Here is a 66373-nt window from a genome sequence, read left to right on the forward strand (position 1 = left end):
AGACAGCAGGAAGTATATAAAGACAAAAATAGCAAGCATTTGTTCACAATACATCTACCTTAAATAACCAGTACTTAGCTTGCCTAATCTACTAATCTAAACTTAAGCCATCTAAATTACAAATTCAATGGGCCATGCCAAGTAATGTCAGTTTGTTAGATTTGTACCTATCGTGCAAACAAAGCTAACATTAGACTAATGTGCTATGCTGCTCACCTGAAACGCCCTTTAGAGTTGGTACAAATGCTGACCACATCTCAGTCTCAAACTATGTGCAAATATACATTTCACTGTACACTTGTGTACTTTCTTGTATATAGAACATGGTCAGTTGCAATACTATATAAGTTCATTGCAGTGTTAGCAAGAATGTATAACATTATTCACAGACACCATGACTTACACCAACGTAAATTCGAATATATTAAAAAAATATTATAATTAAGGCACAATTGAGTAGGTCAGGTTTTTTGTTTATGTTTCTAGTTATTACACCAAACTGTGCCTTTACTGAAATGGGCTGGAAGTAGCTCATGATACTCGATCACTGGCTTGTGTTTCAGGGTTTGACATCTCTCTCTCTCTGTGACTGGGAGAGAGTCCATCTTGACTGGATACATATTTAAAGGCCCATTCTATACATTATGTATGAGAAGCCATTGTGCAGGACCTTACACACACAGTGTATATGGATGAGCACTGGCTGGTGTAAATAATTAAGGCACTACACTGGTGTGTGGGGGTATAGGTGCAGCAGATGAACTGTGGAAAGATTTATGGTGGAGTGAAAGGCTTTCTGAGCCACAGGCATCAGTGAGCTTCACAGCACAGACTAATAGCTAAGCTCAGCTTTGAGAGGAGCTGAACTCCTAATACATCACTGACATTATTCAATTTTAAACTGGACACACACACACACACACACACACACACACACACACACATCGCTAACTGCTTTCTTTTTCATTTCTTTCTCCTAAGTGTTAACACCCCAAGCAACAATTTCCTTATTATAATAAAATCTGCAAAAACACACATGTAGGCTATTTTGATACTATATGTGAGGCCAGAAATGTGCAAATGATGTATTATATCCACTGCTGTAAACATAAAACTACCAAAGTATCCATCCAGTCAGTGATTAAACCTTCAAAAACTAATTTCTGTAGTTACTGTCAAGAAAGAAAACCCACAATGCTTTAAAACTAGTTTAGATGGAATTCAGCAAATTCATGTTCCTTCAGCACCCACAGATCCATGAATCAGTCCTCGATCTTCACTTACCCCTGTGCCACTCACTGCAGCTCGAAAGCCCCACCCCACAGTATCATGGGAAAGGTTCCTTAGGTTTATGATGTTAAAAACCCTGGTTATTTGAATTTATCATTGGAATCCTGCAGCTTCAAAGTGGAAAAGTACAGCTACTGCATTGCCTGCTTACTTCAAACATATGTCCTGTAGCATATAAATAAAATCACATGTACTTGTTACAAACTTGATTTTTACTAAATGAGATTTGAGATTTAAAGGTGAATTGTTTCACCTGTTCCCAAATTTCTGTGCATTTAAACATTAAGATATGAACTAGCTTGTCCAGAATTTGATCTGACATGCTGTGTTATGGAGAAACAGACTGATTTTAAATGTTCCCTTTGGAAAGTTAATGTTAATAATGCTTGTGTCATACTTTGTTACGGTTTAGTTCCAACTTGCTTCTTCATTTTTGTGTATTTTGGGTGAACTGCAATACCCACCCCCACCTCCAGCCCCCAAGACCCCCTCCTGCATGTCACCCTTGTGATGGCACCATCATTAAACTGTACTAAAACAAGCAAACAAACATACACACGCTCACTTTCAATTTCCTTCCCCTAACTCTCTTAGGCATCTAATAAATCAGAGTTAGCTGTGGGGAATGTAACAGTCACAGACATGCCATTATTATAACAGACTAATAACATCACTCGCTCTAGAAGCTCTAGTGCTCTCTAAACTTAATTTTCACACATACACACCCACACCCATACACACACACACACACACACATACTCTGTACTACTATGGGTGGGGTCACACTACAGCAGAGCAGGCTATTAGGGGACTTGAACTGGAGGAGATGTGAATAATGCTGAGAGTTGAATAATGTTTTTTATTTCATTTTTTAGGAGTGAGTGGAGAGGTGAAATTGCTGTAATGACTTTACAGTGTTCAGACAAGTCTCTCTCTCTCTCTCTCTCCAAGGAAAATATTGTGACTGAAACTCTAAGCCTAACCCATTAACAGAAAAAAAAATATTTCCACAGTTCTTTTTTTAGATCTTTAATTTTTCATATCTAAAGTAAATAACTAAAACTGGTCAGTGCTTTGTTCACAACATAACAGTTATAAAATAAGCACAAAATAATAATTTCCACTGAACTTTTTCTTTTTATTCTTTTTAATACTTAAACGTTTAGGAGAGTACAAATCCATCATGGGCACTGTGGTCAATATCACACATCTCCATGGTCCTGTGTTTGATCCTCACCTCAAATCAGTTTTGGCCTGTTCTCTCTGTGTCTGCGTGGGTTTCTTCTGGGTGCTTCAGTTTCCTCCCACAGTAAAAAAAAAAAAAACAAACAAACAAAAAAAAAAAACCATATATTGATTGGTGGATAGATTGTGTGAAATTTCCCACAGGTGGGAGCAGATGGTTGAGTGTGTGATGGCTGCAATTGGCCCATCGTTTTGTCAACACTGTGCTCCTGCCCAGAGCCAAATGATTCCAATTAGAAACCAGACCCACCATAGTGTGATAAAGATGAAGCAAACAATGAATGAAAGAATGAATGAGTGGATGAATGAATTAATGGATGGATGGATATTGATGGAGTGGAACCAACAACATTGTTTTTTAGTACCAGAAACACAGGCAAAGTTAGAACAGATCAAGAGCTTTGCTGTGTTAGAGAACACACAGCTCGGAGCATTGGCTGCAGTGTAATGGACAGGAAAAGGTCACATGGGGAAGGCAACAATATCAATATAGATGACCACACCTCAGTCCTATATCTGTCTGTTCATTAGCTGAGTGACAGCTGAACTTCAGCTCAGCTCTCTAATGATGATCTTAAGTGGAGGCAATATAATTAGCAAACTAACTAATACATTTTAAACATGACAAATGTTTTTTAGCCCAAAGAGGCTGCTTCACCTTGGCCTCATGCTGAGAAGCATATTTTCTTTACAGGTTGGTCATTAACCTCCAGGTCTCATAGACATTCAGGTAACAGCCTCAGTTTGACAGAGGGTGAAGACCTCTGCCATGTCTCTTACTTATTCAGCAGCATGTAACACTCTTGCTAACTAGATTCACCTCCTGCATAACAATGCATCATTTACTTTGTGTAAACACTAGGCTGAATAATAACAGTTAAGAGTGGAATTGTGGATGTAACAGCTAGAATGTTACATAATATGCATTAGAAGTAGAAACCTCCCCCAGCATATTAAAGCAAAAACTCTGCTACTACAGAGGCATGAGGGATAGCCTGACTAATTTATTGATTTTTCTGTCAGTCTGTTTGTGTATTGTATTGAGGTTGACAAGTAAGATAAGGAGTTACAGGAAATGAATCAATTAATAAATTAATTTGAGATTTCCACAGTAAATGTATGTGAAGCACCTATCAATATATTGCTCCTAATATCATTACTACTACCTAGACTTCAAAAGCCCAAGAACATTGTGCTGTGTTCACACTGCAGAAAAAAATCTTGTTTCTGAAATCTGATTTTCAAATAGTGTCCAAATTGTAAGTTACGTGATCAGATCCAATTTGTATGTTCAGACTGTACCCTCATTCACTGGTTTTGGTTGTCACAGTAACAATGCAGGTGTCAGTAGGCTGAAGAATGTTAAAAAAAAAAAAAAAACTTCATCACTAAATGATATAAAAGATATGAAATATGATCTGAATCACTTGTTCTGACACAAGTTTAAATCACATTTAAAACCACCTACAAATGTGATTTGAATCTGATTGGGAAAAGTTGAGTTTCATGTGGAGTTGTGCTGGTCAGACTCTGCTTAAATTGAACATGAGAACAAATCGTATTTTATCTGTCTGTCTGAACAGAGCTGATTAGTTTCTTGACAAAACACTAGCACTTAGTACTTTTCTCATCATTTGAGATCCCCAGGCATGCTAATATCAGCATGTATCACTATTACCATCCTAGTGCTCAGAGATACTCTTATGTGTTTAATCCCTCTGGGTATCTATAAAGATGCAGGGCACACAGATTTACTGTGGCTATAAAGCTCTTTGTTTATTTGCACTTTAGAGAGAGAGAGAGAGAGAGAGAGAGAGAGAGGGAATGTGGCAAGGACTGGGTCCGTGATGAATCAAATTATGAGCTGCAGACGGATGAGAAGCTGCTTTAAATTACCCTAATGTCTTTATACATAGAGTAACCATGAAACCCTAAGAGCTTCAAAAGCACCACTGTCCGAAGTGTAAGCAATATACCAACAACAGAAAAGCACATCCTTCACTCTCATCTCTGACTCTAATGACACTCTCAGTGCTCTCAGCAATAAGCAGTAGAAAACGTTTATATTTTCATCTGTTAGAAAATCGTAGAGGGCCACTCGTGGGTATAACAGTAATTAACTGAAATTAGCTGAATCTGATTTTGTTAGCAAATCATTTCTGTAACTTGACCCTCCCCTCCCTCATATCGACTCTCTCATTTTGAACAGCAATACACTGTGGATTCCTCTTCTCTGTTATTGGCTTTCCATTTCCAGCCTCCCTTCTGTTGAAGCCTCAAAGCCCAGCAACAAACCTTTCGTTTATCACTGCTCACAGTTCTTTGCAATGTTGTCATGGTGCTACAGAGGAGCCACACCAGTTTCCTTAAGAATTTTTCTCTATTGTTTTAAAGAATCGTTTTATAACCGGGATTGTATTTTCTAAAAAGCAGTTTTTCTGTATTGGCCTATATGGTTCTAAAAAAATGTAATAGATACTCAACATTATGTTGAAGTTTACTACAAAGCAGAATCTTTATAGAACAAAAAGTTTACAGATGACTTTCACCTATACTGTTATTTTTAAAGAAAGTATGTTGCCAAGCCGAGATGGAACATATGCTTTGTAAGCATAAAATTCCCCAAAACGCAAGAAAGGAAAGGAAAGGAAAGGAAAGAGGGAAAAGGATTTGCAGACCAGTGTGTTGCTGCAGTTCATGTTCTTATGAAGCTCTGTGCACCTTCTAATGGTTCATCACAATTTCATCGGGCTATCAATGCAAGTCATGCTTTACTGTGCATCTGAGTTTATCTCTGCTTCCTCTGTCTGCGCTCTGTGTTCAGGAGGATGAAAGGGTTCACCTGGCAAACAAGCAATTGAGGGAGCCTGGGAGCAGACAGAAAGTTGAGCTCTGTTTCTCACACCATCTTATCTGTGTCTGAGCTGCTGCTGAAGGCCTTTGAGTCTGAACTTCTAATACACTATTACATTTTTCACAGCATTTTTATGTACATTGCCTCTCTGTCTCTCTCTCTCTCCCATATCCACATTGCCCCCTGTAACTCACTGTATATATTGCCTTAACTTGCTGACAAGGGATGTTGCATGTAGATATGAACAATATGAACAATGATGTTTTTTCATACATTTTCTTATTATTGAATTTAACATCAAATGTGCTAAACTAAATAATAACAAGACTTAGTATGAAAGGTGAGGTGTGTATAAAATAAGAGAATATCTTTTTATTTTTTCTCATATAATATTGGTAAAGAGTATAAAAAAGTATACTTTGAGGGTGTTCATTTGTCAGATTGCATCCTTTGCAGATTATATATACAGAAGCACAAACACACACACATAAACCTTTAGTCTACATCTATTTCAGTATTAAAGTATTCAAGTATTTTCAAGAATTTAAAATTATTTTATCTGCCATATGCTCATATGCCCTGGACTAGAGATTTGCAACTATTTCAGCCAAAGACAGTTCAGGTCACGTTGGGTCCGGAGCCTACCCAGAATCACTGGGCGCAAGAGGGGAACACCAGTCCTTCACAGGGTGACACAAACACACACATTCCACACATTCACTCACACACCCCACACACCCAGACCTATGAATATATATATAATGTACAATTGTCTGGACAATATCAAGGCAGGCTCCTGTTGAAAGAACACACTGAATTGCAAGATACATTCTATAAAAAAAAATCTTTCTTTACTGAGCAACTACATTTTGAATTTTCCATCAGTAGCTCTCTGCCATTTCAGACATGTCTGTTTCCCTTAACAACATTATGAGAAAGGCAGCCCAGAGCTGAGTGTTCAGGGAGTTATTCAGTGGAGATCTTTTATTGGCCTCCTCAGTGTTTAATCCACGATCTGTCTTCTCAGAGACGCGGCTTGTAATCTGCTCCTTCATACCCCTACCCAGCAGCCTTCTCTTCTTATTAAACTATGCTAATCACTGGGGCCTGTAATGGCTGCTTGAAGAAACATGCTTCATATATTAGAGGCGCTGCCCAAACAGGTGTGCACTCACAGAATAAACAATTTTCATAAGAAACTAAGGGTATATGGACATTTCCCATAGCTCTGACCATAATTGTTGTAAACTGCCTGTCAGGATCAAATAGCTATGCTTCATCTTAGTTCCACATTATTTTATTTCCCTCTCTCTGCATGTCTGACCATGAGCTTTAGTTTCCAGGTGTCTTTTGTGGCTTGGATAAAGTCACGCCCCTTTCTTGTCCTGTGATTCTTGCTTGGTGTCCGGGTTTTCCTTATTGTCACTTGTATATTCAATACTCCAACAGTATACTCCAGTGCATGTTTCAGTCGTTCTTTGTTCTTGTGTGTATAGACCTTGGAGTTTCTAATCTGCAAGGTGGAGAGTTTTTTGTTTGTTTGTTGGTTCCTTTTATTTGCTGCTTGGTGTTACTTAGAGCTCTTTTGTGTAATAATTGAATAAACCCTTCATGTGTTTCCATCCTCTTTCTGACTCAGTGTAAATGTAATGTTTAACTTAAAATTTCACCCAATCATTAGGCCTTACACACATGCTTCCTCCAAGATACATGATGAAAACAACTATCTGTTTCCGTATTGCCGCTAAGACTTCTTCACTGGACAGCCTCTGGACATGCACCGGAGGAGATACCCATCCTGGCTCGCACCATGCCATGTGAGGAGAGGGATTGACCTGGCAATGAGGCAAGCTGTACTCTCTTAGAGTTCCCATCTGACTGAGGATCAACCAGTTACCAGTTACTGATAAATGTAGATGATTTTCGCTCTGACTGGCTGCCCTGAATTGTGCTTAAATAAAAAAATTAGGACTGTGTCCCACCATCGGGAGGATGGTGGGACACAGTCCTAATTTTTTTATTTAAGCACAATTCAGGGCAGCCAGTCAGAGCGAAAATCATCTACATTTATTAGTCTTAAAGGCACAGCAAAACAGGAGAAAGAATTATGTGATCTAAACATATATTAACCTATTTAAACATCAGGGGACCAAAGGGTCAAAAGAAGCAGCTGTATGTTAGGGGCACATAAATACATTCCTTTAAGACCTGCAAGTGGTACATGCACAAAAATTATTGCCAGATACTACGTATGAAAATTTCTGACACAGTCTGTGCTCTCATTCACTGCATAATCTGAAACTAATTGAAGAATTGATAAGTTGATAAGTGCAACCTTTTGCAAAACTAACCATGCAAGAAAGATAATCAAATGCTTGTTTTGTTCCACTTACATTATCTTAAAAATTGCAATTTCAATGAGTTGCTGAATAGTTATCACAAGCACAAAGAGCAGACAGATTTTTTGGGCTGTATTTTTTTCTCAGGCACAGATTTATTTTCTCACAGTGTTGATTTGTTTTTGTTTTTTTGTTGTTGTTGTTTTTTTTTTACCTGACTACACAAATCTATTAACAGGTGAAGGGCATGGCATTTGGGCACTGACAGAAGGAACTAACTACCAACATTTGGAACAAGATACAGACAAAAACTTTGGATGAGATACTACAGCAAAGCAAGGGACAAAGCCATAATGGAATTCATAGACATTCACAAGAGTATGCAATCAAAAACATATCCCTGTGAATAGACACACACACACACACACACACACACACGTACCTACATACACACATTCTCTCTCATGCTGTCATGCAAGCCATTTACTTTTATTCGGTTTACTTACAGTAAAAGCTGAAAATGGCTATGAAAATGTACAACTCTGGAAAAAAAAGTGGTTCAGGATCCAAATGTGTCAAATGGTTGCACACAACTAAAATAAAGTATCAGATTTATCATCTTTCAGATTATTATTATGTCTTTTGGCAAGAAATATCAGTATGCAATTTTTTGACACACCTTCCAAGCAATCACAGAGTCTATAAATGTTCCCCTCTCTATTAAGCACAAAATTAAACAGAAATCCTGACGTCCTGCCTTGCAGTAGGAATAGCAGTAAAGCACATTGGAGGGATTATTACACTAAAATACACAGATGATGCCTAACACATGCTGTCCTGATCTTCAGAGTGGGTTTATTTAATATTTGGAGCTGAATCTGCTTTGTGTTTTATTCTGAGGATTTAGTCACAGCACAGTTTTAAAACTATTAACAGATATACACTGACTCTAGGGTAAGCTACAATATTTATCTATTTGCTAAAAATAATTTTATATTGAATCAATAATGTTAGAAAAATATGTTCAGAACAGGTAGCTAACTACTTAGCTTTTCTTAGCTATACTGGTAATAAATACATCGATTTATCCATAAATATGTTTGATTAAAGTTGACAACAATGCTCAGTATTTTGCTGGAGCATCTGTGGCTTTATGGTTAGGAGATTGGCAGTGCTGTTTCCTCCATCAATCCACATAACCCCTCAAAGCACCAAAGGTGGCTGCCCGCAGCTCCAGGTGTGTGTTCACTGCCACTAATCATGTGTGTATGTGTATGTGTTCAGTGCCTTGTTGTTTCACTAATGCTTTGTAAGATATATTGTATAAAACACTACTTCTCTGCATTTGACACTGATTTGATCAACGTGGCAGTGCGTTCAGTCTCCTCATTTTATGCCACTTTGAATATCACTAAATAGTTTAAGTAAAATTGATTTATAATTAATAAAATAATTCGGGAGTTTAATTGTGACACCACACCTTGTCAAACGGACACAACACAACTCCACAAATTAATTTCTGAATTTACATTCAGTACCTGTGCTGTCCGTTAACAGAAATGGGCTGGGTTAAAAATTGTGCTGCAGTCAGGCACAAGAGGGACATTTTGGCTTTTGACTCATTTTTGAACTAGTCATCCAGTGTGATCTGAAGGGGTAGCTTATTTTTCTAAAGAAAAAGATTTTACACAGATTGTTTGTTTAAATTAAATGCCAATGTACTCAGTCCTCAAATAATTATTCCTGTGTTGAACTGGTTTAAACTGGTTTATTTTGAATTAATATATTCTCTTCTGTGTGCTTCTGGATTTCATGCAAACATTAGAATCTGTTACAGATTCTGTCTGAAATCTTGGCAGACATAACATCAATAAATAATAGGAGCAGGAATGTCTCAGAGATTTTTGAACAACAAATGGTCGATTGTGTTGTTGTTACACTTTATATTCACGTGCAACTGTTGGACACACCTAAATCATGAAAACTTGAAAACACCATCTTTCCAGTGTATTTTTAACACCTAAATCATCTATTTATCTAAAAATATACGTTCATATATATATATATATATAGAGAGAGAGAGAGAGAGAGAGAGAGAGAGAGAGAGAGAGAGAGGGAGAGAGAGAGAGAGAGATTGATTGCTATTAGAACATTTGTTCTGCATAGGGTGCTTTAAATGTTACTGAGTAAGGAGTATGTAATATTACTCTGATGTAGTTAGTCTTAATGGACACAACACAGATCTGTATATAATTATTTAGATGAAGATGAAAAGCCTGCACTGCATCTTGATGATAGATCTTAAAATCCGTTCAATGGCAGACATAAAATCCTGCAAGTAAAACAAGCCAACTAACAGATATGACCAAGAACCACTGAAAAAAATGTCAGGGTTCAACACTAACATCAACAATCAACAAAGATACATTCTGTCCACACACACACTGCTTTTGAAAAAGGACCATAGGTGAGAACTGCACAATAAAGCAATCAAGTTGAGTCATGCTTTAAGAGTTCAACTTTACAAAAGGCATCAATGGCTTTGTTTTTAGCTAACAAGGAATCGTTCAATAGGTCAACTAATTAACTTCAGCAATACAGTGACAAACAGTAATGAACTGCATTTATCTGATTCATTTTCACATGAATTAAATGTTATAACTACGAAATTCTGTCATTCCATTTTTTGCTTCTCATAATTATTGTGTTGATATTTTATTCATGTAGGAATGGTGGACACGTATGAATTAAGAACATTCACTTCACTTTTCTCATCTCAGTGTATGTGATATGTCTGCAGGGCTGGATGAAAGGAACAGAGCAAATCTGTCTCCAAAGAACATTTGAATTCGTTATCCGCAGGAATGTTGATGAGTCATGAGATAACACGAATGAGGCGCTTGTGAAATGATTCTCCTGCAGAGAGCTGCTGTGGGGCAATTGTGAACGGCCGAGGTTTATACGCTGATTTATACGTTGATGCTTTCACTGGGGAATAGATAATGTCAGAAATGGCTAAATGTAATGAAATAATTGAAGTCAAATAGATATTTGTGCATAGCCTCAACTCATACTCTTGCTTAATTACACTGAAAACAAAATGAAGCTTTGAATTCACATGACCCAAATTAATGGGTGTTCAGTTTCACAATTTCGAACAAGAATAGTGATTAGACATTCATATGAAACCAGCCGATACACTGAACCATGTAAATTCATATCCCCATATTATTCAGGGTCCCTAGCAAATATACATGAGTATCGGTGTATCCTGTGCTCCTCGTAAATATCAACATTATTGTTACAATAAAATGAGATATTTTTCACCACCAGTTATTACAGTGTTAGCATTAACTGTATTTTCAAGTCCAGTAGGCTGTAATTATTAGCTAATTCCAAGAAAATGGCTTAGGGAAAATCAAGAAACATAAAAATCTATTTCACATTGTCATAAACTACCTATGCTTTGGTTTGATAAGGTGCGAGTAAGCTGAAGATTAGTGTATATACAAGCATAGTAGTGTCTTTACCATAAAAACTACTTGAAGTTCAACATCTAAACAACTATTACTAATAGACAGGTTAACAGGTTAGTCCTTTAATTTTCCTGTTAGGTTTCTGTAAGAAGCCGATATTATTTACTTGATATGCTTGAAGCTAAAAAAAAAGGTTTAATATTTTGTTCATAAAATAGTCAAAGAAAAGTTTTACCTATTCTTTAGCTCTGACAATGCAAGATTATTTTAAATAACAACCTTCATTATGCCTCAAATATTCTGAAGATTGATCAGCACTGTCTAAGGTGGATATGTGAAATTAACTTTTTTGATACTGAATAAAAACTGTTTTAAATAACAGTCAATATTCTAGAAATTGTGTTCTGGCTGGTAATACCAATGTTCTGTGATACTGTATTAAAAATCATATGCCTAATATGTTACACGTGCCCTTTCTTTCTTTATAAACACATTCTCACCCTTAAATAAATGAAGTACCAATGGATGATGACACATCCACTGATGAAACATCCAACAGTAGCTGTTATGCATTAATTCTTACTCAAGACTTATGGTTCCAAATACTGTATCAAGAGGGCAAAGAATTTACAAATTACTTCCACATATCGCCCCAATTTCAAATGAGTCCATCCCTGTGTTGAATTATATCTTTATAGATACAGATACCCGATCCAGTAGACGAGGTTGAAGAGGCCGAAAGCAGTTGGGAAGAATATTCTGGAGTAGGAGTCGATTTTGGACACATGGACATGCATCCTATTTTCCCGCCATGCCCCTGAGCGACAATCGTCAATGCAACAGAAAAAACTCGTACAGTCTTTCCCATCCAGACACTCGTATGTGTAATCATCGTCGTCGTGGTAGGGGGCGATGTTGTTCATCTGTAGCAAAGATGTACCCGGCCTGATGTTCACCACGCTTGATTTCTAGAGGAAAAACAAATAAATATCTACCAGTGTCTTTCTAGCAAGGCCTCTATAGACCAGAGTAATACAAGAATGATTCTTTCAGCATTGAGTAATCATCAGCGATGATTATGTCTTTTACATACACATATTTAAATTCAATTTACACAGGAGTGAAACTAATGTTCTCTGTGATGAATCACAATTCACACTTTGCAGTCTGATGGAAGAATCTGGGGTTTTGGGATGTCAGAATGCAATTTGTCTGAATGCATAGTGCTAGTTGTAATATTAAATACCATTAGAATGAACCATGAGAAAGAACTGAAATACCCAATAGCATTACTTAAATGCATCAATCCTCTTGTGAATGAATGGAAATGAGTCACCACACTCATATACAAAAATGTACCAGAAGATTTAAAAAGGTTTTAAACCAAAAACAGGTTTCAGTAAGAGCAGCAAAGGAAATGTGGGCAATAATATGTTTAAAAGATTGTTCTTAGATTGAGGAATTGATGTTAATTTGGAAAGGGGCAACTACACAAGTTCATTAATGTACCTGGATTTAAATGTGTAAAATGTGAAAATCTAAGAATAAAATTTTTGCACTAATGAGAGGGTATTAGGGCCTTTCTCATTTATTCATTCATTGTCTGTAATCATTTCTCCAGTTCAGGGTCACAGTGGGTCCAGAGGCTACCCAGAATCACTGGGCGTAATATGGGAAATCACCCTTGAGGGGGCGCCTGTCCTTCAAAGGGAGACACTCTCACAAATTCACTCACACATTCACACCTATGGATGCTTTTTTGAGTTGCCAATCCACCAGTGTGTGTTTTTGGACCGTGGGAGGAAACCAGAGCACCTGGAGGAAACCCACACGGACACAGGGAGAACACACCAAACTCCTCACAGACAGTCACCCGGAGCGTGTCTTGAACCCACAACTCCAGGTCCCTGGAGCTGTGTGACTGCAACACTACCTGCTGGGCCATTGTGCTACCTCTCTCATTCATTTTTCATTTAAATGTAGCAGTTCAGCACTGTAAGAACTCTCTAGATTTGCTCACCTGTGCACTGCTGGGTTTGGCCTTTTTGTTTTGGCGATTGCTGGTGAAATAGTGCAGTGTTCCATACTCCATTAGCGCAGCAAATGTGAAGATGAAGCACACAGACACAAACAGATCCATGGCGGTCACATATGACACCTTAGGCAAAGACTTTCTGGATATGGTGCTTAAGGTTGTCATTGTGAGGACAGTTGTGATACCTGAGGCAGAAAAAAAGCATTAAGTGTTCACAATGGATTCAATAATACCTCTCTTTCAACTGAGGTGATGGAACCTAGAAATGTCTTTCTTAGAATATAAATACATACACATACATAATTTAATACCTGAAAAGAGATGTGCTTTGCATAAATTGTCATGCAGCCTGGCACATCATCCTAATCATCAACTGCATCTGTTCTCAATTCACAGACTGATTAACATACATAAAACTAAATCTCATACTCTGTCTTAGCCATGAGTCCTGGAAAAGCTAAATCAAATCTGTATGTGCCCTCTGCATTCAGCATTATAACAAACTGAGCACTTCTGAAACATCAATAGCAGTGTACCTAAAGATGTTCTGGCAGGAACAGCATCCTTGTTGATCCAGAACGAGACCCAGGATAACACTACAATCATACTGCAGGGGATGTAGGTCTGAATGGTGAAGTAGCCCATTCTGCGGCTCAACTCAAAGAAGATTGTCATAACCACATATTCCCCTGCAATTAAAAAAAATCATAATGCAATACAGGTATGAACATAATTATTCAGACTTCAAACATTTCCCTTATGAGACTACAGCTCATTAAACTGTCTGTTACAGCTAGCAACTGACTTCATTTTTTTAATACCTCATGGATGTTGTGTAATGAAGCTCTAAAATCCCATTAGTAGGCACTGAAATTCAACAATGTTCACAAACTGTCATTGACTGTTTAATGCTTTCCACCAAACAGAGTTTAAATAGAGGTTACCAATGTATGTGTAAATGAAGTATATAAATCATCTTTTAAAAGCTCAAACCTATATATCATATACCAATAGCAATAATTTGTTTATGGTTTTACATTTTTGTAATTTAATCTTTGACATTTTTCCTTCATGGCTCTTAATTGACATCATGTCTTGAGTTTCCATTTGAATGAAAGATAGATAATCTCTGTAGAGCACACTAAATATGAAAGTGTACCACTAAAACCATTAGAGCGAGCACACCAAAGAATATATATTTCTAAATGGCATCTGTTAAATCTGCAGCTATTTTGTTTAACTAAAATATAGTGAATTAATTTCTAAGAGTTTAGACTTGCAGTATTGTGTGTGTTGGACAATTTTCACCCCTCAAACTTCAGTGTGTCTCAAGCTAATTTAAAAGGACATTCCACACACCTGACTGAGTATGTGCAACGTCGGACATGCTCCGCAGGCCTACAAAGGCAAACTGGTAAAGTCTCCAATAGCGCTGGTCAGCTACCTCAACAGCACGAGGCTGCCATCTGTACTCAATCTCATTTTTCGGATATCCATCTGGAAACAACACAAACACGTGGACAGGTAAGGCATCAATTTATGCTCTCATTGCCAATCACACAAACACAACCCCGCACACTCAGCACACACATATGTACACAAAGACAAGAATGTCAGGATGGCTCTGAGGCATACAAGATGGCCCACTGCTTGTCTAATGCATGCCTTCCCTCAAAACTCTGCCCATGGTATAATGACACATATGGAAAGCTGATGGACAGCGCATTCCGCGGATGCAGGGATGACACAGACTGAAAGACGAAGGAATGTAAAGGCGGCTGGAGCGGGATGAGGTTTCTGCTGGAGGATGGTACACTGTCCTTCCTCAATGCAGGGTTCAAAGATGGTATTTAGGACAGGCCTGAGGCAATGTTTGTTTAGTAATAATAGGCAGTGCATGAAGATTGGTCAGCTGGCAGAGGTGATGTGTAGGGATTGGTTGGCCAGCAGCACTCAGGGCGGGGCTGAGGCCAAGTCATAGATTGATAGTAGCAATTTTAACACCTACAGCTCGAAAATTCCAGTGGACACGAATGTTCATCCATAGGAAAGTTATGCAGCTTAAGGTAGCATTCCGCATTAATAGTCAACCTGACAAAAACAGAATTGTAAAAGGTAAGGAAATGGTTGAGGCTCATTTCAAATGCACGTTGATGCTTGTATGTTTTGTTCATGTGTCCATGTTTCATAACTTTCTTAACTTTAAAGTAACATGAATAATGTGATGTAAATTTACTTCATGGATAAAACTGTACGTGACAACAGACAACGGGGAAGTTTTTCCTTTTAATTTTTAAAACAAAAGTGAGTGCCATAGGACAGGAATACAAAAGCACATACTTCGGCTACACAAACAACAATCAACCAACACCAGCTATTATGTAAAATGATGTCAGCATTTGACAAACCTCAGAGTGTACATCACTCGTCCATCGCTCCACAGACGCAGGAGACGGTTGGGTGTGGTGATCCAGTGGGCATCAGATTTGCGAGAGTTGCGGAAAAATGTATCTGGTATCCAAATCTTTCCCACCATGTTACTGTTTAGCATGAGAACCTTCATAGAGCTGTTGAACTGTAACCTGCTGTCGTACCATGTCTGAGCAAAGAAGATGTCTATGGTGTATTCCTTAAAAACAAAACAAAGAAAATCAAATTTATAAACAGAACTAAAACTAATTGTTTATATTGTAAAGACATTTTTGATGACTATTTAACTGCATTAGTGTTTAGTTAAACTGTTATTTATGTAAAGCTTCATAAGTTTAAAAAAATATTTTTCTTTTACTTTTGAGTTAAGTTTGAAGGTATATTTGCAGAAGTATCCTTTTCAAATTTTTTATTAGCCGTACTCAGAATACTACCTTTTCAAAATATCATTATATATTCATTCATTATCTGTAATGGCTTTTCCAATTCACCGGGAACAAGGTGGGACACACCCTGGAGGGGGAGCCAGTCCTTCACAGGGCGACACACACTCACACCTCACATTAACACTCACACCTATGAACACGTCTGAGTTGCCAATTCACCTACTAACATGTGTTTTGGACTGTGGGAAGAAACCGGACAGTCCCCTGGCGTGGGACTCAAACCCACAACCACAAACCCAAGAAACATTTAAAACTTGTTGCAGGACCATGCTTAGAATCTAAACTTCAGGATGTGTGTGTGCTTGATATGAGCTTACCATGTTGATGGGATCCACTGGGCCAATGCTGTTCACATACACGGCGGTTTTAATGACAGTGGGCTTCACTGGAAAACATACATTTTTACTTAGATTCAGATACAAATGTATTTGCAACGGAATGTCTTTAAACTAAATTATATTTAACGTATTAACATTATTATGAACACAAATCCTACAAAGTTAATATATGCAAGATAAGGACAGAGATTTATGCAAAAGGGCTCATTTTTTACTAAAATCATCCACAGGCTATTTACACCCTGTGCTGGACAAGATTTCTCTGTGGCCACAAACTCTGTAATCCAGCAAATGTTCCTACGATAAGATATTGTAGAGATTGTGCTACTTCCAAAGCATCAAAGCAAAACAATACGGATCCAAGGAGATGATGAATCACAGAAAACCCGCAGGTCCTCCTTACACCCCCTCACTGTCGGCTCTGAACACTAATGAACTCCACTTGTGCTCGCTCCGTCTCTCCTTCTGTCTCCATCTCACTTTCTGTTCATTTGCTCTGTCTCTCTGCACCGCTCAGATACACATAAACATACAGATAAAGCAGGAAGATCAATACTGATTTGACTCTGTTGTGCTCTGGCACTGCTGGGATCAATTTGCTTAAACTGTGCACATTCCTCCGAGCAAACGACAGTAAGACGAACACAGTGTACCAATATTTAATAATACCCCTGAGCACAGCAAATAATAATTATATATGTAAATGTGCCTTTCGCTGTTGAGTTCATTTTCTTAAAAACAGACCTTTATTTACAAGTCTTAAAAGTGATTTGCATGTCCTTCTACTACATCTACTACTAGCATCAGTGGATAACTACAGGCAGTGCAGCAAATACCTCTATCTCCTATATCAAATTTTATTAACGCAACAGTTTTACACCCATGACTCACTACAGCTACAACAATTTAAAAATTCCCCTCCATTATTAACATACATCTATAAACAGGATGGTTCTTCAAGGGTTCTGTAGAAAAGAAAATGGCTCTATACCGAGAAATGAACACTTAAAGTGCCCTTTGCATGATTATAGGGTTTTTGCACTGTTAAAGCCTTCTTCGTATTAGGGGTGGGCAATATGGCCCTAAAATAATACCACAATGTTTCAGGATGTTTTGGCAATAACAATATTCTTAGCAATATGAAAAAACACTGAAAATAATTTTATTAATTTCTAGAACGCATTACTGCAACAAAATAAATGTTATATTAATGTCAGGGATCAGTTGGCGGACTGACGGAAGCGGACGCACTTGCTAAAACACAGGGTTTTTTAATATCGAAATATAACAAACACAACGAGACTTAAACAGAAGGAAACAAACAGGGAGCCAAGCAGGCTAAATTAAACACGGGTAACTAGACAGGGTAAGCGTGACAGACGGACAAAAAGCGAAAACAATGACAAAAGAAAAGAGACGGGGAAACTGGAGACAGATGGACAGACTATATAACACGACCAACTAGACAAAGGAGAAATGTGAAATGTGAAATGTACGACAAACAGGACGTGAGACAAGAGGGCTTAAATACTGACACAAACGAGACACACCTGGACAGATAACGAGGAGGACGGGCTAACACATGACACGGACGAGGAGGCGGAACAAAGGCAGGACAAGGGCGGAGACAAGGACATAAACAAAACATAGCCATGTGCTAAAAGCACATGACCGGGGAAAACAGACATGACGAGACAAGGGCGTGACAGATGCCCCCCCCCATGAACGCGCAACTCCCGGGGCGCGTACTCCTAAACCTCCCAGGAGTTGGCACAGGAGAGGGCACGGAAAACAAGATTCAAGACTAGACAGGAACAGACAGGAACTGGGGACACGACAGGACCGGATAAATGAGATGGGACATGGGACATGACAGGAGACTGACAAAGGGGGGCAACAAGAGACTGAAAAAGAGACAAGAACGGACTGGACAGGACGGGAGTGGACACATGAGACTTGACGGGAGACTGGACAGGGTGTTTGACATTGGACATGACACTGGATGGGAACAGGGACTGGACAGAAGACAGGACAGGTGACAGGACTTGAGACAAGACAGAGGGTTGAAAGGGAGACTGGACCGGAGACAAGACAGGTGACTGAACGCTGGACGGATACGGAGACTGGACATGTTTGGGGACAGAAGACTGGACATGGACAGGTGTCAGGACAGGGGACTGGAGTGGAGACAAGACAGGTGACTGAACACTGGACGGATACGGGGACTGGACATGAGACAAGACAGAGGGTTGAAACGGGGACTGGACAGGACTAACGGGACTGGACATGAGACAATACAGAGGGTTGAAACGGGGACTGGACAGGAGACGGGACTTGAGACAGGACAGAGGGTTGGAACGGGGACTGGACAGGAGACGGGACTTGAGACAGGACAGAGGGTTGGAACGGGGACTGGACAGGAGACGGGACAGAGGATTGAAACAGGGACTGGACAGAGGATTGAAACAGGGACTGAACAGGACTGACAGGGGACCAGACAGGACTCACAGGAGATTGGACTGGACTTGGCAGGGGAACAGGGACCAAGACATTCAAGGGGACAGACACGAATACAGTGACAGGGACTGGGACAGAGACAAAGGCAGACACAGGCACTGGGACAAGGACAGAGACAGGAACCAGAACACGGACAGACAGGGGAACCAATATAACAGGGGGATGCCCAGGACTGGCAAATGTTTGTGGGGCAGTCTGAGAAGCCAGCCTGGGCACAACTCTAGGGATCGGCCCCGAAGTCCTTCGGGCCGACCTACGGACATGACCAGGAGCGGCCAGGGCCACATTCACGGGGGCAGAAACGGCCGTAGCCACAGTCACGGGGACAGGAGCGGCCGAGGGAGCCGCCATTCCGAAGACAGGAGGCCCGGCGACGACGTCCACGGAGACAAGGGAACCTGCGACGTCGTCCACGGAGGCAGGGGAACCTGCGACGTCGTCCACGGAGGCAGGGGAACCTGCGACGTCGTCCACGGAGGCAGGGGAACCTGCGACGTCGTCCACGGAGGCAGGGGAACCTGCGACGTCGTCCACGGAGGCAGGGGAACCTGCGACGTCGTCCACGGAGGCAGGGGAACCTGCGACGTCGTCCACGGAGGCAGGGGAACCTGCGACGTCGTCCACGGAGGCAGGGGAACCTGCGACGTCGTCCACGGAGGCAGGGGAACCTGCGACGTCGTCCACGGAGGCAGGGGAACCTGCGACGTCGTCCACGGAGGCAGGGGAACCTGCGACGTCGTCCACGGAGGCAGGGGAACCTGCGACGTCGTCCACGGAGGCAGGGGAACCTGCGACGTCGTCCACGGAGGCAGGGGAACCTGCGACGTCGTCCACGGAGGCAGGGGAACCTGCGACGACGTCCACGGAGGCAGGGGAACCTGCGACGACGTCCACGGAGGCAGGGGAACCTGCGACGACGTCCACGGAGGCAGGGGAACCTGCGACGACGTCCACGGAGGCAGGGGAACCTGCGACGACGTCCACGGAGACATGAGAGGCGGGCGACGCGCTCACGAAGAAAGGTGAGGCGCGCGCCGCGCTCACAAAGACAGGCGTGGCTGGAGGCGCCGCGTTCACAAGGACAGGCGCAGCGTTCACGAAGACATGCGCGGCTGGAGACGCCGCGTTCGCGAAGACAGGAGCGGCCGTTGGCGCCGCGTTCATGAAGACAGGAGCGGTTGGAGGCGCCGCTTTTACGAGGACAGGGGTTTGTGCTGCTCGCCGGGCTCGCGCTGGAGCTGTAGAGGGTTTAGGGGGTTTCACAGGCGAAAAACAAAACAAAAAGCGAAAACAACGACAAAGGAAAAGAGACGGGGAAACTGTGGAGACAGACGGACAGACTATATAACACGACCAACTAGACAAAGGAGAAATGTGAAATGTACGACAAACAGGACGTGAGACAAGAGGGCTTAAATACTGACACAAACGAGACACACCTGGACAGATAACGAGGAGGACGGGTTAACACATGACACGGACGAGGAGGCGGAACAAAGGCGGGACAAGGGCGGAGACAAGGACATAAACAAAACATAGCCATGTGCTAAAAGCACATGACCGGGGAAAACAGACATGACGAGACGAGGGCGTGACAATTAATATGAATTATATTAAATGAATAATATATTTCATATTTAAATTATATTTAATTACATTTTATTTTTTGTACAAATGTAACAATTTCAAACATTCAGAAGAAACAACAAAGAAATAATATAATATATATAAACATTTGCTTATTTTGTGAACAACTGTAATTTACCAAGATTCTGACATTCTATAAAAAATATTTAGAACATATTTTATATCCAAACCACCTCCACACATTCTTTTGGAGGAAATTTTTGAACGCAGAGCAAATTTCCACCATATCAGTTGCACTGCTTAAATGACTCATGTAATGAATGTACGCCATATTACATGTAACTGTATGACGTCATTACGTAAACACGTCAGGATATCACGATAATCACAATATTGATTTTTTTTTTATTGTTTAAAACAATTTGCGATATTATTGCACACGAGACGATATGGCACAGCCTTACTTCATATTCATGCAAATGTGCTATAATGTTCTATTTTGCACCACGTGTTCTATAGTTACAATGTCAAACTCCTTACAATAGAGGAACCTTTTTTGATGCCAAAGAGAACCGTTTTCTATAGAGAACCATTAAATAGAACCCTCGATTGCACACTTTCTATCAATCTAAAGAACCCTTTTAATGTGCAAAGAACCCTTTAATCATGCAAAGCGTTCTTCAAGTTTTTTTCTAAGTTCAGTATAAAACCATATTCTTTACTAAAGAACCCTTGTAGAACCATCATTTTTAAATGTGTATATTACTGCCTCCACCTGGTTGAGACATGACAATAACAAGTATACTAGTATGTTACACTGCTGTCTTTTAATTCAGTATAATCAGTGCTTCATCCAGACTTACTTCCAAATAATAAACTGTGCAAATTTGGACAAGAATTAATGGGTGTAGTGTTCATTCAACCTAATGACACATTTTTGTTTTGAAAATGAAAACATATTAGAAAAGAAAAATGATGAATTTGCTGGCATACTAATCTTAGTTTGATTACATGGACAGAAAAACATAACTATCTTAGCAGTCGGACATTCCACATGCCAGAAAATAAATATTAGATGAAATTGCTACAATTTTTGTTGAAACCTGTACGACCTTGCAACAGCTACTAGAAAAGAAGGCCTTTGTGGGTGAAGCATGAGTATGCCAATGTCCAATATGGCACAACCATCCTTTTGCACCATAAGGTCATAATTAATACAACACTGTGAGAGTTTTAGCAGTGAGACCATTGCTGTTGGGCTGTTGAGATAAATACCAAGCTCAGGGGAATAGGAACTACCCCATATTTGCTGTAAAAACTTGCCTCCAATGTCTGGTCGCAATTTGTTGTCATATCCCTGCAGCAATTTATTCAGGATGAGGGTGACGTCACTCTCGTAAACTTTTGGTGATAAAACCCAAGTTTTATTTATGGGAACATCCTCGTAATCTTCCTCCTCAGCTTTACTGGGGCCGAATGCTATGCTGATAAAAAAGGAGAGGAAAAAAGTAGCAATCTGTTAGAGCAGAGAAACATGAGGAAAAATCACAAAAATGCCTCATAAATAATGAAGTATACATATTTAGAGATAAAATGTGCAGAGAGAATGAGAGTGCAAGAGAGTGAAAACTTAAAGAGAGAAATTTCTTTAAATATAAGAGCTTGAGCTCAAATGGCAGTGACTGGTTTAATGAGCTAAGAGTGATAGACAGAAAAAGGGGATTTGTGTAAAGTGTATGAACAGATAAAGGACCTCATCTGTTTCTGCAAACGAGTGGAAGCTCTGAGACTGGAGGGAGATTTTAAAAGTGTGTAGCGTTGAAGACACAAAGAAGGATCTAATAAAAGAATGCAATGATTAATGAAGATGTGCTTTGGCGAGGAGTGCGAGGGAACAGCTGAAGGTTAGAGGTTTAAATTAAAACTCTTTCGCTCTCTCTCCTTCTCTCTGCAAACAGAGAGAGAAATTACAGAAGCTTCAATTATGCATTAGATTAATGTGTTTTGTTTTTGTTCCTTACACATAACAGCTTTGATTGCCACCACATTTTTAACAGCATCTGTGCCACACTTTCAGTCCAATCAGAAATGTAAAAACCCAATTTCATCATGTGATAAACAGGACATGTGATTGGTCCGTGCCTCATTAAATGATGGGAATGGGGGGGCAGGGACTAACAAAACAACATCCTCTTATTGTGAGAACATGTACAGAGTCAACCCTGAGCTTCAGGCAGTAAATGACATAGCTGGGACTGGGCAAAATCCCAAGAGCAAAGCACTGTTCTCAGCTTCTGTGTAATACATCCATGTTGGGACTACACATAAAAAATGATATACAATATATAATGTCCACAGGTATAAAATATATTTCAATACAATTTTACAGTATGTTAACTTGAGCCAGAGCAATATGCTCCAAAAAATTAATCTAATAAAGTGTGAGAAGTAGCTGTTAGAATATTATGTATTTAATATTGGCTCCTTATTAATTCATTGCCAGGTTTAATTGAAGATTAATTCCACTGAATGCTGTCAGAGTTTTGGTTGAAATATTGCTCCTTATCTCGGCTGCAAAAAGAATATAGTCATTTTACTGAAGATTCAGGTACAACATGTGTCACACAGCTCCAAGGTTGTGGGGTTGTGGGTTCAAATCCCACTTTGTTTCACTGTCTGTGAGGACTTTGGTGTGTTCTCCCTGTGCCTGCATGGGTTTACCCCCACAATCTCAAAAATGCCCGGATGTTGAATGGCTATTCAAAAAGTATCCACAGGTGTCAGTGCGTGGTGCCCTGTGGTGGACTGGTACTCCATCCAGTGTGTGTTCCTGCCTTGTGTCTAATGTTCCCAGGTAGGCACCGGAAACATTTCAACCCCAAACAGGATAAAGCGGTTACAATGAATCAATGTATTAGAGATTCAAAATGTTTGCTCACTCTGTAATGGTCCATTAGGACACATGTTTTGATCTGTGGGGAATGCATATTCATTGTACCTATGGACTGCCGCTGCACTCTCAGAAAAACCATCACTGCAGTGGAACCCTTTGCTGTCACTGTGGTGGTACCCTTAAGAGTACATTAGATGTAACTTTAATATATACATTATTGTACCATATTCTATAAGAATTGTAGATTTTAAAATTGAGTTGATTTCATGATTTCATCTCAAGGGCTTGTATTACGTTGTTTCATTTTACACAGTTCCGTAATGAAATCTTACAAATGTACACCTCTCCTTCTGGAGAACAGAATGTAATGTACCTTTAGGGAACATAACTCGATTTTAACATCACTGTTGTACCTTGAAAAGGAACATTTACACTGTTTGTACCTTTAGTGACAAAAATATACCTCTACCATACCTTTTTTTCTGAGAGTGTGCAATGTTTAGTATGCATATAAAAAACTTTTACAAACTACATGATGCACAAGCCCCTATACTATCTAATATGCAACTTTCTAATAGAGATAAAAATGACATAAGGCCAGCCACACCAACAGATTCTCTAGGGAAATGAAAAAGCTCAGCACAAGAAAGTTCCCTGAAGAGAATTTCTAAGAAACGTCTGCATAAATATCCCTGGCTACAGAAATAAAAGGTGTTTTCTCTGGAGTGGGATAGTCAACGATACAAAAATGGCTGGTAACACAAATAGTTCAGAACAGTTTTCTCTCAGATATATCTATTGTAATGTTGTTGCCTTGTTACAAGTCAGTGAAACTGAATATGGCTCACAAAGGTAACATTATTACTAATATCATTCTGAAAGCTCAGAATTATGAAACACTCTAAACAGTGGCAAAGATGTAATCAGTGCATTGTGGCCTTGTGCTGATTTACTGTTCTTTCTGCTTTAGATGAGCCAACACAGCACATTCTCATATACTACAGACTGGCTTTCTTCCACCTTGTGTCCCTATAGATCTGTTTGCTCAGTAAGCGTGAAAGATGCTCACACACCAATGTATTACACATAAGCCTTATAGTATCATAACAATGCCCAGACTGAATTCTGTCACAAGAGTATTACTGAAGAACTGATACTGGATGATTAGTCCTGGCATTAGGCTTGTGTGGGCTCATGTGAAGATAATTGGCTGTGTTGTGTGCATAATGCAACACCAGTGTTAGCAATGAATGCACTTTACAGTAGCTGAATTCACTCAGTAGAAGACGTGTCTGGACTCTTGTTGATATGGAGTGCATCACTAATTTTTAAATGCTGATAAAAGCTTATTGACAATTGATATATTAAAACTTTGGTACATACAACAATAAGCAGTATATGTGACTTAGGAAATGGTTAATGTGATGCTTCATTAATGAAACACAATAAATGTGTAAAACATTAAGAGAATGGGTGGAGAAGCCAGAGAAGATGAAGCCTATGAACCAGGTGATTTATGGGCCATTACCTTAGTTTAGTCCTAATATCCTAAACACTATGTTGATCATAGTAGCACTCTGGAATTCAACAGTCTAAGTGCTTGGGCTGTGTACTGCGCAGATTGTGCTGAACCCAGCTGTGAACAAATGCATTTAGTCTCAGCAGCAGTGTCAGAGCTATGAAACGTTGGGCTGGTTGGGGGAGAGTTTGAAGGGGGTTGGTGAAGGGGACGTGTAGGGGGAGGGCTGTGTTGGCTACAGTGTCCCCTATCAAACGAACAAATGAGCTCAGAGGTCCACAAACACATAACACCACTTTAAACCCTGTATTTGTGTAGGGATTCCTTTGTACGCTTTGTAGATGAGGAGCTGAGATACAAAAGCGTCAAGGACAATGTAACAGAGGCTGAAACAACAACAAGGACAGCTGCGGCATAACAAGACCGAGGAAATCGAAGTGCGTCGCGGTTTGAAGAGTGGGGCTACGGGCTGAAGTCTCAAGGTTGTTTGCAGGAGAGACATTGCACCGCTGGGTTAGAAACGAGGAGAACTCGACGGTCTGCTTAGCAGAGAGCCCGAGCTCACTGGGAAAGGCATTAAAACGGCACAGAAACTTCACGGACGCCAGTTAGAGAACAGAAAACGCTTCAGCAAAAATTGAATTCGAGCGCTAACAATCCAAGAGTTCACCTTCAGTGAACGCGAGGGCGACATTAGCAAAAGCTAACTTCTGTTTGTTTTGGGGTCTCGAGGTTGGACGGAAAGCGGGGAAACTTAACGTTAACTCACCAGAGCCGCAGGAGAGCGGGCAGCAGCCACACGAGGGTCTCTCTCCTCCGACACAGCACCGGCCACAACATCTCCACAGCCTCGCAGAGAAACAGAAAGGGAGCAAAGGGAGGGGAAAAGTCCCACGCCGCAGTCTACTTACTACACAGAGAGAATGTGTGTATGTGAGTGTGGAGAGAGAGAGAGAGAGAGAGAGAGAGAGAGAGAGAGAGAGAGAGAGAAAAAGAAAGAGAGAAACACTGCACTGAAATCAACACACTGGAGTCGCCGCAGACTGCATACACACAGCCTATGGGGCTGTGGTCCTGAGAGAGGGAGGGAGGGAGAGAACGAGAGAGATAGGGAGAAAAGAGAGAGCGAGTGTGTATGTGTGTGTGTGAATGCGGGATACCGCTGATTGTAGCTCTGCTGCTTCTTTCTCAGCCTTGTGATCTGCTGAGTGAGACAGGTTCCATCCTTCAGGGAATAAAAAAAGGAAAAACGAAACAGCTGACTGTCTCACACCTCATGGGCTCTAAATCGAAAAAAGATTTATTAACGTGTGCAGTTTTTGCTGGTTATACAGCTTTACATTACTCTGTCCGATAGAATAGTATACAGGCACACCTGTTTTTGAGGATGCAGTGTAAATGTAGCTTCAAATGTGCAGCAATGATCTTACTATCCAACTGTGCACCTTAAATGAGCTTTAAAGGTTACACTACATTCACTTCATAAGGGAAAAGCACACTTCTGCATTTTCATAATATAAGCTCGGGGTCAACACAGGCTGTGTATAGTCAATACAGCCTTAATAACAGTTGTTAATCTGAATACTGTGCAATTACAATCCCTGATTTATCCTAAAGGTTATCACCCCACTGAGAATCAATTACTTATTTCTGAAAGTATGCCACTTTCTCCTGTGAATCATACCCCTTATCAAATGGCCATCCCTTTTTCAACACTTTTTTATTCATGTAGGTAAATGATATAATTACTGCATTTAGTGATTATGATAGTTCATTGCATTCCTATCCGAGATAGGGGCGTGATGTTCCCTTGGATGTTTTTAAAGCAAATCCACTTACTCCCAGTTGTATTTTACTGATAGATTTAAGAAATTACATATTTATTTTTAGTCCTACAAAGTCCAAAAAACAAAATAGGAAAATATGGAAAATGGGAAAATGTGAAGAGCCTTCTGTCCTGATATAATAAGACTCTTTTACAGTGACTTGGAGGCTAACCACAATCGGGTCTAACATGAAGTCCAGCACCTTGGAGAGCTGCCAACCCCCCAGCAAACACCAAGACCCGTTTAGGCATCATCTAACATGGTTTGACCTTAAAAAGGACAATGTCATTATCAGACCACAAGCAAACACAGTTTCAGTGATGTTTCACACTGAATTTCGATGTTAAATATAAGAACATGTGAATGAGTGAGTTACAAGCCTGTTTTACGTAAGTATACTAAGAAACAAATAAACAGTATTTTGGTTTTATGTCTACTTTTGTAACCCATAGCTTGGAAGGGCAGTATTTACTGTTACTATATATAAACAACCTTTTCCGTAACAGATGGGCATTCCGAAAATTCAAATAAAAAACAATGTGTGATTTGTTAATTCACTTGAAGTTTTGTTTAACTGACAAAGGTACAAAGAAAGCACATCCAATGTTTTCTCTGAACAGCTTTATTTTTTTTTAAATATAAACCTATTTAAAATTTGATGTCTGCAATACACTCCAAAAGAAAAAAGAAAAAAAATTGGGACAGAGGGATGTTTACCACTGTGTTATAGCACCTTTTCTTTTAATGACACTGTTTAATCATTTGGGAATTGAGGATACAAATTACTAGATTTTTGCAGGTGGAACGTTTTCCCAATCTGGATTGATAAAGGATACCTCATAAATCCTTGGTTGCAATTGCCTGATTCTCCACTTCATGAAGTCAAGCACACGCTGTGTCTATTAAGCCAAACACTTTTAGCACATAAAAAATGAGGCTTGGCATTGTCTTGCTGAAACTTCCCAGAACAAAAGATGTCTAGATGGCAGTATATATTTCTTTAAAAACCCAATGTTTGCCTCCACATCAATGGAATTAACAGTTTCTCATGCAATGTCATCTGACAATTTCAACAGGTCATTCTCTTACAACATTTCTGTTCATCCTTTCCCTACATGCAATAGTATTTCTTCAGAATTCCTGAATTATTTAATAAAACTAAGTGCAGTAGATGATAAATGACCTGTTCTTTGCAAATGTTCTGTTTGAACTGCTTTAGAATTCTCTCATGAGGTTTGGAATTTTTGCTGCAAAGTCTGAGCCTTTGATTAATGCTACTTTAATATCTTTTACATTCACCTGCTTATAGTCTAACATTAGAGAACAGTGTGAGACCTGAATTTTCTACAAACATAAAAATGATTTGCCCCGTTCCAACCCAACTTTTGGAGTGTGTTGCAGGCATCAGTATAAAAATAAAAACACTGGACATCTTTCTTTGTACATGTTTTAGTTAAATGAGCAATCTGTAGGATATTTACTGTATTTGGTCATAAAATGTCCAGGGCGCGTGATTGTTGATTAAGGAAACTTATCAACGCTAAACAAAGCTGAAACACTGCTACCTCTTACAGCATTGCTGAAGCAGTATATTCTCCTTGAGAAGTGTCCAGTCCGGACCGGAGCTCACAGATCCCATCCTCCGAAGTCCTGCCTGTCATACCGCCCTCTGTCCAATCATTTAACACTCCACCGTATGGCCAGGTAGACAGTGTCCCAAACCATTAAAATCACCAAGTGAACATAGTTAATGTTATATGTTACCGGAACCAAAAAGCCCCTTTGCACTTCTAAAAATCTCCATGACCAGAGACGGAGTAAAATGAGATGAAATACTGACCTTGTGTTTAAAAAGTGGAGTCAAGACAAGCAGCAACACTACAGAACAGAGCTGGCAATTTTTTTCCTGAACAGGTAACAGCAAATCATTTCTGAAAAAATATAGAAGTACAGACGCATATGTATAGATTAAAAGAAGTAAACGCCATAGGTTGTGTGTTTTACATAAAGACAGTGAGGCATAGGGACATTTGAATGGTTTGAAAACAGGACTGTGGTTTGTGTGTTTCATACGAAGAAGGTGAATAACAACATGATTGAAAAGTGTAAATACCATTGTTTTATAACGAATATAAGGGTTTCACTAATAGGTAGATGTTTTAGTGAAATGATGTACACTTGGTCGTGTGCTTTAAATTGTTAAATTGAAAAAGGAGCTTCGGCTTTTAAGGTGGCACCGATAATACAACAACCTGGCGAGTAACGCCATTAGGACTTGTAAACCGACACAATTAACGTGGAACGAAATATCTGAAGAAAATTGTGGATAGGATCTGTTTCATAAACGACATTTATGGTGGAAGGGAAAATCAACAAGAAACACCAGCCTTGCCAAGTCGAAACATTTCAGACTCCGGTAAAGTTGGTTTCATATTCGCATATTCAGATTTCTTTCTTCAATAGCTCTCAAACGGTGCATGCAAATGACTTAAAACTTGCAAAGTATTGTTTTTGGGATCCAAGACAAGCAACTACAACTCAGTTTATGTCAGAATTGTTTGCCATTTAAAAAACACGAAATATATTGTTTTCTATGGGCTGCCGCAATCTCCGCGAGGGCTAAGGGACCGTTTACAAACTACACTGCACAGTAAAAACGAAGGTGACGAACCTCACACATGATGTATACTACATCTCTTACCTTGATAAATTTAACTGGCCCGTGGTGATACATTTTTCATTACAAATTTCAATAGCTTTTGAACCTTTGATGATATTGTTTCAAAACTAATTGTATTTCATCAAATGCAACCCACATGACATACTACACATGTTAAATGAGAGACATAAATTTTGCCAGAGGTGTACATACAGTAGGTGTATGCAAAATGTTGGTGTATCCACAGGATACATTTAAAGAAAGCTGGAGCAGACATTCCCAGAAACAGAGACTGTTTGTCTGTAAAGGGCCATTGTGGATCTAGGACATTGTCCAAGACAAGTAGCAACACATCTCATGTTATGCATTACATAAGGTAGTCTGTTTCTGGGAATGTCTGCTCCAGCTTTCTTTAAATGTATCATGTGGAAACACCAACGTTTTGCATACACCTACTGTATGTACACCTCTGGAAAAAGTTATGTCTCTCATGAGTCAAACAACTTAATTTTTACATTCAAAGTAATTTTTTTGGATTATAACTATTGCTGTTGTTTTGTGTGTATATACTTACTGCAAAATATTGACAGTTGGTCAATAAAAATATTTTAAAACCTGTTAAAAAACCTGCTCAAATTATTGCCTACCCCACCATTACTTCATTCAAACAGCTACATGTTCTTTCTGAGCAATTTCAATAAACATTCAAAAGCTATTGAAATGTATTCTCAAAAATGCATCATCATGGGCCATTAATTGTTAAATTGACCAAAATAAGAGGTGTAGTATGTCATGTGGGTGGCACTTGTTAAAAAAAAACGTGTTTAGAAACAATATCATAAAAGGTTAAAAAGCTATTGAAATTTATTTTCGAAAACCCATCACCACAGGCCAGCAATGGTTAAATTGACCAAAATAAAAGGTGTAGTATGTAGTGTGGGTTGCACTTTATCAAATACAACTTGTTTTGAAACAATATCGTAAAAGGTTCAAAAGCTATTGAAATTTGTAATGATAAATGTATCACCACGGGCCAGAAATAGTTAAATTTGCCAAAATAAGAGGTGTAGTATGTCATGTGGGTGGCACTTGATCAAATACAACTTGTTTTGAAACAATATCATAAAACCTTCAAAAGCTATTGAAATTTATTTTCAAAAACCCATCACCACGGGCCAGAAATAGTTAAATTTGCCAAAATAAGAGGTGTAGTATGTCATGTGGGTGGCACTTGATCAAATACAATTTGTTTAGAAACCATATCATCAAAGGTTCAAAAGCTATTGAAATTTATAAGGAAAAATGTATCACCACAGGCCAGTAATGGTTAAATTTGCCAAAATAAGCAGTGTAGTATGTCATGTGGGTTGCATTTGATCAAATACAATTAGTTTTGAAACAATATCATCAAAGGTTCAAAAGCTATTGAAATTTGTAATGAAAAATGTATCACCACGGGCCAGTAATGGTTAAATTTATCAAGGTAAGAGATGTAGTATACATCATGTGTGAGGTTCGTCACCTTCGTTTTTACTGTGTAGTGTAGTTTGTAAACGGTCCCTTAGCAATATATTTCAACAATATATTTCGTGTTTTTTAAATGGCAAACATTTCTGACATAAACTGAGTTGTAGTTGCTTGTCTTGGATCCCAAAAACAATACTTTGCAAGTTTTAAGTCATTTGCATGCACCGTTTGAGAGCTATTGAAGAAAGAAATCTGAATATGCGAGTCCATTTTTCTGCATTTACAAGTCTTTTCTGTCCAAATCCACCTGAAATAAACCAGCTGTTTTTTTTCTGTGGTGTTGCCGCTTTCTGCCTCCAGTTTTCAAACACAGAGCTAATATTTCCACTCATTTTCTCTCCGAATTTGGTCATGCTGATTTTTAGAAGGACAAAGGGGCTTTTTGTGTATGGTAAAATATAACATTAACTATGTTCACTTGGTCATTTCATGGCTATGAGACACTGTAAACCTGGCCACACTGTGGATTGTTAAATGAGTGGACAGAGCTGCAGGATCACAGGCAGGGCCTTGGAGGGTGAGATCATAGGAGCTCCAGACTGGGCACTTCTCAAGAAGAATATACTGCTTTATCAATGCTGTGAGAGGCAGCAATGTTTTAGCTTTGACTGTTTCCTTAATCTGTGCTCACACACCCTGGACATTTTCTGACTATGAGTACAGTAAATATCCTACAGATTGCTCCTTTAAAGTAAAATATATTTAATTGAATATTTCATTATTATTAATTCCAACAACGGGGCGGCACGGTGGTGCAGCAGGCAGTGTCGCAGTCACACAGCTCCAGGGGCCTGGAGGTTGTGGGTTCGATTCCCGCTCCGGGTGACTGTCTGTGAGGAGTTGGTGTGTTCTCCCCGTGTCCGCGTGGGTTTCCTCCGGGTGCTCCGGTTTCCTCCCACAGTCCAAAAACACATGTTGCAGGTGGATTGGCGACTCGAAAGTGTCCGTAGGTGTGAGTGTGTGAGTGAATGTGTCCGCGTGTTGCCCTGTGAAGGACTGGCGTCCCCTCCAGGGTGTATTCCCGCCTTGCGCCTGATGATTCCAGGTAGGCTCTGGACCCCCCGCGACCCTAGAATTGGATAAGCGGTTACAGATAATGGATGGATGGATAATTCCAACAACTATTCTGTATTACCTCACTCATTAGAGCACATCTGGGACCATAGGTGATACTTTACTCTGAGCATTGAAGCCTGTGGGATCAGTGTGTGGCCTGAATGATGGAACATTTGTATTCAGGTGAGTTCTGACAAAAATGAAAGGTAGGGGAGAGATGAGACATCACCATGGTGATGTCAGCCATTAATATTCTCAGACGGTATCATAGACTCCTTATACCCAGAGAGAGTTACACCAGCGGAATACACACACAGCACAAATAAATATGCACACCCCCCATCCCCAGTGTTATTATTCACTGTGGGTTCTTGCAGGGAAAATGAGGATTGCTGTTCAAACAGGTCATGTTTGTGTGTCATTATATCAGATGTTCAGAGCTGCAGAATAGTGTTTGTTACAGAAGTTTCAAATGGGCCTTGTTCATATTAATGCACTTATGATAAAATTTACCCAGTTATCTTTTCTAATTTGTTTCAAAATTATCCCCAAAGGATTCTTTAAACACTATAAAAGGGAGCACAAATACACACACCGCACAAAGAATAAACAGGCAGGTTAAGTCACACATATTAAGCATCAAAGCTCTGTCCCACAGTTGCCAAGCAACTCAACCAACACCTTATTCACGGTTGGTTGATTTATTCTGTAGAGGAATTCCCCCTCTATTTCATATTTCCCCTGTGTCCTTTCACCTGATATTTTATTACCCCCATGCATCAAAACATCAAGATATGTATCCATGTGCTCATGCATAAACACATCAACAGATTCATGCAACTGACATATTAATAAAGCAATGTCATTGCAATGTCACATATATCATATTCAGTGTCCTAATAACGCCTACGCCAATATAAAATATTTTTCAACGATTCAAAAATAGAAAGAATGCCCACGAATATTCCCATTTTTAGCAATGTTTAGCAGATAAACAATGTGTACATTTAAATTAAATCAATTCAGTAGAAAATATATAAATATAATTCTGTACTTAAGAAATACAATAAAATCAAAATGCTCCTCTGATGGAAAATGGAATTTCTTGTATTCCATACTCAACACCCAGAGTTTCTTTCACATTATCATTGAAAGATATACTAGCTTTGATTCAATTGTGGATGTATTTTCAAGGCAAATTTGTTTATTAACTTTCATTCATCAATGCATGTAGGATTTGTCATATTGCACATCCAGCAATTCTTATTCATGTTATAAAACAGTAAATATACATATACCTAGTGGCCTAGTGAATTAGTGTATAAGACCTAAAGTGATTTTAAACATGGCCGCCCACTTTCTGGAACATAAACTGGTTCATTATGGGACTGCCAAGCAATTAGATGTTTTGTCTTCTTTAAGCTGCATATTTTAGAAACAAATTTGTAAAATTGTATAATAATTTAATCATTTAGTGAACAACTACCTATTGCTCCTTTAACAAAATAGTAGTCTAAATATAATGTTCATTTTATTTGAGGCGAGTCAGGGTGAAAAGTGGATTTATCATCATGTTGAATAATTGTTTGAAAAACAAGTGTGAAAAGCTTTTACATTCAGTCATTTCAGGTTAAATATTATTATTATCTAAGCTAAGTTAAAAATAGTTTGTATCTAAAACAGCCACAAAGTTCTGAACTTGGTTTTGGAAACACTTGTGAACTGGCCCTTTAATAATGTGAAGAAACTGATTTAAGTACAATTAAACATCAGTGCAATATAACTAAATATAAATAAACATCCAGCAAAATGTGCTTCTTCCTTGTCTAAGTAATTTTCATTAACGAAGGACAGAGTGGACTGTAATTCATTTATGTCTTCATTTCAGTAATGAAAATCAGTCACAAAAGCCTAAGGCTCCATTTCAATCAGGTCTTATGCACATTTTTTCCCTTTTTGTGTGTGTGTGTGTGGGGGGGGGGGGGGGGGGGTCATGTTGCGGGTAATCAGAACATACATTAATAATAAGATTGGTAATTACATTTATGTTTTCTTTTTCCATACATTTAAATGTTGTCAGATGGCCAGGCAGTGATACACTTTAAAGAGCTTGTCATAGGTTCACACACACACACACACGAGATGCTCTTTCACATGTAATATTAGTGAAGCAATCCTTCATGACATCCCAGTGGACCTTGCTTAAAGCACAGCACCTGCTCATGACCACTTCACTGGATTTTCTTCCACCTTAAGAGATCTTGGCAAAAGAAAGCCGTGCATTCCCACTCTTCCTCTGGGCCAGGTCCCCAAGTGTGTATATATTGCAAATCTATGTCATAATATGTCCTATATTTCTTAAATGTGTAAGGTGAGTCCATATCTGCTATGTCTCTATTTGCCTTTTGTACAAACGCCCATACGTAATATAAGTACATCCTATATGTATATTTGAAAGCTCCTGTATGTTAAAGCAATATTTGAATATTTCTTTGATAACAGCACTTCAAAGTAATCAAAGTAGTATGCTGAAAAGTTGAAAATGATATCATAAATCATAAATGAATAGTCAAAAATATAAATACAGTTGGGCGGCACAGTGGCGCAGCAGGTAGTGTCGCAGTCACACGGCTCCAGGGACCTGGATGTTGTGGGTTTGAGTCCCGCTCCGTTTGGTGTGTTCTCCTCGTGTTCACGTGAGTTTCCCCCCGGTGCTCCGGTTTCCCCCCACAGTCCAAAAACACACGTTGGTAGGTGGTTTGGCGACTCACAATTGTCTGTAGGTTTGAGTGTGTGTGTCGCCCTGCAAAGGACTGTGTTCCACAGATAATGAACTCATATAATTATATAATTATCAATAGCATTATTATATATGCTATTATAACACAGAATATAACAATAATGCCTATAATTTGTGCACGTCAATCCAGTACAAAAAATGTATGTCATTTTTATTTCCCTCTGTACAGAGAAATCTGAATGTATTATTATGCATTCCTTCTGTAAATATGGAAATGACGCACTGGTAGGTGGTGCTTAATTTTACAACTGGAGCTGATGTATCAATGGCACTTAAATATTTGCAAATTTCTATATGTTATGAAAGTTTCTTGAATCAAATATTGACAAGTTTCTGCATCAAATCAAATCCAATCTTTCAGTGAGATCAAATCTGTATTCAATTTTTATGTGACTTAAATAAGGGCAGATCTATCAATATTCTTAGCACATGTAAAATACAAACACACACACATGCATACACACTATTACACACAACCTGATGTCCTAAGACGTGTGGAAAAACTGCACATATGTCTGCACATGCAGACCCATATGTCTGCATGTACACACTATTGGACACAGCTGTTCGGACAGATGCTTGTTTGTATCTAAAGACATGTTTCTTCAGACCGTGTGCAGTACATGGCACTGGAGTCACTAAAAGCCATGTCTCTATTGGAAGTCATAAGTATGTTGTAAGAGTAAATGCAAAAGCACTAAGAGTGCTGTTAAGTTGTTCCAGAAAATAAGTCATTTTATTAAAGAAAGACTGCCGTGCTAGTGCACACTCAGTGTTGCTTTAAGCTAAAATTCTGCTGAACAGCCAAAGACGCATGCTTTAGCTAAGCAGAGATAAGAGGAGAAATAAAATGAATACGAAAGTAAAGAGTGTGATTGAGTGAGACAGAGAGAGATTTGATGGAGTGATGTGTCTGGCTCTTAGGCTGGAAGAGAGAAAGCGAGTGTCCGCAGCAGGGCGGTGTATTCAGCAAGCTTCCCGCTGAGTATCGACTAGAGCTGTTTGAGTTCAGCTGCACAAAGCTGTGCCTTTCCAGCTCCCTGCTGAGTGTGGCAGTTTGGGCCCAGTTAGGTCTGCTTCGCCTGTGCCCGTGTGCATGTGTATACTGGGGGGTGGTGGGAGGAAAAGATGACAGACTAATAGGCAGTGTTGTGTGGGGGAGTTTTCATGTAAAGGTAGTACATGACATTGCTCTCCAAACTAAAAACGTGGGTAGATAACCATCACAGTCAGCTGTCACAAATTGTTCATTCCATGACAAATCCTCATTTCTAACTCATATCCTGAATTTCGTGTGCAATACTACTCCCAAGTGATCGGACATTAAAGAATATAGGGTAAAAAGGCTTGGGGTCTCAGTATAATTAATATGTCCAGCTGGAGCCATTTTCCAAAATAAAGCCACCCCCCCCCCCACACACACAAAAAGGAAAAACCCTCTTCACTACCAAGACTGCACACAACAGAGAGGTGAGTAAGGCCACTCATGTAAACATTTTACTTCAATCTTCAGGGACTTAGTTCCTGGGTCTGTGCTTTCAGCATGAGACAGACCCAAGGAAAGGCAGCCACTGTTAGACAGACTGCAGGAGTTCGTTCATTTAGCGAACACTGCCGCAGAGAGACCTTTTCCTTTTAATAATACACATAATGGACTGACTGAGAGGAACAGAAAATAGGTCACATTAGGGTATGCCCAGCAAAATCACAAAAATATCTGTAATGTTCCCATCAATTGTCAGTGCCTGAGACATCCAATATTGTCCAAAAATCTGAATCAGTTTCAATACCTTGTTGCAATTGCTCTCAGCTAAGGCATGCACACTGGTATAATGAGGATATTATTCCTACCTTTCCCACAAATTTGAATTTTTTGTTTCTACTTTACCTTTTAATTGTATTCATTCTAGACCATTCATAGCAGAGTCTTTTGTGCCTGTTGAATACCCCTGTGTGAAAAAGTTTGCAGATACCTGCTCATCCAGCATTTCTTCTAAAAGCAAGGGCTGTGTAGTTTGCTGCAATAATAGACTCAGCAATAAAAAATGGTTTATACCTTGGTCTTCATACTTTGATAGTCCCCATTCATTCTGTTCTTCAATGGTCAGGACATATAACCACCACAGGGCAGGTATAAGCTATTTGTTTGTGAATCCTTCTCAGCACTTCAGTGACACTGACAAGGTAGTGGTGGTTTAACAGCAGAGTGAAAGGGCACAATAATGTAGAGCTCCAGATGGACTAGTTTGTAATTTTTAAAACTTAGATTTATATTGTCATTAAAATGGACAATGAGAGCAGAGCCTAGTAGGTCATTTAAAATGTTTTGGCTGATCAGCTGAAGCTGTGTGTGCACCTAAACAAATGAATAACTTTGCAAGCAATGGGTGCATTTCAAGTGGCTGAGTTGACCGTGTCTATGTACTATTGGATATGTACTTAATTGGATCGGCAGTGAAAGACAAGAGCAGACCAGTCACCTGTTTAGATGGTTACCTTTTCTTATTGCTTGTGTTTATGTAAAACATTTGCTAATTATATTCACTCACAAAAACACAACTGGCCACAAAGCAAAAGTGCAAAGTTCAATAGATACTATTCAGTCGATTCACATTTAGCATTTAAAAAAAAATGTATTATCTTCTTACATAGTCAATTAACCTCTGGAACCCTAGGCTTATTATTCTTGTGCTAATATTCAAACTTATTATGCATTATTCAGATATGTAGAGCAACAGCAGGCTGGTCTTACATGCAGTTTTAGGAATCAAATCACAAAATTATTGTATTTATTTGTTTTTAAAATAACTTTTACAGTGAATATAAGACCAGACTATATAAGACTGCCAAAATAATTAAAACGTATACAATTGTATACATTGGAACTTATATACATACACTGATAAAGCACAAAAAGCAAGACAACTGATGCAACAAAACTAGATTTTACAGGGACAATCAGCAGAAGACAAGGTCAAAGAGATCATCTAGTTAAAATATTCCAAATCAGAAATTTGATATAAAATTTTTTGCAAGTAAAAAAAGTGAATAATAAAGTGTCAGGTTAGGTTTACCTTAAATGCTACATGTGGGTGCAAGTGTTTGCTGGTCTGTGTTTGTACATAAAACACTGCAGGTACAACAATAAATTATACTGTATTCTCTTAAGATTCTACCTGACATAAAGCATATTTATTTTAATTATAACAAGATTACACAGAAATCTTGCCATACATGAGCTTAATTCTTATTTTTCTTACACAAACAAACAATAAGTATCAAAGTAATTTCAGAAAGGTGTGATGGATGTGTACAAAACAGACAATTTATGCAAATACACAAAGAATATTGAACAGTACAATTTTTCTACAAAAGCACAAAATCTGAGAAGCTCTGAGACACAGTGACAAAATCTCAGCACTGCTTACAACAGAACAGAAAACATGAAACTACACAACCTACATAAATTATAAACTGTGCTACAAAGTAAATGTACAGGAGGAAATACTCACATTTTCTTCCCAGTGATGCGCTCAGTAATAGGACTGCTTGGAATGGCACCTTTTGCTGGGGTCTGAGGGGTTCTGGGTTGAGCCCCAGCTGTGCAGTTAGTGCTTTTTTTGGTAGAGGAAAAGGCTGGAATGTTCCTTCTCAAAAGGTTCACTAGCCAGATAGTAGCTGAGCAGAGAGAGCAGTTAGCATTCTCCTCCAAGAGTTTTGAGGTAAATGACTCAAAGTCACATGATTGAAAAAATGCAGTAACAGGCTTCATATATTTCAGAAGATTTGTTTGCTAGCCTTTACTTTCGCAAGATTACTTGCTAGGAGAGATGTAACACTGACAATAGGCTACATTTAAATTTAGTAATTCCTAAATTTTTAGGTAAATAAAATTATTTATGTTTATATATAAATAAAGTATGTATGTTTTCCCCAAGAGTCTTTAATTTATCAGACTGTAATAAAAAAGCAGATTTCCTATCTTTCTATTGATCTGTCTGGCAGTGAAAGTCTTTTTAAGGATGAAAATATTGTCCCAATAGAAACAGAAATAGCAGCCATAATCCTGAACAATTACAAAAGCTTGATACTGATCTGTGGTTGTGTATGTGTGTACTGTGAGAGTGTAAAGGGCATGTGTAATGAATGGGTCAAGGAGAAGGGACCATGTTTTGAATGACAGGCTCTCTGTTGAGATAAGTGGCCCAATAGACCAGGTTGAAGCTACCGAAAAGCACAGGGAAGATAATGCGGGACATACGGTCAATCTTGCTCACACTGTTAAAGGTTCTCTTGCTCTCTTTAGCTGCCGGCTGAGCTTTAGCTGGCTCTGCTGGTGCACTCTTGGAGACAGTGGGCAGGGCAGAGTCTTTCCCAATGTGAGGGGCATAGTTTGCCACAGCAACAGCATAAGCATTGTTCTTCTTCATAATGGAGCCCTCCTTTTTCTGTGAATATATCATTCAGGTAATGAACTGAGGTTATTAGATCATACAATTATAATTAGACTTGTTTAGAGAAAATCATGAAACAAAAGAACAACATGAAATGTCTAAATTATTATTATTTATAAATTATCCAATAATCCATTTAGCTTCCTGGCACAAAAAAAAACAAATATTTATGCATCTTATATGTATGTTATTAGACAAAGCTTATATATATATATATATATATATATATATATATATATATATATATATATATACAAACATTTTTATAATATATATTATCGTTTTTTATAATTATTTTGTTATAATACATTACATTAAAAACCCATTATAATATTGTATATGAGTAGAATTTTTATCTTGATTTTACCATTGGTGAAGTGAAAAAAATCGATCAACTTTATTTAGTTGTGTGGATTCAGAAAAGCAAAGAATCTCCAATAATAACTTGAATAACTATTTAATTATTGACCTTCAGGGGTTTTCAGTAGCCACTTGATTCTTGATGCATACTACTTAAATAATTATTCTACTAATGATCATGTTATTATTTTGCATGGATATGCACTCGTTTTTGTCAATAGGTGATTTATTATTTTTTAAACAGTAACGATTTTATTATTGCACCCCACTGGAACAGCTCACCTAAGCTCAGTAACCCAGATAAAAATTGCACTCATAGAAATGAAACATTGCGTCTCAGCCTTTAGAAACACAGCTGGCAATGTGTCTGTCTGCATCTGTCTGCGTAGTCATGGTTACCTTGTTATTGACAATGCTCTTGCCATCCCAGGCCCAGCCACGTTTGGTAAAGTAGTTTACTGTTGCAAACTCAATGAGTGCTGAAAAGACGAATGCATAGCACACAGCAATAAACCAGTCCATGGCAGTGGCATAGGCCACTTTGGGCAGTGAATTACGTGCGCTGATACTCAGTGTGGTCATTGTGAGTACTGTGGTCACACCTGGACAAAGAACAGACTGTAAATACACTCTTTCACACACATCAATGATGTTCTTCTTCACTTTTGCAGCATTTTTAAATCTCTCTGGTGAGTTTTTAGCCTTTGCTGAAACAGCTTTCTCTAAGAATCTTATATTTTGATAATGCTGCTGCAAGTTCAGCAGCTGTGCCAGGGCATCCATTAAAGAAGGTTTATGTTTTCTTTTTCCTCAAGAGTGATTTCCTTTGTAGCTAAGGACGTATTCAGCTGTAAAGTGGACATGGTGCCAGAGGCCATCAACAAAATAAGGACACCTCAGCATCCGCTGACTCGCATGTTCAAATGGCTGAAATGAGCCAGATTTTTCTGCCTGAAGATACAAGTCTGTCATCAGAACACACCAACCTCTATTTGACTTCCAGCCTCTAAGTCAGAGCACATTAGTCATAAATAATTTTCCCATGTTTGTAAATGTGAATTTCTAAGACAACATGCTAAGTTAACTTTTTTTTGGGGCTCTAGTATAATATTCTCCTATAATGTTGATATAAATCCTCACATATTCTGTGAAATTACGGTCAAATCCTGTCTGCCTTTCATTTTTTTTTTTTTAAATGCTGAACCTTTGCAGAAAATGCAGAAACTTTTGTTCCTTTACAGGGAGAAGCACAGTGGGTGAGAAGTAGGCTATTCCACTAAGCACGATTTTTCAAATCAGAGCAATCACAAATAAATCCAAAACACAAATATCACCACTCACCAAACACTGTCCGAGCTGGAACAGACTCCCTGTTCAGCCAGAAGGACACCTGGGATAGAATGACCGTCATGATGCAGGGCAAGTATGTCTGAATTACAAAATAACCAATCTTCCTTTTCAGATGGAAATGAACTGTCATCACCGTGTATTCACCTAGACAGAGCAAGACATGTGTTTGAAGACTGTCCACACTGTAAGAAAGCAATAAATTACATAGATGATACTGCCAAAGCTGTAGCATTGTTTTGTTGTTTTTATCTCAACTACCATACTTCTTAGTGACCAAAAATCTATGATATATAATATTAATATTAATGTATATTAAATGTAATATTAAACATAACTAAAGAAATATATAATGGGACACTTAACAAATGGGTGGGACCTGATAAAATATAAATAAATCTCACCATCATATGAACAGTACTTAAAACTGTTTTAAAGAAGTGTTCTAGATCTCAAAATCAGTGCATGTGTTTGAGAGTACCTGGATTGTGTGAAAATATCAGATTATTCATTTGAAAACCAAAAATCAGTCTTCTTGAAAAGTAAATAATGACTGTTCTCAGTGAAGCCTCTGAATTTTGCCCATCATTACAGATGTATATCAATAAATCCTGAATAAGTTTATTTTATTCATAATTTATTTCAAGAAAATAAACTGTCATATATTTTAAATTCATTGCTTGACATTGATGTTTCAGGCCTTATTTCTTTTACCCTTGATCATGAAAATCTGAAATTCAGTGTCTCAAATTATTAGACTATTTTGAGTTCTATTCAAACAGTACGAATACCACTTTTTCTCCCTGTCTAGTTCAGCACATGCACCCACAATCACGGGGAAGACTGACAGTTTTGAGAGGACATAGAAAAGTCTATTTAAGAACTTCACAAAGGCTGGTGTCAGTGCCTCAAGAGCCAGCACACACAGATGGGATACAACTGCTGTTTTCCGCATATCAAGCCACTCCTGAGCCCAGATAAGGCAATTTGACAATGCCCCTGGAATGGGAAGGGTCAGAATCCAAGTGTCCGCAGTCTGTAATGACTTGTGGTGCAAAGACATCTGCTGGTGATTCCGCTCACTTTAATAAAGTCTAAAGAATACATAGCCATCTACCAGGAGATTTTAGAGTGTTTTGTGCTGCTGATAAGATTCATGGAGATGTAGCGGGAATAAGCACATGCCCAGTGTCAAAACTACTACCAAATACAACCTGGGCTTCAATAACATCTCAGCATTGACACAAACTGACTGCCTCCAGGCCATGCCAAATTGAGGCAGTAATTCCAGATAAAGGTGCGCCAACAAAGTACTGAGTGTATAAATGAGCATACTTGTCAGAAATTGAACATCTCTGTATTTTATAATTTTTAGCTTGATTTTATGACATTGATTGCAACTGTCAAATAAATAAATGAAATGAAAAAAAAAGAAATATATAGTAGTGTTTAGCCATTAATAATACAATATGGTTAATTCTATTTAGAAAGAGTTAAGTTTACAGTCATAGAAATGGGTTAATTTATGCAGAGTATTTCTAACTTCATTTCAAGCAAACCACAATTATCACAAGCCAGGCAACACAAACTCTGAACATTTAGTGAAGTTATGTAATAACATAATTTTGGGAGTAGGACCACGCCCGAACTCCTCCTCTCAGCCCTATATATACCCGTCATTCACATCATTTCCATGTCAGACAAACTCGCTTCATTTAGTTCAGGAGACGGATCTCAACTCGACTGCTTCACTACGTCAGCTACCTCCTCCGCGCTGGGTCATTTCTGCTGATCCACATATTCGGAGCCATGTTCAAACATTATCAAACCCAACGAGCCTCCTGTTTTTATACTCGCTCCCACCTTCCCCCCGTCTCCACCCTTTTCTCATATTCATTTATCCAATGGGGGTCCGGCTTCATACACTTTCATAAGCCACACTGAACTCTCCCCCAAAGATTTCTGAGTTTACCTCCCCGTTTCAGCCTCTACGGGCTGAGGAATTTACAAGGAAGAATACACTGTGTAACTCTCGTCCAAGCATGATACTCAAAAACAAAGGGCAGGTACAGTTCAGGGTTGCTGTGAATCTGAAGCTTACCTGGAATCACTGACTGCAAGGCAAAAACACACCCAGGAAGGGGCACCAGTCCTTCACAGGGCGACACACACACACACGCATTTTCACTCACACCTAGGGACACTTTTGAGAAGCCAATCCACATACCAACTTGTGGTTTTGGATGGTGGGAGGAAACCGGAGCACCCGTAAGAAACTTACATGAACACGGGGAGAACACACCACACTCCTCACAGACAGTCACCCGGAGGAAACCCACATGAACACCGGGAGAACACACCAAACTCCTCACAGACAGTCACCCAGAGACAGGGCTCAAATCCATAACCCCAGGAGCCTGGGAATGTGTGACAGCGACAGCACCTGTTGCACCACCATGCTGCCCTGTAAAAATTGTCTGTAACTGCTTACCCAGCTCAGGGTCATGGTGGGTCCGCAGTTCACCTGGAATCATCATTGGACACAAGGCAGGGGACACACCCTGAAGGGTGTGTCAATCCTTCACAGGATTCTCACATTCACTCACAGACTGACATATTTGGACACTTGAGAAGCCAATCCACCTACCAATGTGTGTTTTTGGACCATGGGAGGAAACAGAAGGAAACAGAAGCACCCCCTGTGGACAGGGGGAAAACACACCAAACTCCTCACAGGAGTCCACAGGTCCACAGGACCCTGGAGCTGTGTGACAGTGATACTACTGTTCCACACCCTGTTACAAATCAGGTTATTATTATTTTTCTCTGCAACCCATTTTTTGGCTCATCAATCCAAGAGTCACAATGGTTTCTAAATTTCCATGGTTTCTAAAATTCCGAATTAGTAACACATAGCACAAAGCATAGCGGTTATATATAAAAATGAGTAAATTATAGAATGTGACTATACCAAGGATGAATAACAAGGAATTCTCCCTCTAAACAATGCTCACATCAGAGTCTAATCGGTGGCATTGTTTAGCTCAATCCAAATAAGCTGACCTGTAAAATTTGGCTAAAAGACTTGTTCTATATTGAACAGACACAGGATTCAATTTGTGTATTGCATGTGATTTTGTATCGTGGTTTGACCCTTCTCTCTTGCACATAATTTCTATGTTGTTGACATTGGTGCTGTTAGCTGAACAGACCTAGCATCATCAGTAAGTTTTACAGCCACAGGAATCTGCAGTGCCTTAGAATTCAGAGATTCAAATTAGTTCAGTTATTGCAGGAGCAGTGCAAACCACCTCAGAAGCAGAGCAAATATTTTCCAGAGCAAACATCTTACAGAGCAGATTTTGAAACTATAAACTTCATGACCAGTAAAAAAAAAGGGAAAAAGAATAAATTAAGCAATCTGCAAATAGCATGAATAATTTGACTTGCTTGTGAGCAGCAGCTTCACTGTAAATAATGATGAGTGTTCAAATGAAATTTCCAAAGGATACATTTTAGAGTTAAAAATGATTTAACTTGCCCAAATATATATTTTTCCAGTGTATCTCACCAGTGCTAGATTTGATGGTTTCATTGCCAACAGTTTGCCCACGTAAATCATACTGGTTCAGCCTTGATCCATCTTGTGCCACTTCTACTGAGGAAGTGGCATTTCGTGTCCAGACATACGTCACCTCTGTCAGAGTGTACGCATCTACACAGAGCAGCAGCAGGAGACAAGGCAAGACACTTCAATCTGAAGAAAACAAACAACTGAACAAAGTTTTATATATCAGAATAGATGAACTGTTATAGGAATATTAGCTGTCCTTATCTAATTCTAAAATGTGTGCATTTTATCAAACATTCATCAGCTGCTATCAAGTCCAGCTGTATATTTATTATTCTTAACTTTGTGGATATGTACTGGTGTATTGAAAGTAGCGCAAAAAAAAAACAAAAAACATTAGTTTGATCCATTCAACACTGTAAAAAATGTGACCCATTACTTACTTAAAAAAAATTATGGCAACAAAGTGACACGTAATATTATTGAGTAGATCCTAATTTTCCAACTTTTAAGTAACATTTATTTAATAAATTAACTAAATTTAAGCAAGAAAATTGTGTAAACGTCAATAAAATGCACAGTTAAAATGTGTTGGATTTAGTAATAACATGCCTAAATATGAATTAATATAGCTCAAAAATATTGAGTAAGTACAACTTAATTTCACAAGGAAAGGACTATTTATCTGAGTAAACTTAATATTTACTAAATATCTTGCAAGTATTGATTTACATTTACTAAATATCTGGCAAAAATTGAGTAGCCTGTACTAGGTTTCTGGAGAAAGCTTGTTTCTATTTACTAATTATAGTAACTTTACATCTATTCAATAATATCAAGTGTCAATTTGTTGCCATAATTTTTTTTATGTTAAATCTACGAAATATGTCCTTTTTGTGCCATGTTCGAGTCAACAAGTCAATATGCATGAAAATAATACCAGATAAACAATTATTCAACTCTTGCAATATTTATACATACAAAAATTGAAAATTGATACAACTACACCAAGGATCACAGGCAGAATATATTTTGGGGATGTGATGCAAGCTCAAAACATGTTGGTGCACTTAAATCTCAACAATGTTTTGAGACTGCACTCATCTTACACCAGATCAATTTAATTAGGATTCAGCATTCACCTGCAAATAGATGAATATTAGTTTTAACTTCATAAGCAAGTGTAATGTTTTAGTGTTGGTCTTTTCTATTCATCTATCTGCAGGTGCATCCTGAGTCCTAATTAGATTGACTGGGTATAATTGTTAACAAAATATGATATCTTGTATTTGAAATACATTATGTACATGAAATATAAACAGACATAACCTTGCTGTACAGTCAAATCATTTAAACCAGAGACTGAGCGTCCTGTCATGGCTTCATTATACCGTCAACAGACACATGAAACAACATGCAAACTACAGAAAGCACAACATCCGCTTCTTAAAACCGTAATTCAGGATTGTAATCACAAAAACACTTTGTTTTTTAATCAAACGTTGTTCCTCACCATCAGCTAACTCTCCAGTCTGTGCTCGAAAGCGGTCTTTACGAAGCACCAGTGTTTGTAAATAAACCGCCTCAGTCCTTTACCTAGGTCTCTCTCTCCCTGCTCATAGCAGAGGCATCTGGTGTTGTTTTAGACAGAGAAAATAACGTTGAAAACAACGAACAGAAATGAGTATTACTCTATTCCTGCTCCATGGTTTTGCGGTTTCGGATCTCTTAAGGTGGAAATGCCTCCAAACTCCGGAGACGGCTAACTGCATTAGCGACAGTGCTACAAACTAAACACCTCGAGTTACAAATGAGTGTCTCTGGTAATTCAATCAGTGAATTAAAAACGTACAGACAAGTTAAACATACAAACTACTGTCGTTGTCCCCCTCAAACACACCGATCCACATTAAAAAATGCGGAGCTTTTAGAACTGCGTGTCCCCACATTTAAAAGCGCCTCAAACAAAATACACAAGTTTAGATAAAAATTGTTCTTTTGCTGTTAATAATTTAAAAGCTGTTCACTTTGGGAAGTCCGAGGACGTTCAGAACCCAATAATGCTGGTTTCCACGAGTTTCAAAATGCGTTGGGCGGAAGTGTATGATGATTAAAATTAAAGACCTCCCAATGAGTAAAATCTATTACATTTTCTGGATCTTTGGTGTTACTCATAAAATATGAATAAATTCTATTCAACATATACCAACTAATTTTATTTAGCCAAAATTGTGTCAATTGCAATTAAAACTTTGTTCAAATTTGTTGAATTTAGCTCAATTTTATTTCAAACTACATGAAGTCTTTTTATTAAGTGCAAGTTACTATTAGTTTTTAACTAAATATTAATTGACCCCAGTCCCACTTTTTACAGTGAAGACAGAATATTGATTTTGATCAATCAGTCATAATCTAAACAAAGTTAGATAATAACTGGCAACCTACTCCAAAAGAACCTACTGTTCTGTGTTGTGCCCTGTCTTTTTCATGCTATGCTCTTTTAATATATATGTAGTCAATAAAACTTTAACATACAGCTACATTTTTTAATATTTTGTGTTAATTAGTTTTTTAAGTCAAATATTTATTTAAATGAAAAGTTGGGAAATAAGTGTCTGTCTGCTTCTTTTCTAAAAATGATTGGGATGCACATGCTTCACATTCTACCTTGCTCATGTGTCTAAGGTATTGCATATGTTAAGGTCAGAAGCAGCAGTAACTGAAAGTGAGAATATGAATGATTCCATTTCTGTGCTAACTTTAGTGTTTTGGAATAAAGCAAAAGAGACTCACAGCTGCCAAATTTCAGTGGACAAGAGTGAGAATCCATGGGGAAGTCCTCTAGATGCATTGGACACTCTGCCTGTACAGTAAGCCTATAGCATATAGACATAAACAATTCCCCATAAAATGTATGAGGATGCATTCCAACAAATGTCAGCTGGCATGATGTATATTTCATGCATGTATTTGTACATTTATAGCAGTTGTTATGAAAGGCTTATGTAGTGGTCATGTAGCTGTGTTAACCATCTAAGTTAATAACATTTTTTTTCATTCTATAAAGTTTCATTTTCAGGATTACAAAAATTTTGTTACATCAGTGACAAATGCTCATTCAGATGCTTAACGTTTCCACAGCTAAAATTACAGAGCATGTTTAAAATACAGGTTGTGAACCTCATAGTGTAGAGTAGTGTTCCATTCTCCATGATCCGCAATAGTTTGTTGGGCATGGTCATGTTGTGAGCCACAGATTTCTTGCCATTGTGGAAGAAGGTGTCGGGGGTCCAAATCTTGCTAGCCATCAGGTTATTGAGGCGCAGGATGTTCATAGGCCCACGGAACTTCAGCCTCTCATCTGTCCATCGCTGACGAAAGAACACGTCAACTGTGTACTCCTGATTAACATACCACACACAGCCAGAGGACAGCTCAGAGCAATATGCAAATTAGTAAACAACAAGTTAGAGCTGCTTGAAGATTAAATGCATTAGTGCTCCCTCCACACAGTTCAGCTGATTTTATTCATAGCTTTTTGGAAGGAAGAAAAACCTACAGACTGAACCAATCTGTGATTTCTTTGGAATCCTATTTGGATCAGTTTCAGTTAGAAAACTAAGAAACAATCTCATCTCAGGTGTGATTAAAAGCCAGGGGTGTGAAGTAACTAGTTAGAGTTATTCAGTTATGTACTCATGTAAATGTTTGATGGATCAGTAATCTCGAGTATACTTTAACAATACTTTTACTGCTACTTAAGCACTTAAGCATACATATGCAGTTAATTATCAAGCACACTGCCTTTTATGAATGACACAATTGGTAAAACGGTATTGGTAAAAGAAATAACGGTCTGGAGCATCTGTTGTTCTTGACTGTTACGCCTTGAAATTTAGAATGTTCTTGTCTGACTTAAGGTAAATCCTTACTGACAAAATCAAATTTATATAGACTTAATATATTATGGTTGCCATTGCTTTCCAAGCATCTATAATGGTAGGATGTCAGAATAAAATAAAGTGGAAAAAGTGTTTTACTTTATTAATTGTATTTGTTTATTAATGTATGTGCAACATGTCCCTTGTCCTGAGTGCTAAAGTGTCAAAAACACTCCTCATCATTAGCTATACTACAATCCCTTGAGGCCCAAGTTCCCCATCAACCCCTAGGGCTGAGGAAACCATAAAGTTACCACAGAAACATAGAGTGTGCAACACAAAGAGAGGTGTTCAGGGAGAAGTCGTTTGTCAATTCCCAACTGCCACAACATATAAACAGTCTCTGAAGATTTCTGAGAGATCTGTGGAATGCAGTCAACCCTGAACTAATGAGCCATAGACATTTCATTAAAAGCTTCAGGGACTCCAGAGCACAAAGGTAGGAGATCATTAAAAGAATGAAACAAAGTGTGAATCCTTGCATTGTATTCAGCAATGAGAAGCACACTTCAAAATTTCTGAGCATTTTTTATTTTCTTTTTCAGCCAGTTGATTCTCCCTTTTAGTCCACAGGTGTTGTAGATGTAGCTGTAAATTTATCATGCACTGTCACTCTGGAAGAAAGAAAGGTGTGAATAAAAACCATCATCAACCTCTTTAAAAACTACCTAGCCCAGCCTACTGATATGTCACACTCACATATGTGGGGTTGCCCATAAGTTGGAAATTTTGAAAGCTTTTTAGGGCCCAGCCAGAAGACAAGTAAGACAAGTGTTACACTAACAAGCACGATAATTTACAGGAATAAGGAAGGAAAATGTCTGAATATATAAATGAAGAGCACGTGTTCCCAAAACTGGAGTTAAAATGTCTATTACTATCAGATAAACAGTGCTTTTCTTAGAGAGAAAGGAGAAAATCAAGCTCCACTCCACTTGTCAGATCTGAATAAATAATTTTTTTCAGTAGAGTTTTTCAGAAGTTAAATTTTGGAGAGGAGTGATTGGGAGGAACTGATCTGAACCAGAGTGTTGTGATATTATTGTACTTCTGTGGTAGTTTGCACAGTTTGTCTATAACAAACACCATGTTAGAACACAAGTGTACTTGGTACCAAAGCACCTTGGGTCAATGATCGACTTGTGGTTGTGATCTGAGGCCATATGTTTTGAACTTGGCTAGCTCAAGGAACTTCTGATTCTGCGGATGGGTACCAGCAGGCGAAAAAGGCTGCAGCTGTGGCAGTTGCAGAAGCAAAATCTAGAGTGTGGGAGGAGTTTGGAGAGGCCATAGAGAATGACTTCTGTATGGCCTCAAAGAGCTTCTGGAAAACTCTCCAACGGATCAGAAGAGGGAGGGGGGACACTGTCCAAGCTGTGCTCAGTAAGGATTGTGAAACTCTGAGCTCGACTAAGCATATTGTTGGGTATTGGTGGGAGCACTTTGAGGAACTCCTTAATTCGAGAGACATGCCTCCTGTACAGGAGGCAAAGCCAGAAATGTCTGGGGTTCCATTTCCATGCATGGATCTCAGGAATAGTGCCTTTGGATTGGCAAACTGGGGAGGTGGTTGCCATTTTTTAAAAAGGGGACCGGAGAATGTATGCCAATTATTGGGGCATCACACTGCTCAGACTCTCAGTCCTGGCCGTGGAACTATGGACCAACTCTTTACTTTATCACAAATGATTGAGGGGGCATGGGAGTTTGCTACTCCACTCTACACATGCTTTGTGGATTTGGAGAAGGCGTATGACTGTGTTCCAGAGAGATTCTGTGGGAGGTGCTCAGGGAGTATGGGGTGCCTGGGTGGCTTCAGCGAGCCTTGATGTATCTCTACTCCTGTTCCTGATATTCATGGACAGGGTGGCGAGACATAGCCTGGAAAAGGAGGGCTTATGACCGGGGGGCTCAGGAGGTGGCATCTCTGCTATTTGCGGATGATGTTGTACTTCTTGCTTCCTCTCATGGAGGCCTCCACCATTCACTTGAGCAGTTTGCAGCCAAGTGTGAAGCGGTCGGTATGCAGATCAGCACCTCCAAGTCTGAGGCCATGGTTATCTCCAAGAAACAGGTGGCATGTAGGGGATGAGAACCTACCCACAAGTGAAGGAGTTCTAGTATCTCAGGAACTTTACAAGTGAAGAGTGGTTTACAAGTGATGAGAAGAGGTATCGTGAGGTTGAACATAGGTTAGGGCAGCGTCTGCAGTAATACTGTCACTGTACCAGACCATAGTGGTGAAGAGAAAGCTGAGTCATAGAGCAAAGTAAGCAAAATATACCAGGGTAATGACAGAAAGAACGAGATTGCGGATACAAGCGGACAAAATGATTTTTCTCCGGCTGGTTGCTGGGCAAACTCTCTGTGATTGTGTGAGGAGCTCAGTGATAAGGGAGGTGCTCAGAGTAGAGTCGCTGCTCCATCACATTGACAGAAGTCAGCTGAGGTGGTTCGAGCATCTGATAAGGATGCCTCCCACTGGAGGTATATAAGGCATGTCCAACTGGAAGGAGGCCCCAGGGTAGACCTAGGACACGCTGGAGGGATTATATCTCCCAACTGGCCTGGGAATGCCTGGGGATCCCCCAGGAGGACCTGGTGGAAGATGCAGGGGAAAGAAATGCCTGGGTGTCTTTACTTGCCTTGTTGCCACCTTGACCCTGAAATGGATTAAGCGGCAAAGAAAATGCTGATGATAATAAATCTTGTTTAATACGAAGCGTGTCATAGGATAGAGACATTTATGTTGTGTTCCATATTAACTCAGGAAACACCCCTACAAGTTGCATTCCCTACTAGGAATGTTGGGGTACCCTCACCAGCCCTTAGCTCAAGATCCAAGATAACAATAAAAACCTACTAGGACACAGGGCTTTCTGAATGTTTAACAGGAATGCAGTCAACTCAGGTGTAATATTCCCAGCTCCAACATCCAACTTAGAAGGTAAATGGAATGTAGCATTAGTCATCCTTCCTTTGTTTATCAGATTCCTTCTCTCTTGAAATGTAGATTCAGCATAGTATTGTTATTTTGTACAAGTGAAACATTTAAAAGTTCAGAGCATTAAATGCACAGAAAGAAAACTGTACAGCTGTCGTACAGCACAACACCGACAGAAACAGGGATTATGGATGTCCTGGAGCTCACAGGCCACTGTACAATCTGTGTGAGAGCATTGATGGAGGTCAGTGAACATAGGCAGAGAGGAAAAAGAGCAAATGAATAATACACAGGGCACCTAGTTTTCATAGGAACCTCTCTTGTGCTTTATTCTAAATATTTGAGAGCTGGGAGAGTGTGAAGCAGAGTGAAAATGGTTACTGAGAAAAGCTTTCAAGCTTGTAGCAGATACCAGCCCTATGAACAGACAACAAAAACAGAGAGTAAGCCAAGAGGCATAAATGAATGACAGACAAAAACATATAACAAAACAAGACCTGAACAGAAAATTGGTATAGTTAGTATAAAAAAATAATACATTTATAGTATTAACGATATTATTCCAAAACCACAGGAATATTTAAAAAGTCATTCAAATTTCACTACCTAAGGAGTCATTTTTATTAAAGCATCAATTTGCCTACAGACCAGCTGTCTAAAGTTAATTAATTCATTCATTGTCTGAAACCGCTTATCCAATTCAGGGTTGCGGTGGGTCCAGAGCCTACCCGGAATCACTGGGCGCAAGGCAGGAACACACCCTGGAGGGGGCACCAGTCCTTGATAGGGCAACACACACACTAACACATTCACACCTATGGACATTTTTAAGGAGCAAATCCACCCACCAACCGTGGGAGGAAACTGGAGCACCTGGAGGAAACCCATGCGGAGATAGGGAGAACACACCATCTCCTCACGTTCAGTCACCCGGAGAGGGACTCGAACCCACAACCTCCAGATCCCTGTAGCTGTGTCATTCCATTATTTTTCTTCCATCATAAATTAAGTGCTGCTTTGATTACTCAACAATCCATTGTGTTCAGGAAATACTAAGGAGGCATTGATGAAAAAATTATTTCTGGCCAATTCCGTATAAATATATATATATATATAGTATGTACGTGTGTACAAAAAAATGTACAAATATATATATACACAGGGGGTCCTCGACTTACAACGTTGATCCGTTCCTACGTCGCGTTGTAAACCGATTTTCGGACATAGAAGAGTCTGCCTTACGCTTGGGAGCCATAATGAAGGGCAAAAAGTTCACAAAATCAAACACACGTGCACACGTTGGAGAGAATGACGTAGCAGCAAGCTAAAGTGGCGTACAATGCGACTGGGGTGATGCCGTCCTCCTCGGTCCCGAGCCGCGTAACTGTGTATTCTTCTGCTGCGCACACCAAACACAAAGTTCACGTTACGACGTTTACGATGCAAAACCACTTAACTCGAAACAACGCTTTATACAGTAAATGTTATACAGTAAATGAAGTTGTGTCGTAACCACGAAACATCGTAACTCGGGACTGTTGTAACCCGTGGACCTCCTGTATCTATATATTTTTTATTTATTTATTTTTCACTATGATTCAAACTGTTATTTTAGATTTTCCAATGAAACATCAGCTTCAAAAGACATACCTTTGGCTGTCTACCACAATGACACATGCATGACTATACTACTACAGGTGTAGCAGCACAATTACAGAGCAAGTGTTTTACCTGGCTCTCATTGTTTACCCCATAAGTGCAACATAATTCACCCACAATTAAACTATTAATTACTGCTAATTGCATATTTGGACCAAATAATTATTAATTTAAAATTGCTTGTGCATTCTTAGTAAAAATGTCCACTTCCAGCACCTCACACACAACTGTGCTTTAATTATTTTCGCTGTCCAATTAAAAATATCTATCTCCCAAAATGGCAACTTTAAAGATAAGGGGGAAATCCTTCTTAAGTTTTAATGGAAGTCAATGTAAAAGATTTTGTTCAAAGTAATTCTGGAGCATTTCTATTGGTTCATTCATCATTCTTCACGGTGTGAAGGTGCTGCAGCTGAAGGTGAAATGAAGCTACTGTGTTCAAATGTAGTAAACTAAAAATCCACAGAAATGGAGATACATGTTTGGACAGTGACAATATGCATCCTTTCTAATTGTATAATTCAGGAATTGATACTAAAGTTTAGTTTTTTCAATTCTGAAAGACATGAAACGTATGTGGTTTTCATGTGTTACTCTTTTTCCTCCAAAATATGAAAAATCTTTTTACCATGTCTGCATCTGATACTGGCCCAAAACTGGTTACGTAGATATCAGTCTTTACCTCTGTCACTCGATCTACAAAACAAAAGCAAAATAAAGACACGTTGTTGTTGTGACTGTATTATCAGTGTGAGTGGGAAGCCAGAAAACCCAGAAGCAAAGCTGTGCTGTGTCATTATTAGCTCAGACCAAAAGCCACAAAGCAATGATTCATCCATGATTCAGACCCATTCATCCATCTACCTCTGCATTGATTAGAGGATGTGTGTGTGTTTGTGTGTGTCTGTGTGTGTGTGTGTGTGTGTGTGTGTGTGTGTGTGTGTGTGTGTATGGGCGCATGCATGCAAGTGCAAGCCTGTATTTGTATCTCTGCTTTATATATATAATAGATATATATAAAATATATTCACAATTATTTAGGAGTCCTACAGTGATTGCAATCACCACTGATGAGAAGATTTTGCTATTAGCCAAAGTACTTCTCCCTCAAATGGCTTTCATAATTAACTAATAACCAAATCACAAGTTCATTTCATGTATGATTAGTTGCCCAGTTCACTAATACAAAATATTTGCATGTTTCCAAGCTCTGATTGACAGATCTGTTAGTAATTATGCATCTACACCTACTCACAGACATAAACAGTTATCAGTAATTATCATGAAGCTACACAGAAAAGTCAGGGTTAGATACACTATTAATATGAGCTTTCAGATTTTATTCTGTTAATTTCATACAGTTTGTTTTATTTGAACATGACACATAGGATAGATGTTAAAAATCAAAAAATGAAAAGTGAAAATAAATACAAACATGCATGTGAAACTTCACACACAGTCACACCGAGACCATCCTTAATTTATATATGAAATGGAAATAAAATTGATTTAAATAATTATTTCAGGCTCCAATTCTTCTAGATCTGAAACAAATCTACACTGGTTTCTCTCCATCCTTCAATTGTGTGAAGACACTTTAAACTTTAAACTACTTCACTGTTATAATAAGGTAATTTACAAGATATATTTTTTTATTTTTTATTTTATAAATGTGCTAGAACAATTCCCTGAACACACAAAACATTAGAAAGTAAATCTAATTAGAATAAAATATTAAATTTAATTATTGGTGTTTGTGAGTATTTTCTTATGTTTTCTAATTTTTTCTGATGAGAAATGAATAACGTGTATTTAGTTTGATTTCTGATTGTAAATAATTAATGAACTAAGTGCCATCTTTGACAATTGCACAATAAAGTTCATAAATACCCTGTTTGGAAATGTCTTTATTTCTCTGATAAATACTGCCTGCTCACACAGAGATGCTCCTCTGAGCCTTTCATTAACAAAGTTACAGGTTTCCAGTTGTACTTTGTTGTTCTTGTGCTTTGTAAGATGATAAAATATTTTCAGTAAGGCTGATTATTGACTGCATGATTTTTAAATCCAAATAATTTCTGGAATCTTGTATATTTTACATCCAGATTTGTTTTTGTGTAATGATATACAGTAAACCAACTGTGGAGTAATAACAAAAAACTACACCAGAGGAAGTCTTAGCCTTATCGTTACTGTGCCACACACAACTTTTGGACCAAAATGAATAACAAAACATCCTTGGATGAGTAACAGAGGGTTAGCCTTGCTCAAGCTTCAATTAGAAATGTTTATCCAAGGGAGCTAAAGGCTATCAAACCTCATTATTGCCTTTTGTTAACTCTTGTTCCACACACCAACATACAATACAAATATACAACTTCAAAACTGCCAAGATACTGAAATCTTAAAATTTTGCTAAAGAATTTTGACCTTACAAAGAATTTATACAATAAATACATGAGAATGTGTATGATATATAGTCAGTTAACATAATTAGAAAGGGAAATGTGTTTAATTGCATACATCTGATATTACAGATGACAACTATACTATAAGCAATAATGTAGAATGCTATTTATTCGCTCTTGTATGAATTGACATGTGTAGTTACTATGCTGAACATTTAAATCATTTTTAGCTCACTGAAATGGATAGCTTACTGGATAACATTAACCCATCTCAAGAAAAAATAATATGTCTCATAATTTGTTGCAAGAAACATTTTTACTTTGCAAACATTTTCTTCAGCTATAACTCTGTCACTCTATATGTGAGGTTTAAGCATTCCTATGATAAAAAGATATTGTAGAACTCTGTTAATGGGCATCCTGATTAACTCAAATTTAAATGTCACTGACCTCCAAGACCTGGTCTCAGCCTGTTGTCATAGCCATCCAACAGTCGGTCCAGAATCCGTGTAAAAAGGGTGATGTTGTTTTTGAATGCATCTGTTGCAGACACTTCCACTCTAGTTCTTCAAGTGTAGTCAAGACAGAAACAAACTGTTAGGGATGTCTATGACACATGCATCAATGCTGCAATGTCGTCATGTCTAAAAAATAAGAAGCCTTTCAACAGCTGGGAAGACTACTGAATTACACTTGCAACACACAGTAGCAAAAAAAAAGGAAAATGGTTTAGAACTGATTTGATTATAAATTAGACAAGCTAGACTGAAACCTGTGCAGACCAGTGCATTCTCTGTCTTCAGATCATATCAGTTTTATCCAAGAGAAAATCCTTCAGTGTTCATTTTATATCGATAAATATTTTCTGATCATAATTCATGGATGAATTCTAGGCTCTCTCAAAGAAAATGTCCAGTTTGAAACATCAACATATCTGATGTGCTCTTATCAAATCTGACATTGTGTCAAGACCTTTTTCTACTTAAGGCTATTTACTGATAAGGGCAAGTGACATTGAAAACAGAAAATCAAGTAGTATTATCTGCTATTTACCTTAAAATTAAACACAAAAACAACTGCACTCACCGAGTCTGCCAGGCCACCAAGAGCAAAAGGTAGATCAGCAATCCATGCAAGCAACGCTTTCGGCCACTCATGTCTGAATGATCCCTGCAGTTTTAAAGGAGCAAATATTTTTGAATAAAAATAATATGGAAAATTTCTAAATGTTTATTAAACTAGAATTCCAACTCTCTAAGACATTCACTATAAGACTGAGACAGGGACAAGTTAGGAGCCCAAATTTGATTGAACACAAACATGCAGCAACATGAGGAGTCATTTTCAGTCTAAATGGTATGGTACCAAAAATTATTTGTGTTTGCAATGTATGTTACAGAGATTTCTGAAAGTTAAATACTTTTAAGCAGTTTGAAGAACCCTGACCAATATCTCTTTACAGTATGTATTACACTTTTTACATATCTTACAAGTTTAAAAAGCACCATCCATAAAATGGTTATTGAGGAAAAATATCCCCTCCTGTCATGCATTACAAGGTGTAACTCTACACAGTCACCTTCATTCAGTAGGCTACATGAGAATCTGTGAATATGCTATTAGCCCCATCCTCTAGCTCTACTTACCCTCCTGCAACTTTAAAGTTGATGGCATTGGCTCCTTCAGTTTATAACATATGAAACCTTGATGTCTAAATCTGCTCGTTCTAGACTGGCTTTGGAACACAGCAGTTTGAAAGCAGAATGCTCCACCATGGCTTTAACTATGATAGATCTAGCATATTAATCACAAACATGTCTATAAAGTAATACATGATTTTCCCCTTTTTTTTAAAGGTGGTCTTTAAAAACAGAGTGAGTTTTAATTTGTTTATTGCTTTTAACTTGTTTGGAACTGACGACCTATAACTTATCAAGAGGTCCTTGAAAAAGGTTTCTCCCACTCGCGTATCACTTAGTTATCAAAAAAGCAAAATAATAAATGGAAAATTGTTCCTCTGTAGCTTTAGTTTTAACTGTAAACAGGAGTACGATTAAACACGCCAAGCTCTGTGTATAAAGTGAGCCGTTAACCCAGTCCTCTTTACTCCACTCTTTCCAGAAGCGCTGAACAGGTGTTCTGACCAGTCGTGCTACCTTGTCGAAATGTGCTACTTTGCCGCTCTGCGCATGTTCAGACTAAATAAATAAATAAATAAATAAATAAATAAAGATTCCATGTGTTTTTCGTGTTAAATATGTTTTTCTCCGATGCATTACACAATCATAGTTCACTGTTATTATTTACTTGAGTGTTCCAAAACTGTACACAACGAATTAAATTTAATAAACTACAAAACAATTTCTTATCAACGTAGTAATAGTATAATATCTTTAATAAAGGTATTTGGGCTGTGCATAGCTCCTGCTTATACTTATGCAGGCAGCATCTCCTGATACGCTACATTTAGCTTACCTACTATTTTTTACACAACTGTACGTATAAAATACACAATGGAAGCACATTTCGAAGACCTTTCAGGCTTTAATAATCCCACGTCCTTAAGCAAGCGAATTAATATCTCTTCAGAGAAGATGTAAACTATGAATGAATTAGACACTGTGTTTAGTTGTATTTACTTTTACATTTTAAGCACTTTAACTCAATTTAGTGTAGGCGATCTGAGAAATACATTGCCAGGAGACTGTTAGCTCCTTTCAAAGCTACACACAGAAACTGAACACAGCAAAAGACTGAGTGTTACCTGAGCAATAGTGTTTCTCAGCACGGCTCCACACACGCTCGCGGTTTGGGGAGAACTGAGTCTCTTGAGCGCGGATCACAGCGCGAGTTTTTGTCGACAAAATACAGAAAACATCCAAACAGCTGAGCTGAGCCCCGCAGACCACCTGTAACCACGGAGTGTGCGTGTGAAGAGCAGGAGAGGCTCACAACACGCACGCCGTCTTAACAGCGTGGAGTTCAAATCCCGCGTGGTTTAAAAAATCAACAAACTCCAGCGTACAGAGCGTCATAGCGTTTAGCTACAGATTTCCCCAAACTCCACAGTCACTCAGAAATAACAGAAAATGGGACAACCACTGCTTTCCACGAAGCAATGACCACTGACATTCACACCCTTCCTCCCCCTACCCTTTTTCGCTCTCTTCCCCCTATATTTCTCTCTTTCTGTTTTCCTCTTTTGTGTACTCCATTTCTCAGTCACTATTTTCTTTCCCCTCCTTATATTTTCATCCTCATTTTATTTTCCTGTCCCTGCCCTTAGCCCCCACCCACTTCCATTTCTTTATCAGACGGTGAACTGTGTAGTGACTCATGTGCTTTGCTTGATTCTTATGAAAGGATGGTTGAACCTATTTTTTGTTCTCTGACGTGCTGATCTGTGAATGCATATAAAATAAGATTAGAATGTCTACTAATACAAGATGGGAAAATCGGGAGAAATAATAATAATTATACATTTTTTAAAAATCATGGACATCATTATCCAGTGTGTTCAGTTACATGACCATTATTTGCATCTCAATTTAACCCTCAGAAAAGAATGGATGAAAACAAATGTACTGCTAGAGGTTTTGGACTGAGAATAGTGCACTAGCCAAAAATATCCCGCCAATAGAGTCCTGTGGGCAGTGTTAAATAACCACTAATGAAGGACTAGAGGATGCTGGACTATATCCTTATTTCAATGGAAAATCACAAAAAAAATGTTTTACCATCTCTAACTTTACATTTACAAGGTGGACCAACAATGTAGATGTGTCTAAAAGGGTTGACAGTGAGTGAATACAGGGTTTAAAAACTCCAGCAGCACTTCTATGTCTCATTCACGCCTACCAACACAACACACACTGACACACCAGCACCACATCAGTGTCACTGCAGCGCTGAGAATGATTCACCATCCAAATAATATTTGCTCTGTAGTGGTCCTGTGGCGGCCATGACCATTAAAAAACAGAGTGAAAGGGGGCAAATGAAGTATGACGTGCAATAGATGGACTACAGTCTGTAATTGTAGAACAAAGCACTCCTGTACAGACAGTGCAGCTGAGAAAATATAGACAGTTTGGTTAGAAACAAGAAGGTGGTCATAATGATATGCCTGATTGCTGTATGTAGCTCTTTTCTAGACACACAATGCGCTTTAATTAGGGAGTTGCCTCAACCACCATCATTGTGTAGCGTCCACCTCGATGATGCGATGGCAGTCAATCTGTGCCCGTATACTCACTGTACATCAGTTATCAGATATTGTCCATCCAGGAGAATCATCTGCCCACACAGCAGAATCAGACCATCCCATTAAACAAAATGTATAAATAAAAAATGTTGTTCATATTTGCTCAGTACAGTGTCCCCATAACTGCACTCAGGCATTGGGATGCATACAGACCACAGATACAGGTTTACATTAAAGGATAAACATACATTACATTCTCTTCTCCAGAATGAGGGGTGAACATTTGTAATATTTCTATATAGAACTGTGTAAAATAAAAGAATATAGAACAAATAAAAAACAGATGGGAGCATGTTTGTCTGACATAGACATTACATGTGTTTACATGGTATAAAAGGGGCTGAGGGGAGGTGTCTGGGCATAGCCCTACTCGCAAAATGCCCCATGTGCAGCAACAATACTTCCAGCAGACACCCAAGATTATTTTGTAGGTCTCCCATCCAAGTAATGTCCAGGGCCAATCCTACATATGGTCACTGTATTTTGTTTTTTATGTATTTATGTTTTTATGTTCTAATGTTCAGGTCCTATGGCTGCTAGCTTATTCTACATCTACTTCCAGTGTATTTCTACTACTAATTAGCAGGGCACCTGGATACATTCGGACACACACTGTTAGCAAAACTTAAAAATAAATTGTATCTTGCACACTCTCTGTGAGTCTTATGTAACTTCAATTAAGGAACAGTATATTTACATTTATGGCAGATGATCTATCCAGAGTGCCTTACAAGGAGCCAATGGCGTTACCACTGTAACACACCAACCATGCTAACATACTTTTACCACACTCAAATTTGCATTGATTTCATAGATCCTGTTTCAACTCCATGCTTTCTATAAACACAATTTCTGGAATAGTTGAGACATTGTATAAAATGCAGTAAAAACATAAATCTGTGATTTGTTTCTCTTGAACCATTGTTTTACTCACAAACACGCAAAGAATATATTTCCCCTTACCAACCAGATAGTATTTTGCAAATATAAACAAATTTAGAATTTGATGCCTGCAACACACCCAAAGAAGGGAAAGGTGCAAAATAATGGTGACATTTTTTTTTTAAATATTCAGGTTACATCGTTTTTAATTGTTACACTATAAGCAGATGAATGTTATACTGTACATGTAGCATAAATGCATCAGTGACCATTGCATGTATGTGTCTTACGTATGTTTGGAGAAACTGTTGATGTTGAGGCATATAGTTGGATTTTAGAGCGACATAAGCTGCCATTACAGTAATCTCTTTCTTAAAGAATCAGTGGTACATTGGTAAGACTATGCCAGTCCTCATTCTTCACATACAACAACAGCATGGCTTTGTAAAGCAGTATGTGTGTTGCCTGACCTGCTTGCACGCCTGATCCTGTCTCCTATGGTGCACTATGAAGAGGATAATAAAAAATAAAAAACAGCAATAGTGGACTGTACAGACAATAAAGTTTGCAACAAGCAAGAATAGGCAAAATTCCAATTTCTCTCAAAAATAAAACAAAAAGTATCCTCAGTTTCAAAAATTTAAAAAATGTAATCAAAAGAAATGCAATGTAACTCAGTGCTATTCATGTCTCTGTCATTTTATGGAGTGTGTTGCAGGCATCACATTCAAATTTTGGGTGTATTTACCAAACAAGAGCAAAGAGAAACTAGACAACCCTAGTTTAGTCTGGCCACCATCAGCCATATAGCCATTGTCACAGAGGTGTTTCTGGCATTTCATAAACAGGAAAAGCCCAAAATACATCCCCTTGTCATTGGAAGGTCTTGAGAAGTTTTAGTGCTTCATATCAATGACTTTGTTTACAATAATAACAAACAATAAACTATTAAATTAGTTTATTACTTGTTTATGAACATTTCTAAAACCAAGCACCTTAACCAAAGAAATTTACTCGTCAGAAAGTCAGTAACGGTGAGACGTGTCCATGTATTCGTGTCATTATAGGGACAGACAAGATGACTTTCTGTTTGTTAAATTTATAGTAGAAAAAAAAGGCTGGGTCACAGAAACGTTCTCCAAACATAAAGAAGAGGCTATGATAAATATTACCTCAACAATGTTCAACACATTTCTGTTCGAGGCTCCAGTAAAACACTGAGCTGCACCACGGTGGATGGTGGACCTACAGTGCTGAAGCGGTGTGAGTGTGTCCCAATTCAGCTCTCAACTCTCTGACCCCTTGAATACTTGAACACCCATTTTTTAGGTCCCATAAAAAGCACTTGTCCAGGGAAAAGAGGACCTTTGGTCTCTGCTGAACACTTCCAAATTTAATTCACAAACTGAAATTTGAAATCTGTTTGAAATAATAATTGAAGGTGTAGTGGCGCCTGTTCTCTCTGTGAAATACGGCTGTATTAACTGTCCCTATTCGTGCAAATTTCATTATGGAAAAGAAAACGTTTTATGACCACTGTGTTACATATAAAGTAATACATGTAAACTCTCTTTGACTTTAGAGAACTAAATTGTACCTGTATAAAATCTTATATCTTATATTATGCAGTTTTTTTTTTTTGCAGTGAAAATTTTGAACCATTTTACTGAGTTTTGTTTAATACCTCACAATTTATAACCATCAGCCTCCAACCCATCCTCACACCTTCTTGCCTCGTAGTTTTTATATAGCACAACACATGTCAGGACTCATTACAAACAAAAGCACAGCACTGTGGTACGACCGGTAGCTCTTATACCTCTTTGTGTCTAAGAGAGCTGTGGGTGAGTCAGAGAATCAGAGATTAGTTCAGTTTGCTGTGCATATGGAGCTGGATGTTCATCATGTGTGACCCTGTGAAAGGGAAAATTTATTAGAGCTCATTGAAGGCATGAATAAAGTGTAATTAAGAAAATTATGTCAAATGCCATTTTATGCCTGGTTATAAAATCATGCCTTAGCTACAATGCCTCACTCACCCTGAGATATCTGTTGCTATATTTATGTGTTTAAATATATATTTGTTACATCAACAATTGTACAGCTATTGTGAATGCAACTACAAGTTGGGATTACTGCCCCTGTTCATTTCTGACATTCTCGCACATGATACAACAATTTTGTTGTGTAATCCATATGAGCATTTCTAGCAGTGTATAGGAAGAGCCAAAACACAGGCTAATATCAACACCTTCTTATATGCATCATAGTGCAAATAATCACATCAAGTTCATTAATCAGATAGACTGATCTAACCTCTAATAAGACTAAAATAGAAATATTGGTGCTTTTGCAATGGACAACTCAGTGATTGTTATTATTCATGTTGCTATTATAATTAATACTGGTTATAGACTGATTTGTTTTGTGCTTGAAATCTGTGGTGTTTTTCATCTGTAGGTGCCAGAATATACATAAGACTGTTTAGACCAAATCCTTTATCTTTTTTGTGTTTGTTTGCATTTAAGATATTTACACTGTTTATCCCCCAATTTAATCATGCTCAGCGCCCACCCACTTCATCAATTTCCCCCCAATACACAGTGCTAACAAATTAGGAGGGTAAAAGTAGCATAATGCATCCTCTGTGAAACATGAAATCTCCATATAATTTCAAATTTCCTAGATATCACTGCACAGTTCAACAAGCTTGAAGTAGAAATCCAACAACCAATTCTAATATATGCCTGAATTGGCTAGACTTGACAATGAAACTGAAACACCTGTCACTTTAGACCACAATAATTTATTATATAATGGTGTATGGCCAATTGCGGCCAATACAGTGTCAATTCATCTTGGGAATGACATATACAAGTCCTGCACAGTGGTCAGAGGGATTTTAAGCCATTCTTTTTGCAGGATAGTGGCCAAGTCACTCCGTGATGCTGCTGGAGGAAAAAGTTTCCTGACTCGCTCCTCCAAAACACCCTGAAGTGGCTCAATAATATTTAGATCTGGTGACTGTGCAGGCCATGGGAGATGTTCAACTTCACTTTCATGTTCGCCAAACCAATCGTTCACCAGTCTTGCTGTGTGTATTTGTGCATTGTCATTCTGATACACGGCTTCGCCATGTTTAGCCATGAAATCTCCCACACTAAAATGACAGGTGTTTCACTTTCATTGTCTAACCCCTGTATATATATATATATAGCATACATTTAAATATAATCAGGCTAAGACACCCAGAAACATATAATTTTAAAATACTTGTACTAAGAATATATCAATATGACTTTAGAAAGAGTCTTCATTTTGTCAATCAATAAGTAAGGCTGAATCAGGTTCAGGGTTCATACTGAGAAGAGGCAACCGAGACACATAAGAATATGGACTTATATCGCCACCACGTGGCCATTACTAACAATGTAGAACTTTGTATACAGTTTGTATCTACTTATCTCCTGCAGTGCATTTAGTTTGGTCTTCAGATGTGTCCCAACAATTCTACTATGTCTTCAAGTTACTATGCTAAATTTTTTTCATGATGTTTTATTTTTCATGATGATGATGTAGCAGCAATAGCAGTAATATTAGTAGTAGTAGAAACAGTCGTAGTGGTAGTAATAGTGGGTGGTAGCACAAGTAGTAGTAGTAGTTGGTAGTGTTAGCAGTAGTATTACAAGTAGTTTATTCTTTTGAAACTGACACAAAATTATTTGCAACATGATGATGCAAAAACACAACCCCTAGTTTTCAAAGCCCCTCCGAAGGTCAAGATCTGTGGGGTAATCCTGCCTCTGCGTGATCCTTCCAAAATAAAAACACGTGTTGGTAGGTGGGTTGACTAGTCTAGTGTCCGTGCGTGTGTGTGTGGCTCTGTCCAGTGTGTGTTTGCGTTACGCCCAGATATTCCAGGAATCCCCGGGATCCAAAGAGTCTCAGAACAGAAATATTGAATAGGGAATTAATTAAATGTTCTGGTGATGCTTTGATTTTGTAATACTAATATGTAGTCATAACAATAAAGCTGAACTGAAAATTGTAAAAAAAAAAAAAAAAAAAAGAGAGAGAGAGATCACAGTGACTCAGACATTACTAAACCAATTTCCATGGCAACGTACTGCACGTCTGAAAAGCACTGTTGTGACGCGTTTATATGCCAAGGCAAACGGGTCAGAATTCGCCAGGATTTTGACACATCATAACGCGCGCGCTTTGTTTAAATAGGGCCTACTGTACGCCGTTCTGAATGGTGCTTATGATTTATCTTTACACCGTCAGTTAAGCAAATATGAATGATGATAACTGATTTTTTCAGGTGTCGCACCCGTTTTTGTACCCCACACGTTTTCGAGTTGCAACAGTTAAAGCAAAATGTGTCACTATATGCTGAATTGATCGTGGTCAGCCTGTTGTGACTTCTGTCACTTTAGCACTGTGGGTATAGAATTTAGAATCTATAGCTATTGTATGTGAAGTGTTCTGTACCAAAATCTGTAACTTTTGTGCTGCTATGGACTACAGAAATATTTTTAAAACATCCCTTTTAATCATAATCATGCACTAGTAAGTTGCACTAAACATAATTCATACAATAAGATATCCAAAGATGATAGAATTTTTTAAGGTACTATATCTGAACTTTTATACATTATTATAACAGCAAACAATTTATTTCCTAGTTTTTTTTAACTTGTATGGAAATACATGGTGGAGTAAATGTGTCCTGAGCTGAGACTGAAGTATGTTAGCCCCATTCTGTGGGAATGTTTTGCCCTCTGCACATTTTGTTTTGAAAGATGTAAGGGTGCTCTACACAATGTCCAGGTGAAAGAGACTATTCAAATATTCCTCCACTGAAAAACATGTTCTTTGGCCAAGAACGCCTCTGAGAGAGGAGATAAAATCAATATTGGAGTGGCTTTTCCACGATGGAGAAAACTAAGAGAATTTTCACACCGGAAAGTTTGTGTTAAATTACATTGTTTTATACGTGGTACATATTGGTTTCATATCACACATTAGCGAGTGCACTAAAAAAACGTAATTATACTGCCTAATTTATGCTGTTTTCAAAATCTACACTTTTCCTTCTAGACTACTGAGTGCTCTTCTAATAATAATGCAGTATTTACAACATATGTAGTGTTCAGTTTTGTACAAAGCATAAGTGACACTGTGGGAATCACATTTGTTTGAATTTTAGATTTTAGTTACGTTTTGCACAGTAACAGGCAACATAAAAACCAAGACATTAGATGTCAGAGACTGGAAAGATGTGTTATATGTTCTGGTTTCTCAACGTTAAAACATGTAGAGCCACTGGGGAAAAAAACATTATATCAAATGATGTTCACTGTTCATACACTGACTTCACTTAAGGCAACATGGTATCGTTTTGGTAGCAAATGTACAGTTAAAGGGAATGCAGTTCTAAGCTCCATGTTTTTTTTAAGTTGAAACAGTGAGTTTGAGGGGAAAAAACAAGTTGTCTGTACATTTTTATTAATTGTTTGAATTACCATGAAACTCATTGGTAAATTGAGTTATTTAGTTTTGTAGCACTTTCAGTAATGCAGTGAACCATCTCCTGAGTTTGAAAACATTTCTACCTTAAGTGATCAGAAACAGTAAAAATAAGTCAATATTACACACCTTTGGAGCAGGAATAGAGCAATATCCTGATTTTGCTTTGTGCTT

General features: G+C 38.5%; 3 protein-coding genes across 6 annotated transcripts in view; all 3 read right to left on the reverse strand.

Annotated features, from left to right (window-relative positions):
* Positions 1-9839: 9839 nt before the first annotated feature.
* Positions 9840-25870, reverse strand: gabrg1 (gamma-aminobutyric acid type A receptor subunit gamma1). Its single transcript, XM_066679593.1, has 9 exons — positions 25739-25870; positions 21881-22041; positions 16433-16500; positions 15648-15868; positions 15248-15330; positions 14599-14736; positions 13776-13928; positions 13225-13424; positions 9840-12172 (listed from the first exon to the last, which is right to left on the reverse strand). Exons 1-9 carry the CDS (start codon positions 25807-25809, stop codon positions 11897-11899), a joined length of 1371 nt encoding a protein of 456 aa, XP_066535690.1. The 5' UTR covers positions 25810-25870; the 3' UTR covers positions 9840-11896.
* An 11819-nt stretch (positions 25871-37689) lies between these two features.
* gabra2a (gamma-aminobutyric acid type A receptor subunit alpha2a) lies at positions 37690-58472 on the reverse strand. Its single transcript, XM_066678826.1, has 10 exons — positions 58286-58472; positions 56608-56691; positions 55972-56087; positions 53742-53809; positions 47750-47970; positions 47363-47445; positions 44570-44713; positions 40993-41145; positions 40051-40253; positions 37690-39285 (listed from the first exon to the last, which is right to left on the reverse strand). The coding sequence occupies exons 2-10, from the start codon at positions 56676-56678 to the stop codon at positions 38989-38991; spliced, it is 1356 nt and encodes a 451-aa protein (XP_066534923.1). The 5' UTR covers positions 56679-56691; positions 58286-58472; the 3' UTR covers positions 37690-38988.
* A 7379-nt stretch (positions 58473-65851) lies between these two features.
* Positions 65852-66373, reverse strand: part of gng2 (guanine nucleotide binding protein (G protein), gamma 2) — a 30623-nt gene continuing 30101 nt past the window's right edge. For all 4 annotated transcript variants that reach the window (XM_066679788.1, XM_066679789.1, XM_066679787.1 and 1 more), the window contains one exon: positions 65852-66373. This exon is cut by the window's right edge and continues 2001 nt beyond it. The gene's annotated coding sequence lies outside the window, so the exon portion shown is untranslated.

This window comes from Hoplias malabaricus, chromosome 8, assembly GCF_029633855.1.
Source record: "Hoplias malabaricus isolate fHopMal1 chromosome 8, fHopMal1.hap1, whole genome shotgun sequence".
Classification (NCBI taxonomy): Eukaryota; Metazoa; Chordata; class Actinopteri; order Characiformes; family Erythrinidae; genus Hoplias; species Hoplias malabaricus.

Excerpts from the sequence above, each read along its gene's own strand:
- gabrg1 (XM_066679593.1), bottom strand. The coding sequence starts at position 25,809 with ATGTTGTGGCCGGTGCTGTGTCGGAGGAGAGAGACCCTCGTGTGGCTG. Across the intron at positions 22,042-25,738 it reads CCCGCTCTCCTGCGGCTCTG|CATAGCATTCGGCCCCAGTA; the intron begins GTGAGTTAACGT and ends CTTTTTTATCAG. Across the intron at positions 15,869-16,432 it reads CAGTGGATCCCATCAACATG|GAATACACCATAGACATCTT; the intron begins GTAAGCTCATAT and ends TTTGTTTTTAAG.
- gabra2a (XM_066678826.1), bottom strand. The coding sequence starts at position 56,678 with ATGAGTGGCCGAAAGCGTTGCTTGCATGGATTGCTGATCTACCTTTTG. Across the intron at positions 47,446-47,749 it reads ACACTACTCTACACTATGAG|GCTTACTGTACAGGCAGAGT; the intron begins GTTCACAACCTG and ends TATATGCTATAG. Across the intron at positions 40,254-40,992 it reads TCCAGCTCGGACAGTGTTTG|GTGTGACCACAGTACTCACA; the intron begins GTGAGTGGTGAT and ends TTCTTTGTCCAG.